Source organism: Mus musculus, chromosome 1 (assembly GCF_000001635.26).
Source record: "Mus musculus strain C57BL/6J chromosome 1, GRCm38.p6 C57BL/6J".
Classification (NCBI taxonomy): Eukaryota; Metazoa; Chordata; class Mammalia; order Rodentia; family Muridae; genus Mus; species Mus musculus.
The window spans coordinates 133,492,649-133,553,596 of NC_000067.6; the positions used below are offsets into that span (position 1 = coordinate 133,492,649).

The 60,948-nt window shown below is 44.5% G+C and overlaps 1 pseudogene, besides 1 other annotated feature; it reads left to right on the plus strand.

Moving 5' to 3' along the window:
- Positions 1-1,413: part of an enhancer, noted in NCBI's record as "VISTA enhancer mm573", that runs on past the window's edge. NCBI's record gives its function as "enhancer in: blood vessels[5/8]" and the evidence as "EXISTENCE:transgenic organism evidence [ECO:0001131][PMID:17130149]".
- Positions 36,812-37,662, plus strand: Gm8596 (predicted gene 8596; annotated as a pseudogene).

Genomic DNA, 60,948 nt, shown 5'->3' on the forward strand with positions numbered 1-60,948 from the left:
TGTTCCCAGCTTTTGTCTCCCTGGTTCACTTTTGTTTGCCTTTACTTACCGTTTCATTCCGCGCCCCTTTGTGCCTCCCATTCCCTCCTTTGTCTGCCCTCTCTAAGCTGCCTGGGGCTGTGGATTGGTGCCCAGGGAGACAATAGGCCCGGCCCCCTCCCAGCCTGCAACCCCACCCCAGCCCAGCTCCTTTCTGCCTCTGTCTCTCCCTAGGGCACCCGAGATGTTCCAAAGGCGAGGCCTCCAGGGAGGGTGGGGTCCAGGCAGCCCACCCCCTACTGGGAACAGAAAGAACCACTCATGGGATATTCGGTTCCAGGGAAAGTCTGAAATGCCTGGCGGGGGCCCTCTCCCAGGATCGCCTATTTTCTTTTTCAAACAAAATAGGTTTTCAGAGCAGCGAAAGGAATAGAGCTCCCCCGCGCTCTTCCTCAGCCCGCTTTCAAGCGCCCCTTTCTGGCGACCAGGGCGCTCGTTTTTCTTGTGCCAGTCGCCCTGATCAAAGCCACTTGTGTTTATTTGCACATTGGAATCCTCCGGCCTCCTGTGACCCGACCCCGCAAGGCGAGCCGTAGGGAAGGGGCCGGGTCCCCCCAGGGTCAGAGGAGCTGGACTGGACGTTGAGTTGGGGGTGGGCAAGAGCAGAATAGCCCCTGGGACGAAGGGGATTTAGTAGGCAGCGGGGGCCACTTTAAGCCTGCGGGAGGCACGGCAGGTGTCCAGCTACAGCCCTGAGACTCAGAGGTTCAGCTAGAAGAAGAAAGGCTGCAGGCTGTGCCCCTAAGTGTGGGACCCTGCGCTCTGGCCAATGCTTTAACAGGAGACCAGCCAGGACTAGAGCCAGCCCCGCAGCCGGAGGCGACTCCGCCCTTTCATTGTTCCTGTCCCAAGGACAATGGGCAAAGCCTCTGGAGAGTCTTTGTTTCAGGAGATGGAAATTGGGTAGGGGATTTCCGGAAAGTCTGACTGGAAGCTAAGCTTGGCTGCTCAGAGCTCGGGGAGGAAGGGGAACAGGAAGGGGAGGGTGCAGTCTGGGGTTAGGGGAAGCTACTAGGAGAGGCCCAGAGGACAGCCAGGTCCTCTCAAATCCCAGACTGCTTTTGATTCCTGCTTTGTCCTGTGCCTACCTCACTTCGCCAGCCATGACTGGCAGGATTCTTAGACTCCAGCAAAAAAGAAGCCCGAAGTACCCGTGCCTACTTTGAAGGCAGGGGTGGAGTGGAATCTGGGTTGTAACCTTGGTGGCCAGTAAGAGTCCCAGTCGAACCAGGGAGGGCATGGTGGCTGGACTCTCCCTTGGCACTTCCAGGAGAGCCGTATACAAAAGTTTATACAGGAAACCCTAAAGCAGGGGGACATGGGAAGGATACAGGGACACATCAGAGGTCTTAAGTCCATTTCTGGGCCCTTCATCAGCTTCCCCACCCCACAACTCAAAATGGTGTGTGTCTTCAGACATGTGGGTGTGACACCCCCTGCCCAATCTGGCCTGTGTGTGAAACTACTGGGCATATACCCTTTGTCCCCTGCCCACACATCAGTGAAACCGGAGTTCCTCAGGGACAGACCCATTGTCCATAGGGCTCACTACAGGTGACCAGTGCTAGGACTCCATAGTCCAGGAAATGAAGAGTTGAGTTAACTGACAATCACTCCTGCCAAGTCTTCAATGGCATTTCAAGTTTGACATAGTCAATGATTTTGATGTTTAGTGTTTTATCCATTTTACAGCTACTGATTTGATCTCTGGAAATAGCCACTGGCCAAGAAAATCAAAGCATCTAACTAGAACAAAGTTGAGAAGTGGGAAGTGAGCTGGTAGTGGAGGCCACAGCGGGTCGGAAGCTCTGTTGTAAGGCAACATCTGGGGTGGGGAGCATGGCTCAGAGGTGGAAAGTAGTCCAGTGTGCACAAAGCTCTGGGCTCGGTCCCCAGCAGCGAATAAACCCTGGAAGCACACATCTATCATCCCAACACTTGGGAGGTAGAAGGAGGAGCATTAGGAGTTAAAGGTCATTTTTGGCTCCATCTCAAAGCCAACCTGGATTACATGAAACCTTGTCTCAAAGGTGGTGGGGAAGGCAGTATACTACTGGGCACGGTGATGGACTCTCTCTCTCTCTCTTTCACACACACACACACACACACACACACACACACACACACACACACACACACACACGAGAAGCCTAGGCAAGAAGATCATTGAATTCAAGACTAGCCTTGACCCTTGACTACATGCAGAGTGTGAGGTCAGCCTGTGCTATCTAGTGAGACCTTGTCTCAGTAACCACCAAAACCCAAATCCAGGGAACCTAGAAAGCAAAGGCAATGCTCAAGAGAACAAAGGTTTTTCTTACAGCTACAGAGGGCAAGTCCGATGTAAGTGGGAGAGGAAGAGTATCTTTTCCATGTGGAGAATGTGGATGGGTTTATGATTATTTGGAGCCTGAGCAGTCATTATGTGAGCAGAGGAACATGGAGTTGCAAAGTGTTGTATTAAGGAGGACCAAACAAAAATAAATGTATGAGTTCCATCATCTAAGGTCAAGTCATCGATCTCTAAAGTTGTTCTTTCTTTCTTTCTTTCTTTCTTTCTTTCTTTCTTTCTTTCTTTCTTTCTTTTTCTTCCTTCCTTCCTTCCTTCCTTCCTTCCTTCCTTCCTTCCTTTCATTCTTTCATTCTTTCTGTTTGTTTGAGACAGGGTTTCTCTGTGTATCCCTCCCTAGGTGTCCTGGAACTCATTCTGCAGACCAGGCTGACCTTAAACTCACAGATCCATTTGCCTCTGACTCCCAAGTGCTGGTATTAATCGTGTGGACCACCATGACCAGCAAATTATTTTTTCTTATGTGAAGTGGAAAAAAATGTATTAGATTAAACCTTTTAATTTGGTGTTTTCTTACGAATCCAACAATGCATTGCTACAATGGTGTATATTTATTGATAGGGGAACACATTTCTTTCTGTTTACTAAATTAGTAGGAAAAAGAAAAGGCTGTCCCATAATTTTCTAGAGCGAGTGGATATTCCTGTGAGTTGTGAAAGTGAGGTCATAGCTGAGCTTGGAGACAGAGACCCAAGAGAATGCACCAGCTGTGTGCCAAGGCATCATCTGAGGTGGCTGGAGAGTGCAGAAGAGGCCCAATCTTGGGTTTTATAAAACGATCAGGAGAGAAGGAATATGTTTGGTGAGTGTGTGGTAAGGTGTGGGGGAAGGGGGTGCCTCTTTGGGCCCTTGCTGAGGACATCCCTTCTCCATGAGGAACCAGCCACAGGATGGCATGGCATCGTATAGAATAGAGTTTATTCAGGGCATGGGGAGGGGAGTTGAGGGGGTAGAGACAGAGAAAGGAAAAGAGAGAGAGAGAAAGAGAGAATGGAGTTTGGCCATGAGTACATGGAGAGAGGGGGAAAGGGAGTGGGGAGAGAGGAAAAGCAGGAATGGGGAGGGAGGCAGAGCAGGAGCAAGAAGGCAAGAGAGAGAGGAGGGGGCAAGCAGCCCCTTTTATAGTGAGTCAGGCACACCTGGCTGTTGCCAGATGACTGTGGGGCAGAGCCTAGACAAAGTGCTAACAACTAGTATTCATTCTTTTCTCAGCTGCTTGGCAAAAGTACCCAGACATAAGCATATTGTAGAAAGGTTTATTCTGGCTCACAGTCTGAGGGCCATCATAGCAAGGAAGGGATGTTGGCAAGAGTTTGAGGAGGCTGGTCACATTGCATTGCACAGTCAGGAAGCAGAGACAGCAAAGCTGGAGGTCAGCTCCATCTCTGGCACCACGTCTGCCTGACTGTGACCATGCTTCCCACCATGATGGTAATGGATTGAACCTCGGAACTGTAAGCCATCCCCAGTGAAATGTTTTCCTTTATAAGAGTTGCTGTGGTCATGGTGTCTCTTCAAAGCAATAGAACACTGACTAAGGCAGATGATGTGCAGCTAACAGCCTGAGGCTCAAAGAGGGGTGAGGAGTAAGGAGACAGGACAACCAACAAACAAAGCCCTGGGAGCTTATCAATATCACAGAGAGTTAGGCCAGAGAGCCCTGGAGACTCTACTAGGACCCAACAGGCATCGGACTCTTGCAACATGATATAAAAAAATGGGTGATTCGCAACAGTACGGGTCATTCAAAATGGTCAACCTTCTTCACATCACGAAAGCTGAGATGCTGGCATAGCTGTCAAGCACAGAAAGGGAAAGGAACAACAGATTTGAAAATTCATAGCCACACTTGAAAACAAGAAAGGGAAGCCTTGAAATTATCAAAGAAGGAAGGCAGATTATTTGCCCAGATGATATAGTCACATTAAAATCAAACCTCATGCCGGGCAGTGGTGGTGCACACCTTTAATCCCAGCACTTAGGAGGCAGAGGCAGGCAGATTTCTGAGTTCAAGGCTAGCCTGGTCTACAAAGTGAGTTTCAGGACAGCCAGGGCTATACAGAGAAACCCTGTCTTGAAAAGAAAGAAAAAACAAAACAAAACAAAAAACCTCACATGGAATGTCAGGTACTCAAACCAATGGAATACAATACTAAAGTGCAGGAAAAAAAATTAATGGACGATTCTGTGCCTGAGTAAGAATCCAAAAATGATACCCGAAGACAGATAAGGATCCAGGAATATTACTATCCCCCGACTCCCATTGGAAGGGTTTGAACATTGGAAGGGGGAACTCCAAAGGAGAGAATGTGGGCTACAGAATGGGACAGAGGGTCCTGTCGGGGTGTGCTGTTATGAAGATAGTGCTGGGACAGGAAGATGCTCAGCCTGTGAAGCGCTTGGTGTGTAAGCTAGGACCTAAGTTCCATCCTTAGCACCCAGGAGAAAAGCCAAGCAAGAGAACACATGCTTGTAATCTCAATATCGGGGAAGCAGACACAGGCAGATTCCGGAGGTCCACTGGCCAGCTATTCTAACCTAATAGGTGAGCCTCAGGTTCCAGAGAGAGAGACCCTCTCTCAAATGAATGAATGAATGAATGTGGCTGGAGGTGGTGGCACATGCCTTTAATCCCAGTACTCAGGAGGCAGAGACAGGCAGATCTCTGAGAGTTCCAGACTAGCCAGGACTACACAGTGAGACCCTGTCTCAAACAAACAAAATAGTCAAAGGAGATGGCTCCCAAGGAATAACACCCAGGGTTGGTTTCTAGCCTCTGCTTGCACACACATGTCCCTATACACACACACATGTGCATAAGAACTCAAATGAAAACGCAAGAAATACTGGGCTATGGTGTGTGGCTCAGTGGTAGAGTTCTTGCTTAGCATGTGCAAGTCCCAGAGATGCATCATCAATACAAAATAGATAGATAGATAGATAGATAGATAGATAGATAGATAGATAGATAGATAGATAGAAGTCCCACAGGAAGCTGAGCTTCCTGATGGGCTTCAGGCTGCCCAGGGCTCTGCTTTGTAGCTTTTCTTTCTTTAAAACCATAAGCAGAAACAGAGATTTCTATTGGGAAGAGGTTGTTTCCCAGTAAAGCTAAGCATCTGGTAGGAAGCTACAAAAGTCTTTTGCCCTCCAAACAAGTCAGGGGGCCGCCCGCAATTAGGGACACTTGTCTTCCAAGCCAGAAGCAATAGGAGAGGTGATGTAATTCTCTGAGGGACAGGAATCACTCTGGACAGTAATCTGATCTGCCCCAGTAGGCAAGGGACTAGAAAGAGTGGCAGCTAATAGCTGCTAATTCTGGTGAGGAGAAATATATGGCATTATGTTCTCAAAGCAAAAACAAAAAAGTGGTGGTGGGGAATGATAGGCTCACTTCATCCTGCTGTTTGAAGTTGAGCATACATTTTTTGCATTTGCTCAGAAGGGCTGATAAACCTCTTCATTGCTTGTTGTAATTGCATCAATCTGATATGGCTAATGCATGAGACCAATGAAGGAGAAGATAGAATTTTGGGGGCTACTGGGATGAAACAAGACACATTCACCATGGAACACAGCTGTCTCGTGCCTCACTGTGTGTGACTACGGTAGAATGTCATGCAACTTGGTGGAAAACTTCACCTTTCAAATGAAATATTGCCAAACAATACTGAGAGCATGAAGGCCGAGTGTGGCCTAGAAGTTGCCATGTAGACCAGGCTGGCCTGGGACCCACAAGGCTCACTCACTTCTGCCTCCTCATCGCTGAGAGTAGAAGCACATGTCACCATACTCTAGTTGGTTTTGTCTTTAAAAAAATTACACTTTGTTTTTTGTGCACATGAATGTATATGGGTCTGGGTGTGCATGCCACAGGGTACATGTGGAGATCAGAAGATAACTCGTGGGGATTTGTTTCTCCTCTCACAATCTGGGCTCCAGGGTTCAAATTCTGGTTGTCAGGCTCAGAAGCAAGTCCTTTACTTACTCCACCACCTAACCAATCAGGTTTTCTCTTTTTAAAACCTACCCTTTATAGCTAGGTATGTGGTTTATGCCTATAATCCCAGCATTTGAGAGTTTGAGTCAGAAAGATTGAACTTTAGGCTAATTTGGGCTACATACATAGTGATAATTATTTGTTGCGTAGCAATTCCTCAAAACTAAAACATTCCATCCTAGAGAGAGGTTCTGTAATTCTCAGGAAGTAAAGTGAACTTATAAGGTTCAGTCAGGAAGCAAACTCAGAAGTCCCAGGAAGTTCCTGAAACTTAAAAGATTCTCAAGCACCCCTCCTCCACCCAAACTCTACTCTATGGTTATATGAGTATTAAGGACAGCTCAGGAGAGGTGGTGTTGACCAGCCAAGCTGTCAGCAAGCTCTACAGAGGAACTCTGGGAATGCAGCTTTCATAAGTCATCACACATGCTCAAAAAGGTTTTCCAATGATGGAACTGCCTTTGAGTCATACATGATCCAGTGAGTAATTTCTTACCCATCCTTCTATAAGTCACCCAGATCAATAATTTGGTTCACCTATTTAAAGTTGGGTGGAATTTGTATTTAATTTGTCACTGTGTCTGATCTTGTGTGAGTCAGATGTCTATTCACAGTTGCCCCAGGAAAAGTCAAACAAACTGTACTCCCTCTGCAGGCAGTGGACAGAGAAGGAGAAAGGACCTGCCTTGGGGAGGATGAGGCTAGCCTGCTGCAAGAGCTCCTTTAGTCAGGTACTTGTCAGCCACCAGTTTCCTGTCTCTCTGGGCAGCACTGACTTCCAAAAATGTTCTGAAATACTTCTCAGAAATTTCCTTTTGGATGTACTTACTGTGAATTGATTTCTCATTTACTATCACAATAACTAGCCAGAAAAAGTGGCATCCAGAAATAAGGTATAGATCTACTACCCTGCTGAGATCCAAGTTCTTGGCCAGAACAGGGAAGAACACCTAAGTTCATTGACTTTGCCGCAACTCTGAGCTCTTGACTCTCGAGTTGGTGGTGTAGCTCAGTAGTAGAGAGCTTGCCTGCTATGCACAAGGCCCTGAGTTCAATCCCTGCACTTTCCTACTCTTTCTCTTCTTCCTTACTCTTCTATTCCTCGTGCCCCCTTTGGTGCCCCGAGTGCCTTCCATACCCTCATTCTATGCAACAATCTTTGTTTCTTCACTGGTAAAATAGAAACAACAGAAAAGACACCCCCACCCCCATTTGTTTGCTTTGCAAAAGAGTTTCATAGAGCCAGGCTGGCCTTGAAATCACTAAGTAGCCAAAATTGGCCTTTGAACTCTTGATCCTTCTGCTGGGATTATGGGTGTGTGCCACCAACCACCCAGCCTGGATTCAGTAAATAACTTTTTAAAATTGACATCTCTACCTGCTGGCTTCTAGAACATACTGCGTCTGGAATGTTGAGCTAGCTGGTCCTGTCTCTTTAGCTCTTCTGATGTCCATCAAAGAACTCAGGAAAGACACACTGGAAAGATAGATAAGATGAATTACAGATAGTAAAACCCACTCAAAGGTGAGGGGACAATAGCCAGAGGAGCCATTGTCTGGCCCTACATGTTCAGGCAGGCTCCATTCCATTTTCTAAAGTCTCTGTAACAGACAGCTTTCCTGAGGGGTGTTTTTCTGCTCCAGTGATTGACGGGCCCATTTGGATTTACTCTGGGGAGGGGACAATAGTATGTCTTTGTTCTTTACCCAGAAAGCTTCCTGCTAGAAATTAATCTTACTATTTTCTTGGCAGTCCTGAGAGTTCTAGCTCAACCCAGAGCCAGAGATATATCCCATATCCTCTTCTTTGGACAAAAAAAAAAAAAAGAAAAAAAAATCATGTAACAAAGAAGATTAAAAGAATTAAAGAGATTAAAAAATACAAATCTTTTTAAAATAGCTGTGTTTTCCCAGAAGGAAACAGCCTTTCCCTAATGGGGCTCAGCAAAGTCAGGCCACCCCCTCCCCTTTGTCTAAGTGGCAGCCATCCCTAGACAGAGCGTTTCAAAGCAGAAGAAGAACCTTCTCCGTTCTTCAAATGACTTCAGCCGAGGCACACCCGAGCTGATGATGAGGGGGGTGTTCATCCCAAGTAACGCTCAGCCTGCTAATCTGACTGACTGGCCACCCCGCAGCACAATGTCTTTATCCTCCTTCTCTCTCAAACGGTGCCTTCTCGGACTCCGTGGATATCCTCTTTTCTCAAACTGTAATGCGAGAGCCCCACGTGAGCACCCCAACATGCCAGCCTGTACCTCATGAGCCACACTGAACAGAGGCTGCGGTAACATAGTTTACCCTGTTGATGGCTGGCATCATAAACATGATAGACACGCACCACCAGACCTGCCTTCTCTTTGTTTTTTTTGTTTTGTTTTGTTTTGTTCTTTTTTTTTGTGGTGTGAGTTTTCTCTTTGTGTAGCCCTGGCTGTCCTGGAACTCACTCTGTAGACCAGGCTGGCCTTGAACTTACAGAGATCCACTTGTTTCTGCCTCCCATGTGCTGGGATTATAGGCATGCACCACCACTGCCCGACACTTCTCTTCATTTTTATTTTACATCTTTTGGATTTGTTTTTATTATTTTATGTGTGCTGGTATTTTATGATTGTGAGCTGCCTTGTAGGACTGGAAAAGAACCCATGGCCTCTGGAATAGCAGCTGAAGCTCCTAACTACTAAGCAATCTCTGCAGGCCATTTGCTTTTAATTTAAACTGAAAGTTTATTTCACTTATTCATTTATGTGTGTGTGCACTCACCTGTGTGGGCGATAGTGAAGGTCAAACAATAATTTGTGGAATTGGTTCTCTTGGGATTGAACTCAGGTCCTGCGCTTGGTAGCAAGAACCTTTATCCACTGAGCCATGTATCTGGCCCTCAGCACAGTTTTAAATCTTGAAGTGCCTTAGGATCCAGGCTCAGCTGCTTCCTGTTTGTTTCTCTACTCTTGGTCTCTCCTGCTCTGTTTTGAATTGGTACGTGTTATCCTAGCTATGTTATCCTAGCTTGCTTTCTATACCTGTGATAAAAGGCCACGATCAGAAGCAACTTGGGGAGGAAAGGTTTCATTTTACCTCAAAGGCATGGTCCATCACTTAGGAAAGTCAAGGCAGGAGCTAAGGCAAGAAGAACCTGGAGGCAGGAACTGAAGCAAAGACCAAGGAGGAATGCTGTTGACTGGCTTGCTCACCCTGCTTGCCTTATACCACCCAGGACCATGGGTCAGGCTGTGGCAGAGACAGGACAAAGGCTGAGGTAAAGGCTAAGAGATTGGTTAGTCCTCCAGGCTATCATAGGCTCAACTAATAGGAAGCCCATAGATTTTATTTATGTGCACTGCCCGTCCCGTTAGCAATGGGTGGCTGAAGCCCTTTCTTCTTGCCTGCCTCTGCAGACTCTGGCTTTTTTCATCATTGGCTTTGGCTGTCTCTAGCTGTTACTCACTTGGCCACATTGCTTTCCTCCCATCTTGCCAATGTCTCAAGAGCCCTTAATTGTACTAAGTTCTCTCCGATCTCACAGAGACTAAGCAATAGCTACCTTTGTTCTTAGCTCCTTGTCTAGAGGGTAGTTTGGGGTCTGTTCTTTTTCCAGAAGTAGGTGGAGACTTTCTTAGAGGGACAATAGTGTCTCTCATGTGTTCCTCAAGGGCTTTGGGGGTGGGGAGGGGATCGGGAACCAGCCAACCTGCAGACACTGCCTCAGAGCCCTGTCCTTTTTCTTATCTGTGAGTCTGGTTGTCTCCTACCCAGCTGCAAGCTCTTTGCTTCCCATCCCTCGTGTCCCTGGTTTGACTGATTTTGTTGTTGTTCTCAGACAGGGTCTCACTGTGTAGCCCTGGCTGACCTCAAAGTCAGAGATCTATCTGCTTCTGTTTCATGAATATTGGCATTAAAATCATGTGTTACCATGCCTGAATCCCTGGCCATTTAGCTGATTAATAAAGAGGTGGCTCAGTGGTTAAGAGCACTGGCTACGCTTTCAGAGGTCCTGAGTTCAATTCCTAGAAACTACATGGTGGCTTACAACCATCTGTAATGGGATCTGATGCCCTGTTTGATGTGTAGGAAGACAGTGTACTCATACATAAATAAATAAATCTTTTTTAAAAAGCCTTATCCCAACACACACACACACACACACACACACGAGAAAATATTTATTCTTATTATATATAATTTTATAAAAGTATATAAAATATGTTATATATTATATATTCACATATATAAAATTTATTCTTCATAATATTATACATAGTGTCTTAGGTAATTACTACTTTGATGAAACACCGTGATCAAAAACAACTTGGGAAGGAAAAAGTTTATTTGGCGTATACTTTCACACTATAGTCCATCACTGAAGAAAGTCAAGGTAGGAACTCAAGCAGGGTAGGAACCTGGAGGCAGGAGCTGATGTACAGTCCATGGAGAGGTGCTGCTTTCTGGCTTGCTCAGCTTGCTTTCTTGTAGAACCCAGGAACACAAACCTAGGGATGGCTCCACCCACAATGGGCTGGGCTCTCTGCCATCCCTCACTAATTAAGAAAACCTCTACAGGCTTGCTTGCTTACAGCCAGATCTTCTGGGAGCATTTTCTCAATTGAGGTTTCCTCCTCTCAGATGACTACAGCTTAAGTCAACTTCATATAAAACCAGCCAGCACCGATGCATACAATGTAATTCAGTCAGATTCACCTCTCCCCTCCAAGTCCCCTCCTGGATTCTCACTAATATTCCCTGGCTTACTTCAACTGGCTTGATCTTGTGTAGGTCGTGTGCAGACAACCAGAGTTGTTTTGAGTTCATTACTCTAAAGATCTGTCGTCCCCTTCCCCCCAACTCTCAATGCCTCCTCTACCTCTGGCTCTTACAATCTCTCCACCCCATTTTCTGAGCTTTGGGGTGGGGGAAGGAATGGATTATCAATATCCTGTTTAGGGGTGAGTATGCATAATCTCTTATTCTCTGTGCTTTGATCAGTTGTGAGTCTCTGTATTAACTTTGCTCACTGTGCAAAGACAGTTCCCTATTGAGGCCTGAGATCTGCCCTTATCAGTTAGTGTAGTAGAGGCCCAGGAACTTGTCAGCCATAGGTTCTTAGCCAGATTTGCAGCACCAGGAGTGAGTTTCCTCCTATGTCTCGGGTCTTAAATCAAATCAGACCAGGAAATTGGGACAAATGGCTAAGTTGCCTCTTAACACATCAAAGTAGAAGTTGGCCAGCAGAATTACTCAGTACCTGAGACTCCTCCCAGTACTTCTCATAACGCCCCTACCCTAAACCTCTCCCTCCCCCCAGGGGCTAGTCTTCTGTTTCCTTCCCCTCAGCCTCTCTTTCATATATAAATGTGCTGTCTTGGCTTCACTGTACACTTGCCCTCCTCCTCCTCCTCTCTCGATTTCCCCTACCCTCTCTTCTCATGGCCCAGTTGAGTTGCCTTCCAGATGCCTCTGGCTCCCCCCACCACAATCTACAATAGAAACCTTCCCCTCCTCCATCATACCTAGAAGCCGTCATGTCCTTATTTTTTTTATTAAGTTATTCCCATAATATTCATGCACTGTGTAACTCACAAGGTTGATTTGGCTGTTTTCCCCTTGCCGTCGGGATAATCTTCCTGTGCACTGTTGTAAAGGTTGTCTTTGTATTATTTTAAATGTTGATTTCAGTGCCAGCAGAATGCTGAATACTGTCTGAACTTCGCTATTGTTATCCCAATCGTTCAACATCTGCATCATATTTTGTAAACATTCTTCTCTGTCACCTGATTGGTGTAATAAAGAGCGGATGGCTTACACCTGAGGCAGGAGAGGAAGGGGAGACATCCTGGCAGAGAAAGGAACTCTGGGAAAGAATCAGTTATGGTGTGTGTGTGTGTGTGTGTGTGTGTGTGTGTGCGTGCGTGCGTGGTCACCAGCCAGACATAGAGAAAGGAGCAGGTGCTGGGACTGAAGGAGAGTAACGGGGCACGTGGCAGAACATAGATTAGAATATATGGGTTAATTAAATTATATGAGCTAGTTGGGAACACGCCTAAAGCTGTAAGGCCTAAGCATTTATAAACAAATATAAGTCTCCGTGTCATTATAGGAAGCTGGCGGGTGGAGACCGGCTGGTGATAAACCCTACCCTTGCTTTTAACTCCATTGTCCATTTTTATTGCACCTGGCAGTTTCTACCAGGGACCCTCCACAGACAGCTAGCTCCTGCAGAAGTTTTTCTTTCACCTGGGTTGTTTATGACTGAGACCCATGAGGCCCAGACTGGCCTGAAATCATTAGGTAGCTGAGGCTACCAATCGAAAAGTCTCAGGTTTGGGATTCAAGGGGGAACACTGAGACAGACTGTCCTTCTCTAAGAGATGTATTAGAGGAGTTATCAGTGCCACAGACAGACAGCATGGCTGGGGCTCTGATGAGAGTCCAGGTCCTCAAGGCAGAGTGGAGGCCCCTTCTGACAGGTTTCAGGGACAGGAGGAGTTTCCAAGCCACGTGGTTGAAGAGTAGAACATACTGCTTGTTTGTAGTCTGGCTGCTTCTGATTTCCAGTTTGCGGGGTGGGGTTGGGGGAGTCTTGCATTACGGAGAAGAAATCTGTGACCTTGAGTACGTGGGAGACTGTGGAGGGGGGCTTCATTTAGCTAACAAGTGAGTTTTCATCATGTGAGGTGTGTCACTGTCATCCTCTAGTAGCTGGAGTCTGGTAGCCTATGTACAGAATCAGTTACAAGGGAGGAGAGAGTCTCAGTGGCTGGTGGCTATGACCTGGTTCTATTACTGGTCCTCCTGCCTAGGCTGAGATTGCAGGCTTTTGCTAGGGTAGATTTCGGTTTGTTTGTTGAGACTGGGTCTCCCTTTGCTGCTTGAGCTTTTCACAGATTCCTGGTCTTCAGTGACCTTCCCACTCAGCACCCCCCACTCCCCAACCCCCGTCCCGTGTCCCCCATCCCCATTCTGGAGTAGCTAGGATCATTGGCCTTAGCCAGTGGGAACACTCCCATGCTGCTCTGTGGCTTCAAGTACTTTGTATATGCTAACAACGGCTGCATTTACATAGCAGTCCCTCTCTGTATGCATTAGGGGGTTACCCATGGCATCTGCATCCATGGATGTACCTGCTCTTTAAAGCTGCAGAGCTTCCCCTCTAACCCAGACTTAGCATCAGAGCTCCCGACTTAGGTATCCAACCTTCAACTTCCCCATTAGGAGCAAAGAGCATCTCAGACTGCTCTCCTTCCTCTCTCTGCTGACAGCGACAACCTTCTCTTTCCAGTTGCCTGAGCGTAAGTCATATTTTACTTGAGTTGAGTATTACATATTCCAGGTTGGTCCCAAACGTGCTGTGTAGCTGACGATGAATCCAGCTCCCGGTCCTCTGGCTTCCAGCTCCTGAGCTCTGGGATGACAGACATACACAGGTTTTATGCAGCGGTGGGGACTGAGTTCCCAGGAGGTTGGGCATGCTGGATAAGAACTCTGTCAACTGAGCTACAACCTAGCCCCACCTTTAATTTTTTATGTGTGTCTTAGGGTTTCTATTGCTGTGAAGAGACACCATGACCAGAGCCTCATTAAGAGGAAAGCACTTAATGAGGCTGGCTTACAGGTCAGAGGTTCAGTCCATTATTGTCATGGTAGGAAGCATGGTGGCATGAAGGCAGACATGGAGCTGAAAAGGTAGCTGAGAATTCTACATCTGGATCTGCAAGCCAACAGGAAGAAAGTGAGATGCTGGTTCTGGCTTGAGCATCTGAAACCTCAAAGTCCGCCCCCCAGAGACACACTTCAATACCTACTCCAACATGGCCACACCCCCTAACAGTACTAATGAGCCTAGGGGGCCCATTTTCATTCAAACCACCACAATGTGTTTGATTGTGCCTGGTCCATGCAGAGGCCAGAATAGAGTATCAGATCCCCTGGAACTGGAGCTACAGAGGGTTGTAAGCCACCCTGTGGGTGCTGGGAATTGAACCACGGCTCTGCAGGAGGAGCAGCTGGTGCTCTTACCTACTGAGCCATCTCTCCTGCTCCAGCCCTGCCTTTTCTTGACTCAGTGTCTTATTGTGTACCTGGGATTATCCATGAACTCATATCAATCCTCCTGACTCAGCTTCTGAGTGCTTGGGATTCTAGGCACAGACTACCCACGTTGTTTGAAAACATTCTACTCCAAAATGCCACGTCCATTCATCCATTTTGTCTTGTGGGTTTCTCTTCAAAGTGTTCCCAGAATCCAACCGCTTTCTGTTCTCTCCTTGCTGTTAACATTACGTTGCTTTGGATTAGCAGGATAATAGCGGACCACCTAGCTTCTCCACTGTAGCTTAGGTCTGTTCTCAGCATGGCTGGTCCTTTTTTTTTTTTTTTTTTTTTTTTTTTTTTCGAGACAGGGTTTCTCTGTGTAGCCCTTGCTGTTCTGGAACTCACTCTGTAGACCAGGCTGGCCTCGAATTCAGAAATTCACCTGCCTCTGCCTCCCAAGTGCTGGGATTAAAGGTGTGCGCCCCACCACTGCCTGGCCTCACTGGTCATCTTTTTAAGAGGCCCATTATTCCTCTGTTCCAAATTTTGACACAGTGGGAGCTGAAGAGATGGCTCTGATGTTAAGAGCACTGGCTGCTCTTCCAGAGGCCCTGGGTTAGCTTTCTAGCACCCCCATGGCAGCTCACAACTGTCTATAAACACAGTTCCAGGGGATCTGACACCCTCTTCTGGCCTCTGTAGGTACCTGTCACATATGTGGTATACAGACATAGATACAGCCGAAACACTCACACATATAGTCTAGAAAAAAATACAATAATTTAAAAACACTCTGACACAACTCCCATGTCACTCAGATTAAATACTATGGGTCATACAATGGCTTCTAGGCCTGATGTGACCAGATCTCATGCTCCTTTGGCTCTATTTATGAGTAACATTCGCCACTCCAGACACACGGCTATCCCCCAAATGCCAGGATGTGCATGCCTAAGGCTTTCAAAGCAGTTACTCCCTCTATATGGAATGTGTGTGCTTAGGTATTCAAGAGGCTGACTTAGCTCCTGCATATCTTGTTCTAATGTCACATTCCCGCCTAGGCGCCTCTGCTCCCCTCACTCAGTCTCTTCTATTATTTTTTCCTTCAAAGAAGGTACTCACCACCTTCCAACACCCTCCCTCACTTACTGTGTGTGTTGAGCCCCCTCTCTGAGCAAGTACCACAAGGCCTGCTCCTCCAGGACAGGGCTCTTTTTTCTCTTCATTTCCAACTGTTGCAAGTGTTTGCCATACTACCTGGCACTCCCTGGGGATCCACTGCCTGGCCACTAGGCCAGTTAGAATAATTTGATTGTCCGACAAGGTTCAATAAGACAAGGTCCAATTCAAGGTTACCAAACAAGAAGCTGAAAGACAGAATATAAATAAGACCCTGAAATTCCAGATCAATAGATCAATAGCACACCAAGCCTAGATGTGACCTTCATAATAATAGCTGAGGGCTGGGATTTGTGGCTTAACTGGTAGAGTGCCTGCCTACCATGCACGAGGCCCTGGGTTCAGTCCCTAGCACCATCTAAACTGAGTATTGTGACTCACTCCCGGAACCCTAGCATTTCAGGATGGTGGATAACACCAAGCCGAGTCTGCCAGACTCTTGGGAAAACAGAACAAGCAGTTATCAGAAGAGTAACAGCCAGTCTAGCAGGAGATGCCGGGAAACCCCTTTTTCTCAGCACTAGATGCTCAACTGTAGAAGCTTGACCAAACAGATGCAAGACACCATTTGAAAATGCTTCTGTGTCAGCCAGGAGTGGTAGCGCGCACCTTTGGTCTGAGCGCTTGGGAGGTAGAGGCAAGACAATCTCTGAGTTAGAGGCCAGACTGGTCTACAAATCGAAATCCAGGATAGCCAGGGCTACTAAGAGAAACAATGTCTCAAAAAACCAAAACAAAAAACCAAACCAAACCAAACCAAAGAACCCAACAACAAAAACCCCTCTGTGTCATTGATGTGGCAGCTCAAGACACTCCCAGCAAACTCAGACCAAATTTCACCTGACAATGTACTGAAACCTGGCTAGTAAAATCCTGCTAGACCACAGAAACAAAACTTTGAATCAGCTTTGGACAGAATTCAGGGAGTGGGAAACCCAGTGGGACCAAAGTCTACAGGGGAGCTTTCATAAGGACTGCAAACAGCCCTCCGATGTCAGGGAGAGATCTATATTTGCAACCAGAACCCTGCTGGGAATGCACAAGGCACTGCCAGCATCTGGGACTCTACCAGGGAAGTGTCTTTCATGGACTGAACCAACCTCTGTAACACAACCATCTTAAGCAAGACTCCAGTGGGGGAATGGGACCACCCGCTGCGGGTGAGCTTCTAGGGCTCAGAAGTTGGAGACTGCATGGTGGAGGAGCTCCCAGGAGGGACTGCAGCAATCAGGCCAGTCAGGTTTCATTTCTTCCCTGTACATTTATATCTTATATTCGTCGTTCTTTCATTTCTTTTGCAAAGAACTTAGCCTGGCCTGGTTTTCAGGATCTTCCTGAGAGACTGGACTTTCTATGTTATCTGACAGTATCTCTATCTATATATGTATTGTCAGATAACAAAGAACACACACACATTTGTTGTTGTTTGTGTCTTAATAAAGTTTTCTTGAGACAAGGTCTCTCTGTGTATTCCTGGCTGACCTGGAATTCATACTAAGTAGATCAGGCTGGCCTCAAACTCACAGAAATCCCTTTGCCTTTGCTTCTCTAGTGCTGGAATCATGTCCAGCTAGCTGAAACTCTCCTGTACTCTTCCTTTTCCCACTATAGTTCAACCATCTATTTACATCTTCCTCTGCTTTCTTTTCTCTTCTTTTCTCTTTTCTTTTCTTTTCTTTTCTTTTCTTTTCTTTTCTTTTCTTTTCCTTTCCTTTCCTTTCCTTTCCTTTCCTTTCCTTTCTTTTCTTTTCTTTTCTTTTGTCTTTCTTTTAAGAAATGTAATTTTATGTGTTTGTCTGTGTCTGAGTTACGGTTTTACTGCTTTGAACAGACACCATGACCAATGTAAGTCTTATAAAGGACAACATTTAATTATAGGTTCAGGGGTTCAGTTCATTATTATCAAGGAGGGAGCACGGCAGCATCCAGACAGGCATGGTACAGATGTAGAGCTGAGAGTTCTACATCTTCATCTGAAGGTTACTAGCAGAATACTGGCTTCCAGATAGCTAGGGCAAGGGTCTAAAAGTCCATGCCCACAATGACACACCTACTCCAACAAGACTATATACTTCCTAATAGTGCCACTCCCTGGGCCAAGCATATTCAAACTGTCACAATCTGCATGTTTGTCATATGTACCACATGCATACCTAGTGCTCCCAGAATTCCAGAGGTTGTTAGATCATCTAGAATTGGTTACTAATGGATGTGAACCCTTATGTGGGTGCTGGAAACCCAGATTCTCTGGAGGAACAATGAATGTTCTCAACAGCTGTGCCATCTCTCAAGCCCCCTCCTCTACTTTCTGCCAGCACAGTAGAAATCCCTGTTTAAATGCTTTCCTGCTCCTTTCCACTCATACCCACTAGCTGAGATATCAGTATGTTTTACTAATGTCCCTTACTCCCTAAAATGATGGTGTATAGAAGTTGACAGTTACTGTTTTCATAGTGGGTCTACCCTGGACAGTTATGATTGTACAGAGCATTCTATTCTCATGGGAACACAGGAGCCTAATGGTCTAAACACCAGCCTAAGACACGAGGGCAACATCTTCATCCTACTACAACCTAGTTACTCCCAAATGCTGCAAACATTTCCACTTAAAGGAGAAAAGTAATTTAAATTTAAAAAGAAGAATAGCCTACAACCTAACACCAGATGTGTAAGACTCAACTCAAAAACAGAAGAAACATGACAAGTCAAGTGTCCTGGATAGTTTTATGTTAACTTGACACAAGGTGGAGTTCTTATGGAAGAGAAAATCTCCATTTAGAAAAATTCCCGGGCTGGCGAGATGGCTCAGTGGTTAAGAGCGCCGACTGCTCTTCCGGAGGTCCCAAGTTCAAATCCCAGCAACCACATGGTGGCTCACAACCATCCGTAACGAAGTCTGATGCCCTCTTCTGGAGTATCTGAAGACAGCTACAGTGTACTTACATATAATAAATAAATAAATCTTAAAAAAAAGAAAAGAAAAGGAAAGAAAAGAAAAATTCCCTATTAGATTGACCTGTGGGCAAAGCTGCAGTGCATTTTCTTGATTGATGATTGATGTGGGAGAGTCCAGCTCATGGTGGCCAGTGCTATTCCCAGGCTAAGTGGCCCTGGTGTTATAAGTAAGCCTTAGAGAACAAGCCAATTAGCAATACTGCCCCATGGTCCCTCCATCATTCCATGTCTTGTCTTCTCTCAGGGATGGACTTGTAAACTCTAAAGTGAAATAAACTGTTTCCTTTACAAGTTACTTTTGGTCATAGTGTTTTATCACAGCAACAGAAACCAATTAAGACACCAAGACAACATGTCTCCTCCAAAAATTACCAATCCCATAGTAATGGCTCCAAGGACTGTGACTAAGATGAAATTCTAGACAAAGAAATCAAAAGAATGGTTGTCGATAGGTTTAATTGAAGAGGATACAAATAAACTCTTGAATGGATTTCTAAAGAGCACAAACAGCAGAATAAAGTCAATGCCTGATATGAAAATGGAATTCAATAAAAAGAATTATTAAACAAACAAACAAACAAACAAACATACACAAAAAGATTGCTGGCAATGAAATTCCTGAACTCAAACAGAAAGCTCAGAGGAAAGCCTTCCCAATAGATGGGATTATATGGAAGACAGATACCAGGGCTTGAAGACAACAGAGGAATCAAGCACTCAATTAAGGACACATTTTTAAAAACTGTATGGCTGGGGGTGACAGAGGGCTCAGTAGGCAAGGGTACTTGCTGCCAATCCTCAGTTCCATCCCCGCCTGCCCCTCCCCCATTCACTAATCACATCAATAAGTAAGTAAATATATATATACAGATGAAACACGTGAGATTGTTGGCAAATTATAAAAAATCAGCTCTAGAAATTATGGACATAAGAAGAGGTAGAAGAATTCCATGCAAAGCCATAGAAATTGCATTTCAGCGCAATCATAGCAGAAAACTCTCCCAATCCAGGTACAAGAGGCACAGAGTAGTAGCAAATAGACACAATCTGAAAAGAAACCGACCCCCCCCCCATCATGCTATAGTTAAAACACTGACTATACAGAACAAAAAATGAGTGTCAAGGGCTGCCAGAGAGAAGTACTGAGTTTCACAGGAGGTGAGACCCTCAGAGCAAGACCTGATTTCTCAATAGAAATCTTTGAAACTTTAAAAGTCAGAAGGGCATGGAATGATGTGTCTCATGTACTGAAAGACCTCAGCTGCAAACTTGGGCTACTGTACCCAGCAAAATGGTTATAACTGAAGGAGAAGGAAAAGCTTTCCATGATAAAAGCAGGTGTTAATCCCATGGGGTGAGGATAAGACCACTATTATAATCTTTGAGACAAATCTGAAGCAAGCTTTATTAAATACTGGCCAGAACCACGGACGCTGGCCAGGTCTATACCGTCTGGGATTCCCAGAGAAGGGCTGCAAATTACATCTGTCTGGTGCTTATAGAGGTAAAATCCACAAGGCTATGTGCTTTGCACCTTCATCCAGTCAGGTCAAACACATCCCCTGGTGTACTTCCTGCATACAACCCTCCCTCCTACTGTGATCAACCATAGCTGTGCAGTTGGGGTAACCAACCTTGTTTACTGAAGTGGGAACAATGTGACTTGTTATCCTACTTGAACCACAGCCCTCAGCATTCCAGGAACTTATCTGTCCTTGGACAAATGGGTCTTGCATAGTCGGGGAATTTTTGTTTTATGCATCTCTTAAGCACAGGAATTTAAACTTAAAACATAACTTTAGCCACCATACAACCTAAAGAATTTATGACCACCAAGGCAGCTTTATTGAGGACACTGAAAAGAATTCTTCATACAAAGTGGAAGATAAACACTTCCGAGAGGTTGTGGGAAAGTGCACATGACACCAGAGCAATGGTAGAGCAAATAAAGATTAAGGAAATGCCAAACACCGCAAATCAATAAAACGGCAGCAATTAATACTCATCTCCCAACGATACCTTTAAATAGTAATGGTCCCAATTCTCCCAAAAGAAAAGATACAGACTGACAGACTGAGTTTAAAAACATATGTATTTATTGTTGCTAAGAAACAGACCTTATCATCAAGACACACTACGTTTAAAAGGATAGAGAAAAATGCCCCAAGAAAATAGAACTAAGAATATGACACTGTTCTAGTATCTGACAGATTTCAAACAAGCAAACAAAAACAGCCAAAGGAGATAAATAAGGTTACTACATACTGATTAGGGGAACACTCCTTTATTATGATGTGAATATTCTAGACATATACGTGCCAAAGACAAGGGCATCCGATTTCATAGAGCAAATGCTACCAGAGGTAAAGTCACAGATTAACACCAGCACAACAATTGTGACTTCAATGCTCTACCCTCATCAATGGACAAGTCCTTCAAACAAAAATTAGGCATTGAAAGTAAATGACAGCTCAGACAGACCTAGCAGGCACATTCTCAACACCCGACACAAGGCGCTCTTCTTAGCCGTCCATGGAGCTCTCTCTGAAATAGAATGTGCGTTAGGAAACAGCAAAAAACAATTTCTTGTATTTTATTTGACCACAGTGGAATAAAGGTAAGTATCAACAGCAGGAGAAACCTCAGAAAATTCACAAACTAATTAACCAATAGAGTGCCAAATGGTGGAAGGGTTACTGAAGAAATCAAGAAGAAAAAAAAAAAATTTAAAAATCCCCAAATCAAGTGAAAATGGGAATTCAATGTGTTTAAACCTATGGAACACAAATTAGAAGAGTCCTGAGTGGGGAAGGTAATGGGCTTAAGTGCCTACATTAAAAAAAAAAAAACAAAAAACATAGCAGAGATCTGAAAAGATAACAGGAATGCACTCTAGGGCCTTGTAAAGACAGAAATAAACCAAATACAACAATAATGACAATAAAGAACCAAATCAGGACAGAAATTAATGAAAAGAAATACAAAACAAGGAAGAAGAGAAAATGTTGGTTCTTTGAAAAAAGAAATAAGGTTGAGAAATTCTTAAGAAATTAATGAAATAAACAAAAAAAAGGAGAAAAGACTGAAATTAGTAACATTAGAAATGAAGAGAGACTTTACAATAAAGAGCAGCCAGCCAGGTGTGATGGTGCACACTTAATCCCAGAAGCATAGGCAGCATTGGTATCAGTTCAAGGCCAGGCTGGTCTACATCCTGAGCTCCAGTCCACAGAGACTCCATTAGGGAGACCCTGTCTCAAAAACAAAACAATACATACTAACAACACTCAGCAAGTCATAAGGATATCCCTCAAAAACTCATACGCTCCTAAACAGGAAAAATACAAAAGAAATGGATATCTTTCTAGATGTCTATGACCTACCAGACAGTCAAACAAAGTCCATGCCTGGATGGAATCCTGAAGAATTCTCCCCAACCCTGAAAGAACTAACACTAAATTTTCTCAGATTATTCCATAAAATTGGAAAGGAAAGCGAGCTTCTAAATGCTCTTTACAAAGTCAATGTTACCAGGATACCAAAACTAGATGTCTTCATCAGTGTTCTACTGCTGTGAAGAGACACCATGACCAGGACAACTCTTACAAAAGAAAGCATCTAACTGGGGTGTGCGTGCAGTTAGTTTCAGAGGTTTAGTCCATTCTCAGCATGGTAGGGAGCATGGCAGCTTTCAGGCAGACATGATGCTGGAGAAATAGCTTCAGAGTTCTACATCTTTTTCCAAGCAACAGGAAGGAAAAGAGCCACTGAGCCTGGCTTAGGCTTTTGAAACATCAAAGCCCACCGCAATGGTACACTTTCTCTGACAAGACCATACTGTTTTGTTTACTTTGTTTTGTTTGAGGCAGGGTGTCTATGTGTAGCGCTGTCTGTCCCACAACTCCCTCTGTAGACCAGGCTCGCCTCACACCTGGAGATCTATCTATCTGCTCCTGCCTCAGCCTCCTGAGTGCTGGGATTAAAGGTGTGCTCTGCCATCTGGCAAGGCCACACTTCTTGATCCTTCTCAAGTAGAACCACAGCCTGATGACTAATCACTCAAATATATGAGCCTGTGGGGGCCATTCTTATTCAATCACCACCACAACAGAAGTAAACCATGCACCAGCCTCTGCAATGAGAATAAAGTCTCAGTTAGATAATTGCAAATCAAACTCAAGAACATATCAAAAAAGATCATTCATTGTGATTACATTGCCTTCATTCCTGAGACACTGGGATAGTTCAACATAAGCAAATCAGTAAATGAAATCCTTCATGTCACTGGACTCAAGGACAGCATACCCAAGATCATCTCAGCACATGCCAAGAGGCTATTGACAAAATTCAACATCCATTCATGAAAAAGCCCAGAAGGCGGCAGTGGAGTGAATGAATCCCAAGGTAACAGTGGCTGCTTTGAGCCATGTAAGTCTGCCTCTGTGCCACTCAAGTCTGCCATTGTGCCACCCAAGACTGCCACTGTGCCAGATGGAAGAAAAGGTGAACCTTTCCAGCAAGGTCAAGAACACAACAGCAATGCCCACCCTCCGTCTCCACTCCTAGTCCCCGAGGAGTTGGCGGATTTGTTACTACTTTATTGGGCTCTTATTCCTCTGCCCCTCTTCCCTTGTTCCACCCTGATCGCTTCCAACCCGCGACACTAGGTAGGAGGGAAAGAAGAGTAGAGAGAAAGGAGATATAGACCTGAATAGGCCACTTCCTGCTGATGAGGGGCGTTGAGTGTCTTGGGGCCAGTTCAATCTTCCTCATCAGGATATCTCCAACAATGGCAACCAGGAGCAGCAGGGGGATCAGTAGCCTTCTTCTCAGAGTGCCACCTCTCTTGGGGGCGTTTCTTCCCTCCCTAAAGTCCCCAGAATTAAACTATCTGCAGCTGGAAAATCATGCCCCACCCTAGAGCACTCGACAATCATAGTTAATGACAAAGTGCAACAGCCCATTATCTCACTCCTGGGATTAGTACAAAAACGTATTCACATAATATACCTGGTTTTTAAAGAACCTAGAATTCTCACTACACTGTAGCACCTGTAGTCCTAGACAAAGCAGTAGGACATGAGAAGAAAATGAAGGCAAAGAAGGAAGTCAAGTCTTACTTCCAGATGACAAGGTTGTATAATAAAGACTCCCCCAAAACCTCTACGAGCCACTAGACCCTTTCATCCAAGTGCAAGTATAGGAAATCAACACACAAAACTCAATAGCATCCCTATGTACTACTGGAAAATGTGCAAAGAAAGAAATCAGAGAGACAATCCCATTCCTAACAGCCTCAAAACACAACACAACCAGGGGGAAAACCCAGTGAAGGGACAGAAAAACTGCTACAATGAAAACTTCCAAACATCAAAGGAAGAAACGATGGAGGGCACTAGACTAGGAGGGCACTGGAGGTTGGAAAGATCTCCCATGGTCATAGATTAGAAGAATTGATATTGTAAAACAAACAAACAAACCACCACTACCACCACCACCACCACCACCACCACCACCACCACCACCAAGTTTTTTTCCCAAGAGCAATCTACAGATTCAGTACAACCTAAGTCAAAAATTCTAAGGCCACTCTTCACATAAGTAGAAAAAATATTAAAATCTATATGGAAGCAAGAAAAAACCCACCTAGCAAAAGGCTAATGCTGGCAATATTGTCATAACTGATTTCAAGTTATACTACTGAGCCATGGAATCAAAACTGTCATAATACTGTTAAAACAACAACAACAACAACAACAAAGCCCCACTAAGGGAAAACTGAACAAGAAAAAAGAATCCTTTGTGGGCCAGCTAGAGACCTGACATTCCAGTTGGGCCTAGTAAAACCCTTGACAAAGGGACCAGCCCCTAGGAAGATGAATTAATTCATGCTAAAGAGATAGAACAACGATAATAATTATTTTTCAGGTTTTTTTTTTTTTACGTGTATGGGTATTTTGCCTGCATGTGTGTCTGTGTACCTTGAGTGTGCAGTGCCTTCAGAGGCCAGAAGAGGGTGTTGCATTCTCTGGAATTAGTGTTACATGTGAGTGTTAGCCACCAGGTGAGTTCTGGAAAGCAAACCTGGGTCCTCTGAAAGAGCAGCAAGTTCTCTTTAGTGCCTGTACCCGTGCCGTCTCTCCAGCACCTAGATCCATTCTTTCTTTACTGAGACGCCATACTTTTCCTACCCAGAATTTCTACCCCCAGCTTGGTCTCTATGAACCTATGGAGTTTGGCTTTGTCTGCTCTCTTCTCTACAACCTTTCATTTTCCCTCTTTTCTGTCTCTTCCTGGTGCTGGCCAGAGGTGAGAATGCTCTTTTCTGTTACTTTTAGGCTTCCTTGGTCTTTCTCTGAGCAACCCGCACACCTCGAAATGAGGTTTGGGAAGACCTTCATTCAGGTAATTCAAACAACGTGCCTTTTACCTTCTCTCTGTCATTCTCCTCCTCTGGGCAGTTGCTGAGATTTATAGCTTGTCTGCCTCAGAGGATTTTCTTTTAAATGCTAATAAAATTGTTCTTGAGCTTCTGTGCCAGTCCTTGTCAAACTACGCTATTAATGAGACAAACTTCAAGAGGGACCCTGGTTTTCTCAGTATCGGTCTTGAGACAATGACAGACACCCAGATCAATGGAAAGGCATAGAGACAGATAAAAACCTGCACGGCAGCAGCTGAAGTATCTTTGCCAATAATACACGCAGAAGAAAAGACATCTTCTTCAGCAAGTGGATATTCACGTGTGGAAGAGGGAAACTCCATCCTTCTATCTCACCGTCTTAGTTTGGTTCCTATTGTGTCTTAAAACACCATGACCAAAGCAACTTGGATTGCAAAGGTTTCACAGTGGTTCTCAACCTTCCTAATGCTGTGACCCTTTGACACAGCTCCTCATGTTGTCGTGAGCCTAAACCATACAGTTATTTTATTGCTATTTTGAGACTGTTTAAGTTGCTACAGCTGTGAATCACAATGTAAATATCTGATATGCAACCCCAGGGGGTCGAGACCCACAGGTTGAGATTCACTGGCTTCTTGGCTTGCATGTCCCGATCGCAATCCATCACTGAAGGAAGCCAAGGCAAGAACTCAAGGCAGGAGCCTGGAGGGGGCCATGAAGGCATGCTGCTCACGGCCTCACTTTTTCTGCCTTGCTTAGTTTGCTTTCTTATATACCCCAGGACTTCTTATATATTGCCCAGGGATGGCACCTTCCACAGTGGGCTGGGCACTTCCACATAAATCCTCAATCAAGGAAATGCCCCACAGCTTGTCTACAGGCCAGTCTGATTGTGGCATCTTCCCAATTGAAATTATTGAAATTTCCTCATTTCAAAGGACTCTAACCTATGTCCTATTAACAAAAAATTCGCCAACACAGTTTACCATGACAAAAAGTAACTCCTAATAGATCGAAGACCTTAATGGAAGACTGAAACTCTGAAATGGAAGGAAACGTAGGGGAAAAGCTTAAAGAGTGGGAGAGTTATATCAGTGGTTAGGAACACTGACTGTTCTTCCAGAGGACTCAGGTTCAGTTCTCAGCATTCACATGGCAGCTCACAACTCCAGTTCCAGGGGATCCGACACCCTCTTCTGGCCTCTGAGGACACCACACACACAAGCGATACACAGACATACATGCAAAAAAAAAAGGGGGGGGGAATTAAAAATAAAATGAGACACAGATATATATACACAAAGGCTTTCTCAGTAGGACCCGAGATGCTCAGGAAGTGAGGCCAACGTTTGACAAATGGATCTACAAGAAATTTAAAAGCTTCCGTACAGAAAAGGTAAGAGTTAATGGAGCGAAGAGGCAGACTACAGAACGGGAGAACATCTCTGCGACTACGTCTGACAGATGATTAATGTCTAGAACATATGAAGAAGACCGAAACAGCAAGGAAACAAACAACCCAATTAACAAATGAACAACGAAGTGAGCAGACTCTTGTCCAAAGAGGAAATACATATGGTCAATACCATGAGATGGATTATCCTCACTAGCCTTGGAGGAAATGCAAATCAAAGCCACATCCAAATGCAGAATACCTCCATCTGAATGAAGTCATCAATAAGAAAATAAATAACAACAGATGCTGACAAAGACAGGGATGAAAGGGAACCTTATGTATTGCTGGATGGGCTGTAACTGGTCCAGCCATGGAAGACAGTGTGGAGGTTCTCAAAAATCTAACAATAGGGAAGTATGGTGTTTCATCAGGCAAAGGTGATAGGATAAAAGGCAGCGAGGTGGGGGATACATTTGATGGCCAGAGCCAAAGTGTGCCCCTGAGAAATTACAGCATGCAACTGATATAGTGTAAGAGGTTAGGGGAGGAGAGAGTGAAAGACCACCTTGGAGTGGGGACATGAAGGAGACAGACAGACAGACAAGGAGACAGAGAGAGAAACAAGGCAGGGGGTGGGGGGCAGACCCGTGATGCTATTTTTGTGAAGCACATGCCTACAGGTGATGATGTAAGCTGCTAGGTTCTGGAGAGCAGGCCAGTGGGAACGCCTGTTTGTTAACAAAAGATGCTTGCTGCCGGCCCGATGACTGGATACTCAGCCCTAGAACACACATGATGGATGTAGAGAAGCAGCTCCCTACAAGTTGTCTTTTGATCTCCACATGTGCTATATGACATATGAGGGCCTGCAAGCACGAGCACGTGCACACACACACACACACACTGTTAAAAAATAAAATTAAATTAAGAACCTCTCCAAAACGCACAAACAATATAGCCCAACAATAATAGGTCTTTCATGTGAGCCAGTCACACTACTCCAGGGTATTTACCCAAAGACTCCAAGTTGACTTATCAGAGATACTTGCACACCTACGTTAATGGCAGCACTATTCGCAATAGCTAAGTTGTGCAAGCAACCTCTGTGTCCATCAACAAAGGAATGGGTAGAGAAAACATGGTGCACAATGGTATTGTTCTTAGCCATAAAGAAGTTATCGTTTGCGGGAAAATGGATGCAAGTGGAGATCCTCGTAAGCAAATTAAGCCAACCAAAGCAAGACAAATAGTGTGTGATTCCTTTCTTTCATTCGTAGTTCCTGGAGTTTTATATGACACACAGAATCATACATATATTATACATACATACATTATACATACATACATACATGTATTATATGTATGACTTGAAGTTAGAAGTAAAGTTATCTAAGGGGGCTAAGGAAGCCAGTAAGAGCAGGGGAGAATAAAGAAAAGGGAAGTGTGGCTGTGAGGGTGAACAAGATGTAGGGGAACAAAGGCTTAAAAGATCAAGAGTGGGAGCTGGAGAGACAGCTCAGTGGTTAAGAGCCCATATTGCTCTGACAAAGGACCTGGGTTAGGCTCCCAGCACCCATGTCAGGTGGCTCACAACTGCCCGAATTCTCTTCTTATGGCCTCGGCACCCCTCACACCACCAGTACATCTTTTTAAGACATAAGACAAAATGGTTTGTTCCCTTTCCATGTGAGAGGCTGATGCCCAAGGTTGGAATCCTGAATATCTGACCAGGAATTATGGAGACAGAACTAAGAACTGCTATAGTCCGGACCTTGGCGCCTGTGAACAGCCTCTGGTTAGGGAAGCCTTGCTTCAGAGGGGCCCCTTTCCCGGCAGGCCTAGAAATGGAATGTGGTCTGGGGGAAGGGGTGACATTCCTGGCTAGGTTGCAGCAGATAAGCACACAACTAGCTACCAGATGCCCGTGCCTTCATGCTGGGCCTGTGAATGATGCCCTAGGCTTCTAAGGAAGGCCACGGGCCTGACTCATGTCTTGCCGCTCAGCTTTGGAAGGGTACGCATTGTGCCTAGTGAGGCCAGGCCATTCGGCTGGTGGTCCTTCATTATGAACAAGTCGCCACTGTGATTTTAACCACTGGGTGTCACATTCTTGGCCTTGGACAGGCGATTAGGGTAAGATCCTTGCTTCCATGGAAAGTAAGCCATGAAGGGAAGCATGCCTTAGACAGTTTAGATTCTAGTGCTTAGTAGGCATGGGCAGCCATGAGCGTGGGGACGTGATGGGAGCGGGTCGGGGACGGGGACGGGGGTGGGGGTGGGGCTGTAAAAGGCAGCCATTCAAACTCAGGAGCTCTTCTCCCTGCTCCAGGCTCAGCTCCGAGAAGAGAGCAGAGGCAGGACCAGCTGCTGTAGCAAGAAGGAAGACAGTGGAGCTGATTTTGTCGAACATTCTTCCTGTTTTTATAGCGGGGAGGATCCATACATATGGGCACAGATAGAAGCGAGCTCATTCCTCAGCACGGAGTTAGTCCTTGGGAGTTTCTCTCCAGAGCCTTGGGTGAAACCACGGACCAACTTTGAAGGCACTTCAGAAGCACTTTAAAGGGGTAACCTCTCCCCACTAGTACTGGAGCCTGACTCTGAGAGTGACTACCTTGCCTAGTGTCTGAATCTAGTATGCCCACTTTGGCAATCAGAAAGTGTGGGGAGCCTGGAGAGGCGATGCACTCCTATAGTCTTAGCACTTGGGAGGTGGAAGCAGGAAGAATTCAAGGCTGGCTTCAGCTACAGAAGAGTTTGAGGCCAGCCTGGGCTACATGAGAGCCTGTCTAAAAAAACAAAAACAAAACAAAACACAAAACAAAGAGTCCTGGCAATTTTTCCTGACCGACGAGCAGGTCCTTGGGGGATATCTGTTGTGTGTCCTATACTTCAACTCCATTCTGACACCATCCTGTCCACCTGGAGATAGCATCAAACCTTACAAGTTGATGGCCCACAAAACTGCTGCTACCTCAGTGGTTCTCAACCTTAATCTTCCTTCCTAATGCTGTGACCATTTAATATAGTTCCTCATGCTGTGGTGACCCCAACTATAAAGTTATTTTCATTGTTACTTTATAACTCCATAATTGTATAACTGCATTTTTGCTACTGCTATGAATCATAATGTAAATATCCCTGTTTTCCAATAGTCTTAGATGATCTCCTGACCCTCCTGAGAACCGCTGTTAGACATCAAGTGGGATTTAATGTACCCCTATGTTAAGGGGATTCACACTGTAATCCCAAACTGAGGCAGGAGTATTACTTAACGTTTGAAGCTAGCTGCATAGTGAGTTCTAGACAGCCCAGGGTATCAGAGTGAGACACTGGCTCAAACAAACAAATCTGTCCCTTCCTTAGATGCCAACCAAGACTATGATCTGTGCTTTTTAGTTACTATAAATTGGATTCCTGTCCCTATTTCTTGGGTTTGATCACTTGATAAGAATACTGTATGTGGGCCTGGAGAGATGGCTCGGTGGTTAAGACACTTGCTGTTCTTCCTAAAGTTCCTGAGTTCAAATCCCAGCAACCACATGACTTACAACTATCCATAATGAGATCTGATGTCCTCTTCTTGGGTGTCTGAAGACAGCTACAGTGTACTTACATATAATAAATAAATAAAAATATTTAAAAAAAGAATACTGTATATATACCAGTTTGTTGTAGAAGATACTAGAAAATATGTCACTAGCTACACAGGGAGAACATGAAGGGCCTGCAGGCCTTCCAGGCCCTGGCATGTTTTTAGCAGGACGGAAACTCATCAAATATTGCATTTTTTAAAACTTGTGTTTAAAAGTGGGGGGGCAGGGCACACATGGAAGTCAGAGGCCAACTTGCAGTAGTAGGTTCTCTACCATCTGCATTCTAGAGATTGAATTTGATCAGTCAGACTGAGTTATCTCAACAGCCCTTGATCAGGTTTCCACAGTACTGATGTCCCGGTGCCTCCCTCTCACCTCCTTCCCATGCTAACCCTCTAATCTCTTGGACTTGGCTCTGCTCAGCCCTGGCTATCTCAGGACTCCATCCTGAGTCATAGTTATTAGAAATGCCTAGGTGTGCACAGAGCAGAGGCTTATCATGAGGCAGAAGGTGCCCCAGAGACCTAGGATGTGGCACAGATCTTAAACATTCCTGACAGGAAATGGGGGTACAGTACCCAGACTATTTCTTTCTTTTCAATAATTTATTCTTATTTAAGTACATTAGTGTTTTGACTGTATATACGTTTGTATGACAGTGTCAGGCAGGAGTTAATGCCAATTGTGAGCCATGTGTATGCTGGGAACTGAACCTGGCTCCTCTGGAAGAGTATCCAGTGCTCTTAACCACTGAGTCATCTCTTCATGCCAAAACTAGGCTATTTCATGTTATCATGGATTAGAGGGAAAAAGGATCCATGTGAGCGCCCGACTCGCCAGCAAGAAAGACGCCACAACAGGATCCTTCTGCACACGTTTATTGGAAGAGCTTGATTGCAGAGGCGAAAAGACCTCGAGCCCCAGAACTGGCGCTGCTTATATAGACCTAGGAGAGGCGTGTCTACACCCGATTGGTTATGCTTTCAGTACCTCATTTGCATGCCTCAGGCCAGGCAAAAAACTCTACTGCACATGCGCACACTGGTTGTTTATCCAAACTTATGGGTGGTGGCCAGCGGTAGCCAGTGCCACCTTGTAATGGCGTATGTGGCTTCCCACAGATCCAGCCTCACATAGCACATCTACAGCAAACACGAGTGTTCTGGGCTGGGAAGGATGCTCACGGAGGTCTTAAGTGTCTTCACAGCTCAGGAGAAGAGCAGTGGGTGAGTAAGGAAGGGATACAGGAGAGCTGGAGTCACATTAGGGGTGGACCATGTAACGAGCAGGAGCTGACGGCTTACAGAGAAGTATCACAGTCTGATTTTAACTTCATAAATACTACAAATTGGAGACACATCCATAGTGCGTTTCAATTGTCCAGGCCAAAAAAAAAAAAAAAAAATGGTGCTGTAGTTGTTCAAGTGAGAGTGTCTCACCCCCTCCTCCTCTCCCTTCCCCCCTCCCATCTCCTCCCACCACCCATCTGCTCCTACATTTGCATGCTCAGTCCTCAATTGTGGAGCTGTTTTGGGAGGATTAGGAGGCATGGCCTTGTTGGAGGAGGTGTGTCACTGGGAGTGAACCTTGAGATTTCAAAAGCCCAGGCCCTCTTTCGTGCTTTTGATCAGCTGTCTGCCTGAGGATCAGGATGTAAAGTGACTGCTTCGCTGGCAGCCACATCTGTCTGCTTCCTGCCATGATGATCGTGGACTAACCTAGAATTGGAAGCAAGCCCCCAACTCAACGTCTGCTTTTTAAAGAGTCAAGGTATTTCTTCACAGAGATAGAACTGTAACTAAGATACTGGCGAGCAAACCTAGGCAAAACAGACACCTTCTGGTTCACAGAAAGACCCTGTCTCAAGGCAGTAGGGTAAAATCCATCGAAGACACTAGGTATCCTTCTCTGGCTTCCACGTGTCCTTGCATGGGTGCATACATACATCACACATACATACAATAAAAAATTTTTAAATGCTTTAATTTAGGAATTTAAATATATACTAATTTATTTGCATACATATGAATGTAAGTTTAACTTAATGCCTATGACTAGAAGAATGTAACCACCAGGGCTACACTTCAGTCCATCTTAGCTCTTTTTTGCTAAACTGAAATCATTAACTTTGTTTTTGATTGCTAAAAATTTGTCTCATTATGTCAACTTGAGTTTTAAATTTTTTCTGAGTTCTTTTTTAATAGTATTCAAGAGTATTTCTTTGTTAAGAGTATAAAGGATCAGTTTCCCTAATTTCTGTAAATTTTTGAAAATATCCAACTTATATAATGCTTATTTATCTTGAAGCCAGTTGAAACAGAGCTGTCCTTTGAGAGTTTATAACCTAATTTCTTAGGATGACATAGAGCAGGAAGGTAGTATATACTCTTGTCATGAGCACTAAGGCTCTCCTGGGTTAAGGATAGACAGATAGGTAAGAGTGAATGCTCAGAGACATGACAATAAGCCTTCAGCCCCAGCCCAAGCAAGCCCTGAAGAGGGTCACAACAGCAGAGATGAGGAGAACCAGGACACTAGCCTGATATCCTGGCTCCAGGTGGACAAAGCGGTTGAGACCAGCCACTTGCAACAACCTTACTTTCTGACCACGGTGGAAGGCAGTCAAGCCATATAAAGATTTCCTCTTGGGGCAGGGGATCAAGAAAACTTCCAGTTCGGTCCCAGACACTGTTCCTAGCCACATGCTGGGCCTGGATGGCTCAGGCTACTAAAGATAGGACTTACAGATCTCAACAGCAGTATGCGTAGACACAAATCAGTAACTCCTTTAAATAAAATAAGAGATGGTTTATCCTTAGCCAAATAGGAGTGACCAAGACCCAGGAATATGGGTTCAGGTCAGACTATCTTCAAGTAGGAGCTGCTATATGGAATTTTTAGCCAAAGTAAAAAGAAAGCCACAAACCAGTACATTAAAAAAAAACTTAGTTTTGGCTTATTTACTTTTTATGCACACAAGTGTTTTGCAGTTATGTATATGTGTACTACATGTGTGCCTGGTGCCTATGGAGGTCAGAAGAGAGCATTGTATCCTTTGGAAATGGGATTATAGATGGATCTTTTGTAAGAGCAACAAGTGCTCTTAACTTCTGAGCCATCCCTCCAGCACCATAAATCAATACTTTTAACAAATGCACTGGCGGGCGGGGTGGGGCATTAGGTTTGGAGGCCGCATCAAGCAGACATTTCCTATGGCTTTCAGATGTTATCAGTTAGCATCTTAGCTTTAGGGTCATTAGAGGCTAGTGGTCTGCTTTTCATCAGACCATACCAAACATTAACTAAGCTTAACAATACATTCCAAGAGGTTTACCTAATGGTCATGAGAATGTTAGGCCAGATGCAAAGGCTAGAGGTAAACAGAATGAGGAAAAAAAAAAAAAAAAGGAAATGGGAGGGGGCTGTAGGGATGACCCAGGAGGAGGAGTGCATTTGCTGTTCCAGCATGGGGAAACTGAGTTTGCATCCCTAGCACCCAGGTAGAAGCTGGATCTGGAGGCATGAGCCTGGAATCCCAGGGCAGAGATGATGTGATTCCACGTTGACCTTGCAACCCAACATCATCGTCTATACAGTTCATGCTTGAGAACTGCACAATTGAGTTACAAACCAAACCAATAAATCACACTAAGGTCTCCTACTTTAAGAAGGCTTATCATGTGTGTTGGACACATTCACAGTTGGCCTGGCTTGCAGGAGCCCTATGGGTGTGGGTTGGACATACTTGGTAGAAGGGAAAGGTATGGATTTGTATATAACTTTCTTAAGGGGAACACCTTGAGACCTGGCAGCAGTGGCACATACTTTTCAACTCGGCACTCAGGAGGCAGAGGCAGGTGAATCTCTGAGTTCAAGACCCGCCTGGTCTACAGAGTGAGTTCCAGGACAGACAGACAGTCTGGCTGCAACTGTAGGCTCTATCTTTGATGAGAGACCTTGATTCAAAAATAAATAAGTAGAAAGGCTGGGAGGGCTAGAAGACACTGGGCATTAATCTCTGTCCTCTGAGCACATGTGCAAACATGGGTGAGCGAATCTTGCACACATGCATCATAGACATATAATTTCATAATTTTTTCAAAGATTAAAAAAAAAGCAAACCACTATTTTTTTTTGATGGGTCTAAGAGAGTCTAAGATGATTTGCGCTCTGGGTACTCACCATTGCTTATTTCCAGGCTCTGTAAGCTGAGGTCAGACTGGCCCATTTGGGACACCATCAGCTTCTGATTATTGGTATGCTGTTTATTTCTTTGCTCAGAGATTGAATCTAAGTTTCTTGGCTTAAGGTAAATTGGTCTAATAATTCTGCTCTCTGAGAAGCCATGATTTGTTCCAGAACCTTCAGGCCTCAGCTAACCAGCTGTCTGAAAATGTTAATATTCTTGGCCCAGTGAGGCCCAGCTCACAGCTACAAAACTGAAGAACAATGCTTTATTCTTTCAAAAGCCATTTGGACCAAAGGTTCTCAAAACTAGCTGAATGTCAACTTCAGAATGGTCTTCCTCCATCTTTTCCTTCCCTTCCCTTCCCTTCCCTTCCCTTCCCTTCCCTTCCCTTCCCTTCCCTTCCCTTCCCTTCCCTTCCCTTCCCTTCCCTTCCCTTCCCCCTTCCCTTCCCTCCCCCTCTCCCTTCCCTTCCCCTCTTCCTTCCCTTCCCCTCTCCCTTCCCTTCCCTTCCCTTCCCTTCCCTCCCCTCCCCTTCCCCTTCCCCTTCCCCTTCCCCTTCCCCTTCCCCTTCCCCTTCCCTTCCCTCCCTCCCCCCTCTTTCTCACTCTCTAAGGTATCTCTGTGTAGCCCTGGCTGTCCTGGAACTTCCTCAGTAGACCAGGCAGGCTGGCCTTGAACTCAGAGATTCACCTGCCTCTGCTTCCTGAGTGCTGAGTTGAAAGGCATGTGCCACCGCTGCCAGGTCTCAAGGTATCCTCTTAAGACAAAGCTGTATTCAAATCCATACCTTCCCCCTCTACCATGTATGTCCAACCCACAACCCATAGGTCTCCTGTAAACATGAACTGTGAATGTGCCCAACACACATGAGAAGCCTACTTAAAAGTAGGAGATGTTAGTGTGATTTATTGATTTATTTTGTAACTCGATTGTGCAATTCTCAAGTATGAATTTTATAGATAATGACGTAGGCTGGTGAAGGCAAAGGCTGGCCACCTGCTGGGTGGAAACTTCCTTTAGAGTGGCTCCCACTGGAGGCCTGGATCTTTGCTTTGTGCAGCTCAGGCTCTGGAACTTAACGTGACCTGGATCCTGGGAGCTCTGCCACCCAAGAAGGACAGAACACACTAGAAATGTTTTTTGGGTCCCCTGGGAGTCACAGTGGCTGTCTGGCGGAGGCAGTCCAGCTGTGGAGGGTGTTCAGGTTTCTCTTTTGTCTCTGTTCTTTTGTTCTGTGAGGCTAGTGATGGAGCAGAGCCCACTTATAGGGTGTAGTGTGGGCTGAGTCCCTGAGCCTACTTTTGTCCTTCCTTTATTCTTATCACTGCTAATGATGAGGAACAGCAGCCACCAGTCAGGACACTCCCAGGCTGTCATCCATGCATTCTAGAGCCAATAGCACTGTGTGGATATAAGAGCCTCTGACGGCTCACTGTTCTGGACGATCTAAGCTGGGTGTGGCAGTGTATATTTGCAATCCTACTTGGAAAGCTGAGCAGCTCTAACTACAAAGTTCAAGGCCATCCTGAACTCACCGAGAGGCTCTAACTCATAAAAAGAAAAAGAAAGGAAGGAAAGAAGAAAGAAGAGAAAAAGTAAAATTTAAAATTTCTTAAGGATTTCAAAGGACTTGGTGGTTGACACTTTAACTGTTGTTTCTAAAAAGTAGACAGTTACAAAGTCATTTCCTTTAAGAACTTTTAAGAAAGGCAAGTTAAAATCTACAGCCCTGCTGGATGTAAAGCATCCTATACCTTTGCTCCCAGGACTAGGAGACAGAGGCAGGCAGATATATTGAGTTCAAGGTCAGCCAGGATTTCAGAGTGAGACCCTTTCTGGAAAAAAACAAGTAGTATCTTAAGAGTGTGTATGTTAGTTGTGTTCCTTATGTTCTGTTATTTAGCAGTGTGTGTAAAATGTCCAGATTTGTCCAGATAGCCTTCTGTCATTGACTGCTGATTCCATCGATCGATTGTACTTTGCGTAATTTATTTGGATGCATTGCTGCGAATTAAACCCAGGCTCTCATACGTGCTGGGCAAGCACTCTACTGCTGAGCTGTATCAACATGATACAGCTGTGATTGACACAGGGTCTAAGTAAGTTTCCCAGGCTGGCCTTGAGACAGAGAGCTTCTTACCTTCATCTCTGAAGAGGCCACGCAGCCAGCTCTCGTAGAACTTGAGTTGAGATGGTCTTGTGAACTTGGAGAATGGTTGTTCATTTGAAAATGAATGCGGCTGGGCTGGGGCAGTGTTTCCTTTGTTTATAAAGTTCAACTCTGCCTCCTTGTTGATCCTGCCTAGCTGTTCTATTGAGTGTGAAGTATTGAAGGCTCAAGTTGTGATTATTGAGTCACCTTATGGCTTCCTTCAATTCTGTCCATTTGAGGCTCAATTGTTCAGTACAAAAATGCTTATGATTAGCTACATATGCAGCAGAGGATGGCCTTGTCGGTCATCAGTGGGAAGAGAGGCCCTTGGTCCTGTGAAGGCTCTATGCCCCAGTATAGAGAAGTGCCAGGGCCAGGAAGCAGGAGTGGGTGGGTTGGGGAGCAGGGCGAGGGGGAAGGGATAGGGGGTTTTCAGAGGGGAAACCAGGAAAGGGGAAAACATTTGAAATGTAAATAAAGGAAATAGCTAATAAAAAAAAGAGGAAAAAATGTTTATGATTGCTCTCTCTCTACCAGATGAGCAAGATGCCCAAAGGAAAGAAAGCCAAGGGGAAGAAGGTGGCTCTGGCCCCTGCCACCATCAAGAAACAGGAGGCCAAAAAGGTGAAAAGGTGGTCAATCCTTTGTTTGAGAAAAGGCCCAAGAACTTCAGCATTGGGCAGGACATCTAGCCCAAAAGAGATCTAACACGCTTTGTCAAATGGCCCTGCTACATCAGGCTGCAATGGTAAAGAGCCATCCTCTATAAGTGGCTCAAAGTACCTCCTGCTATTAACCAGTTCACCCAGTCCCTGGACAGGCAAACAGCTTGCCCACAAGTACAGGCCAGAGACAATGCAGCAGAAGAAGCAAAGGCTACTGGCCTGTGCTGAGAAGAAAGCTGCTGGCAAAGGCGACGTCCCAACTAAGAGACTACCTGTCCTCTGAGCAGGGGTCAATACAGTCACCACCTAGGTGGAGAACAAGAAGACTCAGCTGGTGGTGACTGCCCATGACGTAGACCCCATTGAGTGGTGGTTTTCCTGCCTGCCCTGTGTCGAAAGATGGGGGGTGCGCGGATTGCATCATCAAGTGAAAGGCCAGGCTGGAGTGCCTGATCCACAGGAAGACGTGTACCACTGTTGCCTTCACACAGGTTAACTCGGAAGACAAGGGTGGTCTGGCTAAGCTGATGGAAGCTATTAGGACCAATTATAATGACAGATATGTCGAGATCTGTGGCCACTGGGGAGGCTACGTCCTGGGTCCTAGATCTGTGACTTGCATTGCCAAGCTGGAAAAGGTGAAGGCTAAAGAACTCACCACTAAATGGGTTAAATGTATACTAAGTTTTCTGTACATAAATATAACTACAAAAATTTTTTAAAGTTTATGATTGTTATGAGTTACTGATTGAGACACACACACTCACACTCACCCTCTATCCTTGAGACAGAACCTTGCTGCAATTACCAATGCCTTTAGACCTACAATCTTCCTGCTTTGCCCTCTGGTGTTCTGTGGTAGCAGGCTCGCCCCTCTTGCTTGCCTCCTGTTAGAGAATGCTCTCTTTTACCCTGAGGAGCAGTTGTTTGTCTCCTCTCAGTTTCTACACCACTCTGGCTGTTCTCAGTTATGTAAGTATTGTTTTTTTTGTTGTTGTTTTGTTTTGTTTTCATCCTTTCAGTTTTAACCTCTGTGTCCTTCAATCTGAAACATGTCTCTTTTACACAACATATGGTTGGGTCATGTTTTCTATCTCTTGTGTCAATATTTGCAGTTTCTTTATCTTTTCATGGTGCTGAAGTACATAAGACATAGCTTAGCAACTTGGGACTCCAGTTGGCTCAGTGTATACTCACATCCCTCTTCTACCAATGTACCTGGCAACCTAGCACCCCATCTGCATTCCCTGTGGACACACCCCTCTCCCAACAATGCTCAGAGCAACCTAGCTCCCTGATCTGCATTGAACTGGACATAACCCCAGATCCCAACAATGGGATAAGTTCTTCTTCTAGCAGTGATCAATAACTCCTCCCTTTGTGTTCAGCTTCTTTGTAATGTGCAGGGGCAGATAAAGTAACCACAGGGTCTTTATGGGGATGGGGATGGGGATGGGGATGGCAGAGTGGGGGTGGGGGTGGGGAGGGGATGTATGTCAGTCAGTATTACATGTAAATACCTGGTGCCTGCTGAGGCCAGAAGAGGGAGTCAAATCCCCTGGAACTGGATTTAGAGACTGTTGTGAGCCAATAGGTAGGTGCAGGGAATTAAACCGGTGTTTTATGGGAAAGCAGCCAGTGCTCTTAACTGCTGAGCCATCCCTCCAGACCTGTGCTTACTTTTTATTCAAACATATTCCTGAATATATTCAGAATCTGGAGATAGGGAATCGAGCCAGCCTGAAATAACTGAATTCATGTTTGTCATTATAAGGGAAGGACTCCTTTTAGTTTCTTATAGGGTAGATGTCTAATAATTCTCTGGTTTTGTTTTTGTTTTTGTTTTTGTTTTATGTGAAAATGGCTTCATTTCTGTCTTTTTTTCCCTCTGCCTTTCAATGATGTGAATCCAGTCTAGGCCTTTGTGCGTGCTAGCCAAGTGCTCCACCATTGAGCTATATCCCCAGACTCTGTTTCATTGTTGAGTGACAGTTGTGTTGGGTATAGAATTCTTTGTTGAATTTTTTTCAAAGAGTCTTTCTTTTAGAATTCATTGTCATGCCACTGCTTTCTGATCTTAGAGCTTGATAACAAATTAGCTATTGATCTTACCGAAGATCACTTATATGTGATGAACTAATTCTTCTTTCCTTTCCTTTCCTTTCCTTTCCTTTTCTCTTCTTTTCTTTCTTTTTTGTTTGTTTGTTTGTTTGTTTGTTTGTTTGTTTTTTGAGACAGAGTTTCTCTGTGTAGCCCTGGCTGTTCTGGAACTCACTTTGCAGACCAGGCTGGCCTTGAACTCAGAAATCTGCTTGCCTCTGCCTCCTAAGTGCTGGGATTAAAGGCGTGTGCCACCACTGCCCAGCTTAATTCTTATTTTCTTCAAGATCTTTTAAAAAATGTTTCCTGTGGCAAATAAACATCCCTTTAAAGTTATCATACTGGGAATTCACTCAATTTCTTAGATATATAAACTTATATATGCTAGTTTTTGTTTAAATTTTGGAGGTTTCCTAAAATTAAAAAAAAAAAGAGGGGTGATTTATTTGTTGCTATTTTTATGTGTAAGGGTACTGTTTATCTGTGTACCACATGCATGGATGCAGTGTCAGCAGAGAACTGAAGAGGGCACTGGGTCCCTTGCAACCGAGTTACAGACAGCTGTTAGATGTCACGTGGGTGCTGGGAATCAAACCTGTGTTCTCTGGAAGAGTAGCCAGTGCTTTAGACTGCTGAGCCACCTCTCCAGCCCCCTTCTCATGAACTCACCGCCATTTTTATTTCTTCTTAAAACCGTCTGCTTAGATCATTTGCACAGTTATTTACTGGGTTATTTGTTCTTTTGATGTTTAAGTTTTGAGTTCTTCATGTATCTCTCCTGGATGCCAACTCCCTGTCAGATGACGAGCTGGCACAGCCTTTCTCCCATTCTGTAGGAAAATGTTGGAGGCTCACTCTGGTGATTGTTTTTAAATCTCTTTTATCAAGACTCACTATTTCCTGAGCTATTGGACTCCTAGATGGAAAGTCATTGCTATGCCTAGATCTTGAAGTGTTTCCCTCTAGCAATTTCAGATACTCAGGTTTTAATTAAGGTCTTTGAACCATTTTGACTTGCCTTTGCTAGTTCATGACATATAGGTAGCTAATTTCAGTCTTCTGCACGTGGACACCCAGTGTTCTCAGGACTGGCCACTGTTTTGGCACCTTTGTTATGAACCGGATGGTTATAGCTTCATAAGTTTATTCCCAAGTCCTTTATTCCATTCCATAGATCTGTATGTCTGTTTCTGTATCTTTGAGACAGAGTCTTATTCTGTAGAACAAACTCACCTGGAAGTGTTAATCCCACTGAAAGAGAATAAAGGCCAGTACTCAAATTCTTTGGTCAAATTGAGGTCAAATTAATTCTGTCAGACGGGGTTAGCTCCCTAAAGCAAGGTTTGAGGAAACAGCACTGAACATGGGGAAAAGTGAGACTTATATAGCCTAAAACCCACAAGGCTAGGGGGTTTCCATGGTTTTTTGTTTTGTAGGAGCTTGGTAGAACATTTCAAACTTATTTGGCAGGACATCTTATTTTATGAAGACGGAGGTCAGAGTATAGGGTTGGAACATGTCAGATTCCAGAAAATGCGTCAAGACATGGTCAAATCCAAGTTTTACAGAAAACAGGAACGAACTTATTTTGACCTTGTAACAAGATGGCTTTTAATTTTAAGGTGGAGTCAGGCTGGTCAGTCAGAACTTGCTATGTAGATTAGGCTAATCTTGAACTCACAACAATCCATTTGCCTATGCCTCCCAAATATTAGATTTTAGCCATGAGACACCACACCTGGCTTCTGTTATATAATTTGAAGTTAGATACTATTGAAATAAATAAATAAAATAAATCCCATCGATGGGTTCGCTACCAGCCTCAATGGTTTATGCTCCTGAATGAAAGACATATACATGGCCTTTATATTTTGATATGCCTTAAACAACGCAATAGCTGGGCCACTTCCTAACCTCCATGCAGTTAATCCACCTTCCAATGAAAATTCTGAGTTACTACTTAATAACTTTATGTTATACCTTGGCTGTCCTGGACCCAGTTGCGCAGCCCACTGGACCACACTCTCCCTGCTCCTTCACATGACTGCTATAACTCCCTGTCCTCCACTCTTCTCAGGCATGGCCACACTCTCCTGGCATGGTGGATCTCCTCCTCCACCTCCCAGTCCCCAAACCAGGAATTCTCAAGTCCCACCTCGGTCTGCCCTGCCCAACCATTAGCTGCTGGCATCTTTATTTACCAATCAGAACCAACTTGGGGCAGGTTCCAAGAAGCTACGTGCAGACACTTTGTGTAAGCAGTTTCAGGCACCCAAATTAACATTAGGTTACAAGCAGTATTAGGCTAACCAAGCCCAGTACAAGACACTGCAATACCATGCTTTCTCTCACTCTTCAAAACAATTTCTTAAGTGACATTCTTCGGTGACTATAAGTACAGAGATTTCTCATGACTCAGTTTGTAGAACCAGGTGGGTTATCTAAAATGAAGATTCTCAGATTTTCAGAAGCTTCACCCATGAAGTCTCACCAATATGACAGCCCAAATGTGAGCTGAACAAAGATGACATCAGAAAACAGGACAAAATGGACAAGAAAAACTCTCCCATGAGCCTCAGTTCTACACAAAGCATTCTAAGCAACCGGTGAAAGCTGACAGCAAGAGAGGTGGTCCTCCCCAGAGAAGAGCACACAATTGGTTGTCTGGTGCCAAACAGTAATCCCTGAAAGCATATAGACAAGTCACATTATATGAGTGGAAGAGATTATATTTGGGAACATAGGTGCATATACATATATGTGGGGGTTGAGTAAGAACGGTCCCATAGGCTCATATATTTGAGTGTTTAGAGAATGGCACTATTTGTTGCAGTAGGTGTCATTGGAGGCCTTGTTGGAGAAACTGTGTCATTGGGGGGTGGGCTTTGAGGCATCAAAAATCCAAGCCAGGTTCACGGTCACTCTTTCTTCCTGATGCTTGTGGATTCAGATGTAGACCTCTCAGCCACTTCTCCAGCACCAAATCTGCTTCCAACCATGGTAATAACGAACTAAACCTCTGAAACTGTAAGCCAGCCACAGTTAATGCTTAAAAAAAAAAAAAAAAAAAAAAAAAAAGAGTTGTCATGGTCATGATGTCCCTTCACAGCTACAGAACACTAACTAAGATTAAGTATAAATATAAATGTGAATATAAATGCATGCAATAACAACTAGTGAAAGTGAGTTCACAGAGAAAGCCTGCCTCTGCCTCCTGAGTACTAGAATTAAAGGTATGTGCCACCACACCTGGCTCTATTTTGAATAACTAGGACTGAAAATATTAATTTTGGAACCCACAATCATTCTGACAGGTCCACAAATAAATTAAGAAGTAAATGCAATGAGTAGATTGTACCCTTTCCCCAATCTCCTATTTTATTTTATTTTATTTTATTTTATTTTACTTGTGATATGGAGGATCAACCTGGGGCCTTAATCATAGACAAATGCTGCATCACTGAGAGCCTCTCCCCAGCCCTGAAACATGACTCTCTACAGACATCATGGAAGAAGCTGTACAAGAGAGACACAGCTGTACAGCTGTAGCAAGGCAGGGGATGAGTAGCATTTGCAGGAGATAAGGGTATAGAAGGGGACAGCTGCTCCTATGAACTAATGTGAATAGAAGAGGGTGGCACTCCCAGGAGCTAAGGTTCATGGAAGGAGGAGGAGTGCTTGTATAAGCTAACTTGTAGAAACAGGGAGGGGCGTTTGTATCTCTCCAAACAACACAGCAGCACAGATGATGTTAACTCCAGTAGGGAAACCTTGCCCTGAACACCATTGCCTATTGTTCATTTTTGCATACAATGAATATATTCACTAACTGGAAATTAAGCACTCACAATTGCTTGTAAAAGGTTATTTAACAGTTCATGAAACAAAAGAGGAAACATGATTGGGAGTTAAAATATATTTAGAACTGATAATTAAAATTCTTACATTTCAAGAATATGTAAGGAACTAAAACATCCTAAGGATGTTAATATTCTTAGATGTTCGTAAAAACTAGAGGATAAAATGGGTGGTGGTGGCACAAACCTTTAATCCCAGCACTCGGGAGGTAGAGGCAGGTAAATCTCTGAGTTCAAGGCCAACCTGGTCTGCAGAATTGCGTGGACCATGGGTGTGGGGGAAAGAGAGGAGTGAGAGAAAACCCGCATCCCGCTCTGGGCAGGCGGACGCGGGAGGACTGCTGCACACTTTCCACGTGGTCCCGAGTGGGTGTCTGGCTATGTGTTAAACCACTGACCCCATCTCGGTGGGTGGTGAACAAGGGGCAGCCCTAGGTACCAGGTTCTCAGCCTTGGGGATCCCACTCTTGATACCATGGAAGAGCTGAGGACAGAATGGGTGCCCCGGGGCGGCTTATTAGCCCTGGGGCCAAAGGGAGGAGAGGACAGGGGGAGAGGGGCTCTGAATGGTTCCCACGAGGCCAAGAGTCCTTGGTCAGGTCCTTGGCTGGAGCACAGGATGACCTTCTTGCTGGAGGTTAGATGCTATGGCTCGTAAGAAGAAAGCCCATCCCATCGTTCAAGCATGGGGCCTTGATGATCAGAGACAGTCTATGGTTTTAGAGCTTTATTGTAGAAAGGCAGGGAGAAAAGAGAGAAGGTAGAAAGAGAGAGGCTGGCCATAGTCACAAGGGGAAGGGAGAGAGAGAAGGAGGGCTAGAGATGAGAGTAAGAAAGGTGAGGGCCTAAAGAGAGTGAGGAGGGGCCAAGCAGCCCCTCTTATAGTGGGCTGGGCTATCTTGCTGTTGCCAGGTAACTGTGGGGCGGAGCATACCTGGCTATAGTCAGGTAAGTATGGGGGTGGAGTCTAGCCAGGATACGGGAAGCTTGGGACATTGTGTGACTAATCGTCACAGAATTATGGACAGACACCTGATTCCGTCCCTTGTAGATTTCTCTATTGGGTCACCGGAGCAAGCCCCATTCAACCAAAATAGGCTGCCTATCACAGTTTCACACAGAACGAGCTCCAGAGCAGTCAAGGCTAATTCAAAAATGAACAAACAACTAACAAACTAGAGGAGAGATTCAAGATAAAGTGATACAGATTTCTTTCAAAGTTAGAAGTCTAATAATAGGAAAGTCAGCTTGAGCGAGAGCTCAGCAGTTAAAAGCACTTCCTCCTCTTGAGAGGCTCTGAGTTCCGTTGCTGGAACCACTTCTGGTGTTTGGATCAAATGAGTGAGATTTATCCCAAGTGCTGCCATTTTGTTTGCAGACTCCATTTTGATCATAAGGTGAAGTTAAGTTCAAGTTCCCATATGGCTAAGCCAATTTCCTCCTTGAACAAATGATTCTGATTGATGAAAAATTGTAACTGTAACTTGAAATCTGTGGTTTTCAAGTTTAAAAACTCTGTAGCATTCTGGTGTGTGTGTGTGTGTGTGTGTGTGTGTGTGTGTGTGTGTTCTGTGTGTTCTGTGGCCCTGATTGATCAGTGGTGGCCTGAGTATAATAGCATTTTGCCATCCCTTAAATACTTACTAAGATGAATGTTACTTTCAAAGAGGAAGTTATCTCCAGAGTCTGTGCTGTTGTCTTTGACTGCAACAGTTTTTGCTGCCAAATTCAAATAAAGATCTTGCTTTGTGGGGACACTTGTGCCTCCTTGGGTTGTTTTGTGTTTTTGGACCCTAACATTGGCATCTCACAACTGCCCATAATTCTAACTCCAGAGGTGTTTGACAGGCAGGAAACTTGCACCCACACCCACATATCCACACATAGTCATATGCGTAATTAAACATAATACTAACAGGACAATGATGGCTGGCTGGCTGAAACCTCCAAATGCCAACTTCAAATCAGAACTCTGCACGTTCACTGCCCTAGTTTCCCTTCTGGGGTTGTCTGACCAACCCTGAGGGCTTGGTTTGCACTTTGATAGAGAGATTACAGGGCTCAGGAGATAAGCCTAGGGTTTAATAGGAGCGATAGTGAGCAAGGAGAAAATGTCCTTGAATACTGTTCAACATCTCAGAGTCAGGCAGATGTTTGTGAGTTCAAGATCAGCCTGGCCATGTAGTGACTTCTAGACCAAGCAGGGACATACACACACACACACACACACACACACACACACACACACACACACAGACACAGACACACACGACTCTGATATTCACACTCTTACATGTAGTTCCTTTCCTCAATGAATGAGTCATAGAAGAAGCAGTGTGCCACAGTGATGGCTGTGTGACTCCAAGGCTGTCATTTAACACACTCTAACTTCTAGTTTTGCTCTAGTGGAACAGGTGTTCTGAGGAAAAGCAGATGACATGCTGTGAAGACACCCAAATCCTGCTATGGAGAGGCAAGCTAGCAAAGGACACTTCTTTTAGAAACCACACTAACTTGGCAGGTTGTGAACGAGCTACCTAAGAAGAACTAACTACATAGCAAGTCTGAGTCCAGCTTGGGAGACAAGAGATTCCCAACTCAAAACCAAAAGAAAATAGGAGAGAGAGACAGAGACACAGAGAGACAGAAACAGAGAGAGAAGGAATGAAAAGCAAGAACAAGAAACTGAGTAGGGAGTAAGAAACTATTGTGAATAACAAGGCAGATTTTAAAGAACAAAGTAGGGGGCTGGAGAGAAGGCTCAAAGGTCAAGAGCACACACTGCTCCTCTAGAAGACCCAAGTTTGATCCCCAGAACCCATGTCTAACAGCTCACAACTGCTTGTATTGCAACACCAAAGGCTCCCACCCTCTGGCCTCTAAAAACAAACACATACACATAATTAAAAATAATAAAGAAAGCAAAGTAGACTCTTTATAAGTGAAAAATAAGTGGCTTTAAATTGACCAACAGACTTATTAAATAGTAGAATAGATATAGCCAAAGAGAGAACCAGCGTACTGGAGAAAATATTATGGAATTTACTCATAACACAGTCCATTGACTCAGAGATGGAAAACCTTAACAAAAACTTAACAGATTTGGAAGACAATGAGAACACCCAATATATCTCAGTGAAGACCCAGTGGAAAATAATAGAATAGAAATAAAATAACATTTGAAGATAAAATGAACAAGAATGTTCCAGTGAGAACATTGGTGAGAGGGACCAAACATTGTGGAAAAAGAATCATGGGCTGGTGAAAGACTTAGTATGTGTTTTAGTCAAGGTCCTCTAAGGGGACATAACCAATAGAATGAAAATGTGTGTGTGTGTGTGTGTGTGTGTGTGTGTGTGTGTATTCATTAGGATAGTCTGGGCATTCTAGTAACTGCTCTCTGATGGTAGAGAGGTCAAGAATCCAATAGTTGTTCTGTCCACAAGGCTAGATGTCTTGGCAGTTCCAATCTGGCTCTTAAGTTATAGAAATTTTCTAGAAAGCTGCTGATGTTCAGTCTACATGGAAAGCCCAATGAAGATGTCCTGCAGAAATGGAGCAGTAGAGGGAACAAGGTAGATGACCATGTCAGCAAGAGTGAAGGTAAGCAGGCAAAAAAGGAAGTGTCCTTCTTGTGCCTTTTTCCTGGACTGCCACAACTAGGGTGAGTTTCCCCTCTTCAAATAATCTGATCAAGAAAGTCCCTCACAGGAGTGTCATGTCGCTGTCTTTTACTTGGTTCCAGACCCAGTCAAGTGAACATCAAGATTGCCCATCAATCAGGTTAAAAGTACCAGCCATGCTATCAGAACTTGATTTCTAGAACACATGGTGGACCCAGAGAACCAACTCTTTTTTTTTTTTTTCCGAGACAGGGTTTCTCTGTGTAGCCCTGGCTGTCCTGGAACTCACTTTGTAGACCAGGCTAGCCTCGAACTCAGAAATTCACCTGCCTTTGCCTCCCAAGTGCTGGGATTAAAGGCGTGCGCAACCACTGCCCAACAAGAACCAACTCTTTTTTTTTTTTTAAGATTTATTTAGTTATTATATGTACATACACTGTAGCTGTCTTCAGACACTCCCAAAGAGGGAGTCAGATCTCATTACGGATGGCTGTGAGCCACCACGTGGTTGCTGGGATTTGAACTCAGGACCTTCGGAAGAGTAGTCAGTGCTCTTACTCACTGAGCCATCTCACCAGCCCGAGAACCAACTCTTAAGGTTCTCCTCTGACCTGCATACACATTACACAGCATGTGTGACCCACTCACACACATCCTACATATATAAACATATCTAGATAACTAATAAAAAGAAAAGGAACCCGACACTCTTAAAAATAGGGTAAATTCAAAGAAAGTATAACAAAAAAAATTAAGTAAAACACAAATTAGTGAAATAGAAATGAGGCTGTTGAGGGATCAATGAAAACAAAGCAGATATCAAAATCCAGGGCTGATGGCTGGACCCACATGACAGAGGAGGCAAGCAACTTCTGCCAGGTATCCGCTGGCTATTACGAATGTATGTGCAGGCACACCACACACACACACACACACACACACACACACACACACGCTTGTGCACATACGTGCTCTCACACATAGAGGCACACACACATGCATGCATATGCACACACACAGAATACATAGATAAATGTAAAATAGAGATATAGCAATATTAGTAAATAAATAGTAAGCTGATATGTTAGTAATGTCGAGAATGAAAGCAGGACATGGTTTCCTTTGCACGACGGTTTTAGGATATTAACAGGATGGACTGATGAGATGGCTCATGGGTAAGAGCGCTTGCTGCCAACTCAAAACCCTGGATTCAGCCCTTCAAGATGTGCTTGGACCTTCACATTCATGCTGTGCCATGCAAAAGCCTCAGACGCACAAAGTAAATACATAAAATAGGAAAAGTGTTAATACAGGACTACTGTGAAGTACTTTATGCTGATAAGTCTGCTTGGTTTTTTGTTTGTTCTGTTTTTTCAAGACAGGGTTTCTCTGTGTAGTCCTGGCTGTCCTGGAACTCCCTCTGTAGACCAGGCTGGCCTCGAACTTATGCTGTTAAGTTTGTAAGCGTAGATGAACTAGACGATGCACTATGAGACACTTGGCTTCCCATCAAAGGATTTCTAATTCAAATTTTTGGGCTGTGCAGTGGTTACTTTCCTTGTGACAAAAACTTCATAGAAGGTTCTAAGGGAGAAAGGGTTTATTTTGGGTCCCAGTTCTAGAGTATACAGTCTGTCACAACATCGAGGGTATGGGCACTGCAGTAGCTTATCCATGACTGCAGAAGCTAATGCTGGCTCATTCATTTGTTTTTGAAGATTAATTTACTTATGTAACTTGTTTATATAGGTATTTTATCTAACGTATGTCTCCATACCAGGAGGCAGCATCAGGCAGTTGTGAATTGCCATGTGGGTGCTGGGAATTGAACTCTGGACCTACAGAAGAGCAGTGAGTGCTCTTAAACACTGAGCCATCTTTTCAGCGCCCTTGATTGTTTATGTTTTGGCAGGCCAGGAGGAAAAGATTGTAGGCCCGCCCCAGATGCAAAAGTAACCTTTAAGGTTTGCTCCCAGTGACCCACATCTGCTGGCAGGGCCCAGTTCCATACCCCACCCCCCAAGATCACTGGAACCAAGCATGTAAACACAGGGCCTGAGCAGGGGACAGTTCAGATCCAAACCATAACAAGCATTAAGATATTTGTTTAAAATACAAGCCAGCTGGTGGCCCACGAGGGATTTTCTGCTATTCAGGAGGCCAAGGTAGAAGGTTGCTTAAGCCTAAGCCTAGAGTTCAAAATAGCCTCCATGATATTATGGAGCCATGTAGGGAGGGAGGGAGGGAGGGAGGGAAGAAGGAATGAAGGGAGAGAGGAAAGGAGGAAGGGAGGCAGGAAGGAAAATGGTGAAAGAAAAAGTTCATATAGAATAATGTGTGATTAGAGAGTGCTATCTACTAATCATTTTTCAAATAAACTTTCTTCTAAAGTAAGCATTCATATACAAAGTGTATAAACCAAATGGACGTTTCATTGCACTTACATAAACACACACAGAACCCACATTCAGCAACCAGCACCCAGACCCGGACAATATTATCACGGAGACCGGATGTGTAGCCCAGGGACAAAGAGGTTTCCTAGTAGTTAAGAGGCTACAAAGATTAAATCCTAGCATCAAAAACTATTAGTAGTAGGTAAATCTTCAAACAGGTCATTACCATGAAACAGAAACCTCTTAGTGACATAATACTTTAGAGCCATTTCTCACAAGGGCCCAATGTTCACACAGGTTTGGCTAGTTTGTATTTTAAAAGCAGCCACGCTTCTGCTCCAGGTTCCTAAAAGGAACATGCATGAAACCATGGTTTTTCCCCTTGACTTCACATTCTTGCTTTGGCTGTGCCCGCTTTTGAGGTCCTCTAGAGTCTCCAAATAGCTTCTGACGTCTCCACAAAGCCCACACAGGTGGCATAAGACCAGGGCCAGAGTTGAAAGCAGGAGTTCTGTGCTGAGCCCCGCCTGAGAGTTGCATTTTTCCGGTCTGTATCCTTGCTTAAGGCCCAGCACGTGTGGGTTTGCCTTGGTGGCTACACAAACTGCAAGCTTCTGTCCTGACAGAAGCTGTTGCAGCCTGCCAAGATCAAAATAAGAGGCGGCTTAAGACTTAAAAGGCTCCTGCAGAAGTTCAAAGCCGCCAGTATAAAAACCCACCTGGCTTAACATGGCTTCTTTAAAACATGACAGCACACTCCAAAGTCAAGAGCTTAAAGCCACATACTTTTGCCTCACCGAAAGCTTCTTAGTAGGTATATTTTGCCATCCAAAAACTTACTCCCTGCTTTATGAACCAGTGTCCATAGTCCCACGGACAGTGGTTTGGGGAGTTATGTTCCCCAAATGCAGGGCTCCCATGAACACGGGGCTTCACTCTCACATCATTGAGAGTTAGAACCTTTATGGGGTGGGGCGTGGCTCAGTGAGTATGAGCACAGAATCCTAACCACTGGAGCGGCACGGAAGAGATCAGCGAGAGGTTAAGAACACTTTCTGCTCTTTTAGAGGATCCAAGTTTAGTTCCTAGTACCCATATCAGGTGGTTCACAATTGCCCGAACCCTTTATCTTCAGGTGATCCAACTCTGGAGACACCTACACTCTCGTACACACACACACACACACACACACACACTTAAAGTAATAAAAATAAATCTGAAAAAAAAAAAAAACCTTCCCAGAAACAACCCTTTGGGTATGTCTCTGAAGATGTTTCCAGAAAGGTTCAGTTGAGCAAGGAAGGCTCACCGTGAGTGTGGGAAGCAGCCTCCCGAGTGCTGGGGTTGCAGAGTGAAGAGAAGGCTGAGCACCGGCATCCATCTCTCCACTTCCCGACTACACATGCAACATGCCGAGCTGCCTCCCGCTCCGGCTGCCAGGGTGCCCCTGCCAAACTGCAGCTAAAATCAATTCCCCCGTAAGATGCTTTTGTCCCAGCCATAAGGAAAGTAACTAACTCAGAAAAGTAGCACTAAGATGTGAGGCCATTGCTGTGATCAGCCTGACCACGTGGTTCAGTTGAATGTGGAACAGTTGAAGTTGTGGCCTGCAGAAGTCCTAGAATGCTCTAAACAGAATGTATTCAGTACTTCTGCTGGGAGTCTGGGATACCAGGCTGTGGTGAGAAATGCTAACGTAGGGAGGGAGACTGTCCTGGACTGGACAGAGACCACTGTGTCATATACTGGGAAAAAATCTGGTTGTACTCTGCCTGTGCCCTGACAAGCTGAATGAAGCTGAATTGAAAAGTAATAAACTTGGTGGGTGTGGGTGTGGCATATGCCTTTAATCCCAGCACTGGGGAGGCAGAAGCAGGTGAGTTCAAAGCCAGCCTGGTTTACATACAGAGTGATTTCCAGACAGTCAGGGCTTGTCTCAAAACACACAAACTCCAAACAACAACAACAAAAATAAAACACAAAACAAAACTCAATAAAACAAAACAAAATTTAAAAAGTAATTGACTAATTTCAGGGCTCTACTTTGTGAAGACACAAACTGATTTGAGAAGGGAGAACACAGACTAAATCCAACACTGTAAGGGTTCCCTGCTTGAAGAAGGTTCCTAGTATCTGCCTGGAAGACTTCGAGGTGGGTGCAGCAGAGGGTCACAGGGCCAGGGCCAGGGTAAGCAGGCGGCAGAACATGACATTTGCAAGAGGGGCTGTGAAGGTTTCTGCTAAGGTTCCAGAAGAGTGTTGAGAACGAGCAATGTTGGTGGAGTCAGCCTTTCTCAAGGATCCTCTGAGAGGCTCCAAAGTGTGGCGGTGAGGTAACACAAGCTATTGCAGATGCCAAGACCGCGGGGCTTGCGTGCTGGGGAAAGCGCCTTAGTAGAGTGGAGCTGGTGATGTGCTCTACAGGCAACAGAGCCAAGGGGGCGGGGCTGCCCAGACCCTTGGGACCCTGAATGATTCCCACACAAGCCTGACCTGCCTGACGCAGAGCTGCAGGATTCCGTATTTCCCCTAGTGAGTTCATCCTACTCTTCCTCTAGCCCAGTCTTTCCTTACTGAGCCTCCATTCATCCCTTCTGGAATGTGACCGATTCTTTTATGCCATTTTATACTGGAAGTATGTAGCTTGTGTTTTGATTTTATAAAGGCTCCCAGTTAAGAGAGTGCCGTGGGTTTCAGAAGAGACTTTGGACGTTTAAACAGTCTTGGGATCTGCTAAGACTATGGGGATTTTTTAGAGTTGAAAATTAGGAAATAAAAACGAGATTTTATGGGCCAGGGATGGAATGTAGTGAGTTCCAGGCTAGCCTGGTCTACATTGTAAGATCCTGTCTCGATGGTGATGATGATGATGACGACGACAACAACAACAACAACAGTATATTTCAGGAAGACTTAACAAATCAAGGAAGACCCAGCCTAAATGTGGGCAACACTACCACAAGGTCTGGACTGAACAAAAAGGAGAGCAGCGGCCTTCATCTGTTCCCCGATTAGGGATACCTTGTGAGCAGCTGCCTTAGGCTCCGCTACCATGGCAGGCTGTCCTCTCAAACTATGGGCCTCACAAAACTTCCTTTTAAGAGATGGCATTCACCTGTAATCCCAGCACTCAATGGCAGAGTCAGGTAAATCTCTGTAAGTTCAAGGCCAGCCTGGTCTACAGAGTGAGTTTCAGAATAACCAGTGTTTCACGGAGAAACCCTGTCTCAAACAAACAGACAATGCTGTAAGTAACTAACAAATGAGTAAGTGACACAGCCCTTCCCATCAAGGTGGTGCTTGCCCAAGGGCGTCTTAGAGCAGATGATGATAAGATTCTACGTTTGGCAGACAGACAGGAGGAAGAGGTTCCCCAGTCCATTTCCCTAAACTCATCACAGAAGTGATTCTCTTCTGTTCCCAGAAAAGCTCAGGAGAAGGCATGGTAGAGAGGCCACAGGAGAATTTCTCCTCACGACGAGGAAAATGCCAAGGGACGCAAGCCGCACTCTCTCACATCTTGGCAGCAGAAATGAGAAGATGTCATCTTGCTATGTCAAAACTGCTCTGTGTGACTAGGTCTTCTTCAACATGTAAGGGGCCACGGCTTCAAAAGGGGAGCAAAAATCTCAAAGGCGGAAGAAGGGATCGGAGAAGATAACAAGATAAAACACACGGAGCAGGAAGTGACTGTGAGAACATTAAAACAGCAACAAACAAGAAAAAGACGCAGAAGCAGTGAAGATGAACTGACATGGACCACACTACAGATGTTTCTGAGAGTTAATGGAGAAAGACTAACATGCTGAGGAAAAGGGGAAGGGGTGAAAAGGGCTGGCGAGATGGCTCAGTGGATGAAGGTCCTTGCTGCCAAGTCTGACAACCTAAATTCAATCCCAGGCCCCACATGGTAGAAAGGAACTGACTTCTGCAGGTTGTCCTCTGACCTCCACACATGGCCATAGCATCCTCCCACACAAAATAAATAAGTGCAATAAAAATCCTAATAAATGAAATAATGAGAAAAACATTATAGCAAGAGAGGACAGAAACATTAAATTCAAGGATTTTTATTGTTCCCAGGGGCTAGAGAGACGGCTCAGTGAGCCATAGCACTGGCTGCTCTTCCAGAGGATCAATATTTGATCCCTGTACCAACATGGGCCTCACAACGATCCATAATTCCAATCATAGGGGATCTGATGTCCTCTTCTGGCTTCTGTGGACATCAAGCACACACATGTTGCACAGACATACATGCAAGCAAAACACTCACACATTAGAGCAAAATAAAGCCAGTTAAAAGAATAATTACTGCTGTTTCTAAGCAGAGGGGAAAATGGAAAGGAAGTCAAAATACAGAAGATTTAAGATCAGTATATTGAAGAAAAAAAGTTAATTAGATCCAGGTACGAAATAAGATAACAATGCTATCAGTTCCAAAAGCAGTTAGCTACAAGGAAAAAATATCATTCTTGACTTTAGTTTTTCCTATAATGCCAAATATAAGATGCCCATGGAACAATAGAGTCAATTTGGAGAAGAAAAATTATGACTTTCTTGGTCCTAAGTAAGCCAACAGAATGCAGTAAAACAGGTATTTTCCTCCAAACCCCCTTAGGGTTTTTAAAATCTTCTCAGGGGTTCTGTGGAGTCAAAACCATTTTCCCTGTAAAACTAGCTCATCACTGGCCCCATCCTTGATGGTGTTATTTGTGCAAGGGGTCCATGCCACAGTACCAACTGTACATGTCACCTACTCTCTATTCTTCATTTACACACACACACACACACACACACACACGAATGTATGCACACATGCACACACACACACCACATGTACCTATATCTGCACACACATGCATATGTACACACGTACATACACACAGATGAACACACAGGAAAAGAAGAGTGTCCTTGATGGAACAAAAAAAAATGCTTTCAAGTAGGTTCACTATCACCTGAAAATTAATGAAACAATCCTATTATTTCAGAGAAGACAATTGACAACGTTTGTTGCCAGTGAGAAAATTTGAGGTTTCAAGTTAGCAATGTAGCTGTGTGACACTTGTGTGATGTTTGCCTGGTGTACAAGACATTGGGTTTCGCTGGGCAGTAGTGGCGCACACCTTTAATCCCAGCACTTGAGAAGCAGAGGCAGGCGGATTTCTGAGTTTGAGGCCAGCCTGGTCTACAGAGTGAGTTCCAGGACAGCCAGGACTGCACAGAGAAACCCTGTCTCGAAAAACCAGAAAGAAAGAAAGAAAGAAAGAAAGAAAGAAAGAAAGAAAGAAAGAAAGAAAGAAAGAAAGAAAGAAAGAAAGAAAGAAAGGAAGGAAGGAAGGAAGGAAGGAAGGAAGGAAGGAAGGAAGAAAGAGAGAGAAAAGAAAGAAGACACTGGGTTCAACCCTCAGTACCAAAACCAAGATGAGATTTGAAGAGAAAACTCAAGCGTTGGGAGAGCTGTGCCAGTCTCTCTGGGCTCAGATCCCTAGGACTTGAAAGTGTTCTCTGATGAGTGCTACGGTCACATAAATGATTCTGACTGCTTTGATACCATTTAATGAAATGTGCAAACATTTGCAAGATACATAACTCAGTGAGCTGATATTTTTTAGTTGGCCAAGTGCATGGTAGCCACAAAATTATGCATATGGAAAGATTCCTTTTCCATCTTACGAAAATTCAGCCCAAAGGGTCCTATATGTAGCAGGAAGCTCGGTAATAGGGTTTTAGTGGCACATGGCTACTGTGCTTTAAGGGGAAAAAATCATCCTTGTTCTGCTTTATATGGTGTGCAGGAAGAACACCCAGGGTTACCTGAAAAGCTAAAGTAGTGTTTCCTTTCCCATTTCTCTATCCTCAGGAGGCCAGCCTCTCCTCCTGTTTTCCGAGACACTGTAACAAATCAAATGTAAGAATCTATGAGAATGTAGCTGTCTTCTAGTAAGCCAAGCATTAAGCTTATTCGCACAAAACATGTTTTATACCTAACCAAATGAGTTTTCCTGAAGTAGGACACCAGAAAAGTGTCCTCAGATATGCAAGGCCTTCTTAAGACAACTTATTTGGACTAGGGAGCGGGCTCAAATGTTCAAGTGATTACCATGCAATCATGAGGGTCTGGGTGTGGTCAACTTTCACCCTGTGGGTCCCGAGAACCAAACTCAGACTGTCAGACTTCTAAGGTGGGACCTTGACCTCTGAGCCAGCAGCTAGCCCAGAGCTATTATTTAAGACAAAGCCTGGAGTCTACAGAGATTTGTAGACAAAGGCAGAGGAAAGAGACATACATACTATATGATTGTATGATTGTTATACATACTATATGATGGGCTGGTTATTGGCTGTGTTATTTGTACTTTTATGGGTGCTTTAAATATTCACATTTCATTTTATTTAAAAATACACAAAATAAAGTTAAGGTTTAAACACGTATTCATAATCCTCCTCCTCGTCAGACGCAGGCTGGGGGCTCAACTCTGCTTGTTCTCAGCTTTTGCCCTTCACTACACATCTTAGAGCGGTGCTTCTCAGCCTTCCTAACACTGCAAGCCTCTAATACAGTTCCTCACATGGTGAGTCCCAGCTAGAAATTTATTTCATTGCTACTTTACAACTGTAAATTTGCTATTGTTATGAATCATAATGTAAGTATCTGACATGGGACCCCAAAGGGTCAAGACCCAACGGTTAAGAACTTTGCCTTAATGCTTATTTAATCCAAAAGAGATGGACGATCTGTTGCTCAGCTGCTCATTAAGATGGCACACCCGTGGGACCTGGAGACACCCCCGTGAGGTGGGAGAGATGGCTCAGTGGTTAAGAACGTGTACTGCTCTTACAGAGGACCTGAGTTCAGTTCCCAGGACTGATGTCTACTGGCTGATGGAGCAGGAGCTGTAGAGCCCCTCACTTGCCTGGGTGCGTGGCAGTGTTGCAATAGCTGCAGCTGTGGCGAGTTCTACACACAGAGGACAGATTGCCATTGAGACCCAAGTCTGAGGCTGCCAGATGGCTCAGCAGCAATGGTGCTTGCCATTCAAGCCCGGTTTCTATCCCTGGAACCTACGGAACACAGAGAGATCCAACTTCAGAAGAGCACCATTGCAGTACCCCATCTCATATACAATACTAATAATTTTCAAAAATGAACTCAAAAGGAGCATGTATGTTAAATTGACTGGAGAGGGATCCGAAATGCCACAATAGTGTCTACAGCAGTAACCCTCAAATGTGTCCGGTCTCTTCCTGGGAATTTGTTATTTAGTTTCTCATATTTGGCTAATAGTTACTTTTGTACCTAATTTTAAACTGGAGACAATATATTACTGCTAAAGAAGTTTCAAAACTTTGTTCTTAGCCTCATAAAGCAGACCCCTGCCGGTTTACCCCCACAACAGTCTGTCTTCTGTACAGGATTTCTGTCTGGAAATTTACACAACAGACCATTCTCCCGACCTGTTTCACTCACTGTTGTTTGGGATGGTGGTCATGGCAGCCAGATCAGGACCATGACACAGAATAGTTCTTTTTTTTTTCCTGCTGCCTGCATACATGACTGCCATCTGAGTTGATTTGTCCAAGGAGATGCCTGGCCCAGGCAGGATAAACAGTTCTTTGTCTACCATTTTCAAACTGGGATTATAAAGAGACAGGGGTCCCTTTCTGTTCTCACGCACTTTAAACTATGTAGCACAAGCTGGCAACAGTGTTACTTGGCCTTCCATCACTACAAGGAAACCCTGGCTGCAGATACTTATGAAATAAAGAGACTTATTTTAACTGATGCTTCTGTAGATTTCAATTCAAGATTGAACAGCTCCATTGCTCTGGGCAAGGGGTGGAAATCCTATATTTGGGACAAACTGCTTTTGGCATGAACCAGGACACAGAGAGAAAGACAGTCCTGCAATCTCCTTCCAGAGTGGACTCCCAGTAACCAAAAGGTCTCCTGGAAGGCTCCACCTCCTAAAAGTCCACAGCACTTCCAAATAGCATTGCACTGGGCAAGCCTTTGCTACGTGATTGACTGGGAGACATCAGAAAGCCTGTTTTATGCCAACATTTAGACAGTATCAGTAATCTTCTAATGGTTTCTCTTTACATCCTCACAGAGGGAGCAAGCAGGCACTAGTGGAACAAGAGGAAAGGGGAGAAGAGCTCTAAAAAGCCCTTCTTGTTGTTCCTTGAACCAAAGCATATTTCTATGCTTATATTTTGGCTCGTCAGTTCTTTTTTGACACAGAGAGCTGCCCCAATATCATATCTTCAGCGAGCTCCTAGTTCTACCCAAGCTTACTATATCTTGTGAATGAAGCAGACGGTTATGAAGGCAAGGCTGGCCATGTGTTCAGCTCTGGTGTGTTTTGTGGTTCGAGGAACTGGTATCAATCTTGGGCTCCCTGCTCTTCAGGAAAGAGATAGAGAGTCTGCCGCAGAGTAGGCAGAGCGGGCCCCATCCTGCCCAGCTGGGCATCCTTCCTGTAGCTGCCTCCCGTGCTTGCTTCCTGCCGTCCTGACTACTCACCGAAATGCACAACAGAAACCAACGCTGATGATATCTGCTTTCCCAGATCTATGAGGGGCCTCCCAGCTGCGGATGGGTGACAGTGACAATTAACCTTCAAGGAGGCCTGAGCCCAGGTATGGAGCACACAGCAGCAGCAGCCACCTCCGGTCGCCAGCACACCTGCGTCCCACAGATCTGAGATGCTACGATTTACCAAAGTAGAAGAACCACATTTAATTGATATTCTTTCCCTTCTCCAAGGGCCTATCAGTCCTTGAGTTTTCCTTATCAAAAGTTCTTTTCCAACAAGCTACAGATTGTATAAACTGTAATGTATTAACATTACATAATGTAGCAATGGGTGCTACAATCCTGTTTGGAAATCTCCTAGCCAAACACCTCCCCTGGACACTAAACTCTCCCCCCATCCCCCGTGCCAAGTTTTCCCCCATTTTCACACTAAACTCTCCCCCCCCCAACAAGTTTTCCCTCATTAGAAACGTTAAACTTTATTTATTTATTTAAAGACAGTGTCTCAGGTAGTCCAGTCTGGCCTCAGACTGTGTAGTTGGGATGACCTTAAAGTCTTAGTCCTCCTGCCTCCACGTCCTGTGCTGGGGTTACAAGTGTGAACCACCACGTCCGGTTTATACAGTGCTGGGATTGAACCAGGGCCTTGTGTATGCTAGGCAACAGTCCACCCACTGAATTACATCTTTAGTCCTGAAATTTATTTGCTTTTGACAAAAGCATCTTAATCCTATTTTGCTACAATTCCTATTGTTCGGTACTGGCACGGGAATGCAGAGCTTGGCACATGCTAACATACTTTGTCATCAGCTATACCACTGGCCCACAGTCATAGTTCCGTGTTTGGCTTTTTTTTGTTAGCTGGATCTTCATACATGTGCCTACATGTAATGCCAAACAAGACAGAAGCCAGCTCTGATCTTATATGATGAGGCAAGTAACATAATTTTCAAAATCATAAACAAATTATGTACATGAGAAAATAAAAGTATAGTCAAAAATGTTCATAGTCCATAGCCCCCTCCACAAGTCTCTTCCTGAGTATAAGCAATGGAGGGACTGCTGTGAGTCACTAGTGAAAGTTGCCTTGCTCATCTTAACTGTTCAGAATACCACTCACTTGGAAAATTATTATTATAATTTATAGTTCCCTTTGGAACATGGTTCTCAAGAAGTCCAAAACTATGGGGCCAATCTACTGAGTGCCTTCTGCATTGTAGCATCAGAAGAGGGTAGGCATCCTTGTCAGGGCCTCTATTGCTGTGATGAAATACCATGATCATAGCAACCTGGGGAGGAAAGAGTTTATTACAGTTCCTTATTGTAGGAAGTCAGGACAGGAACTCAAGCAGGACAGGATCCTGGAAGCAGGAGCTGATGCAGAGGCCATGGAGAGAGGCTGCACACTGGCTTGCTTTCCATGGGTTGCTCAGCCTGCTTTCTTATAGCACCCAGGACCACCAGCCCAGGGATAGAATCATGGGCTATGCCCTCTCTCATCGATCTCTAACTAAGAAAATGCCCTATAGCTGAAGCTCATGGAAACATTTTCTCAATTGAGTTTCCCTCCTTTCAAATGACTGCATCTTGTGTCAACTGGCATAAAACTAGTCTAGACAATTGCCCCCTTGTCAACTTGACACACAAACATACCACTGTTAGGCCACAACCTGTGCTTTCTTGTTCATTCCCAAGATCACACATTAACAACATCACAATATAAAACATTTAACAGGGGGCTGGAGAGATGGCTCAGTGGTTAAGAGCACTGACTGCTCTTCCAGAGGTCCTGAGTTCAATTCCCAGCAACCACATGGTGGCTCACAACCATCTATAATGGGATCTGATGCCCTCTCCTGGTATATCTGAAGACAGTGACAGTGGATTCACATACATAAATTAAATAAATAAATCTTTTAAAAAAAACATTTAACAAATGTTAAAAGCCACACTGTCTTCAAATTTTTGAGCATTTTAAAATTCAGTCTCTTAAAGAAAATCCAAAGTCTCTTTTAAAACCTCTTTAAAAATCTAGCTTCTCAACTATGGGCTCTTATAAAATCAAAAATAAGTTAAATAATTTCTTATTTCAAGAGGGAAGAACCAGGGCACAGTCACAATCTGATCAAACCAATGTCCAATGTCTTGGATACACTCACCATCTTCTGGGCTCCTCCAAGGACTGGGTCACTTCTCCATCTGCACCCTCTGCAGCACACTCAGCTTGACTTCCAAGCCTAGGCAGGATCTACTCCACAACCACTGCTGGTTTTGGTGGTCATGCCATGGTACTAGCATTTCTAAAATGCTGGGGTCTTCTGTTGTAGCTGGGCTGCATTTTCACCAACAGCCTCTCATAGGCTCTCTTCATGGTGCCAAGTCTTGACTTCTCTGCACAACTGGGCCTTACACTGCCCTTGAGGCTACACCTTCTCTAATGGACTCTCCTATCCTCTCACAGTACCAAGCCTCAACTGCTCTTCATGCTCTCTTCATGCTTTCAAAAGTGCCATCTGGGTGACTCTTACACTACCAAGTTCAGCTGCCATCATGAGGTACAACCTTGGCAACTTCTGGAATTCAGGAAACACCACAGAGAATATTTCACTTCAATGACACTGGCTCTTCTTAATTAATAACCACAATATCTCAGCTTCAGCTGATCAACAACCAATTGTCTCAGTAAGACAAAAGTTTTGCTTTAGTGTTTCTAGTCTCTAGATAATCACAGCTGATTCTTCAGCTCTGGCTAACCAGACACCATAGATTCTTCACACATATGGCCAGGTAGAGTCTTCACTTCCCTCTGAAGTGTCATGAGCCACACCTTCATCTGCACTGCTCTCAACACTCTTATCTTCATAGTTCCAACAGAACAGCCCACAGAGCTCTCAGCACTTATGGCTTTCCAGCCCAAAGTTCCAAAGTCCTTCCACGATCCTCCCCCAAACAACATGGTCAGATCTGTCACAGCAATACCCCACTCCTGGTACCAACTTCTATCCTAATTAGGGTCACTATTGTTGTGATGAAGTGATGAAATACCATGATCAAAACAACTTGGGAATGAAAGGGTTTATTTCTCTCATCATTCCTCAGAGGCAGTGTAAGGCCCATTTGAAGGGGTTATCATCAAAAGCATGAGGGCAGGAAGTTGATCAAACAGGGCAGGAACCTGGGGGAAGACGGTGATACAGAGGCCATGAAGGGGTGCTGCCTACTGGCTTTTTCCCCTTGGCTTGCTCAAACTGCTTTCTTACAAAACCTAGGACCACCAGCCCAGGGATGGCAACACCCACAATGTGCTAAGCCTTCCCTCATCAATCTCTAATTAAGAAAATGTCTATAGCTGGATTTCATGGAGGCATTTTCTTTTTTTTTTTTTTTTAAAGATTTATTTATTTATTATATGTAAGTACACTGTAGCTGTCTTCAGACACTCCAGAAGAGGGCGTCAGATCTTGTTACAGATGGTTGTGAG